The sequence below is a fragment of the Cheilinus undulatus genome, linkage group 23, assembly GCF_018320785.1.
Source record: "Cheilinus undulatus linkage group 23, ASM1832078v1, whole genome shotgun sequence".
Lineage (NCBI taxonomy): Eukaryota > Metazoa > Chordata > Actinopteri > Labriformes > Labridae > Cheilinus > Cheilinus undulatus.
In genome coordinates, this window is record NC_054887.1 from 19,772,318 (window position 1) to 19,831,404 (window position 59,087).

The 59,087-nt window shown below is 39.1% G+C and overlaps 2 protein-coding genes across 3 annotated transcripts in view; one reads left to right on the forward strand and one right to left on the reverse strand.

Moving 5' to 3' along the window:
* lmod2b (leiomodin 2 (cardiac) b) overlaps positions 1-8,843 on the forward strand; it is a 9,731-nt gene extending 888 nt beyond the window's left edge. The window contains exons 2-6 of the mRNA XM_041781205.1: positions 1-442; positions 2,974-3,234; positions 3,336-3,554; positions 3,726-4,184; positions 6,775-8,843. The exon at positions 1-442 is cut by the window's left edge and continues 17 nt beyond it. Coding sequence (XP_041637139.1) covers positions 1-442; positions 2,974-3,234; positions 3,336-3,554; positions 3,726-4,184; positions 6,775-6,801 — 1,408 coding nt within the window. The 3' untranslated portion in view covers positions 6,802-8,843. The remainder of the gene's footprint in view (positions 443-2,973; positions 3,235-3,335; positions 3,555-3,725; positions 4,185-6,774) is intronic.
* Positions 8,844-18,869: 10,026 nt separating this feature from the next.
* On the reverse strand, positions 18,870-55,140 carry waslb (WASP like actin nucleation promoting factor b). 2 transcript variants are annotated; one of them, XM_041780558.1, is made up of 11 exons: positions 54,730-55,140; positions 42,643-42,777; positions 42,365-42,451; positions 37,730-37,826; positions 35,403-35,426; positions 28,140-28,323; positions 26,028-26,070; positions 23,447-23,600; positions 21,836-22,371; positions 21,643-21,751; positions 18,870-20,084 (listed from the first exon to the last, which is right to left on the reverse strand). In XM_041780558.1, exons 1-11 carry the CDS (start codon positions 54,832-54,834, stop codon positions 20,023-20,025), a joined length of 1,536 nt encoding a protein of 511 aa, XP_041636492.1. In that variant the 5' UTR covers positions 54,835-55,140; the 3' UTR covers positions 18,870-20,022. The 2 variants fall into 2 exon arrangements, with proteins under 2 accessions (XP_041636492.1, XP_041636493.1); XM_041780559.1 differs by lacking the exon at positions 35,403-35,426.
* Between the last annotated feature and the right edge of the window lie 3,947 nt (positions 55,141-59,087).

Here is a 59,087-nt window from a genome sequence, read left to right on the forward strand (position 1 = left end):
GTGTGTGACTGAGGAAAGCAGTGGAGAAGATGAAGAAAAAGATGTTGAGAATGAAAAAGAACAGAAGAAGCAAGAAGAGCTAAAGGAAATGGAAGATGAAGATGAGGAGGAGGAAGAAGAACAAGAAGAAGAGGAGGAAAGTGAAGAAGAGGAGGAAGCTGTAACAGAGGAGGAGGAAGATGAGGAGGAAGAGGAGGAACAAGATAATAGATTAAAACCTGAGCCCTTCAGGGATTCTGGAGGGCTGACGCCACGAGCCAACACCCCAATGCTACTGAAGCCACAGAGGGTTGAGCCTATGAGACTGACTCCTCCACCTCCACCTGCTGACCCTAACGCAACCGGAAACCCGACAGTTGTGGACGAAGCCCTCCAAAGAGCTTTAGACAATGATCCTGAACTCACAGAGGTTAACCTCAACAACATTGACGACATCTCACAGGTATGAAACTGTGTTCATTTCATCAACTAAGACACAACTAAAAATGTTAGTTAACTGCCTTTTTTACATGAGACAGATGACACTAAGACTAGCAAAAAAATAGATCTTTGAAGACGAAAGTCAGTTAAGTTTTTTTTAAAGGAGACTAAAACAACACTGAAATGTAATTACGTTTATATCTGACATTAAAAATCCATGATATAAGAGAGCACAGGCTGTTAGGTAGGGTGAATGCCCATCAGCTGAGAGGCTGTAGAAAGCAGGGATCTCACGTTTTGAAGTGTGCATAGAAATTAGAAGTATGATTTGGCACTAGATTCAGGTTAAGAGAATTGTTTTGACTATAATGTAATAATTTTTATGAACTAAAACTGGGCCAAAATGTTTTTTTTTTTTTTTTTTTACTAAAAGTAGAAATGAATAAAATGTAACTGAAACTAAATAGCATTTCAATCTAAAGACTGAAACTTAATTCAAAATAGCTGCCAAAATAAACACAGGTACCAATACAAAACTAACTGATTTCCATTAATCATGGATGTAGAATTGACATTTGGAGTTACTCAAGATTTGGAGTTAAGAAAACACAGCTAGTTGGATCTAGATGACAGAAAGGGGTAGAGAAGTTAAGAAAGACTCATTCAGATCCAGGGGAGAATAGAGAGTTAGGCCTCTGACCGACATGCCATCTTTAGGAGAGATAGAGTTTAGTATGGATGTAAGACTACCAAAGCGGAAGGAAATGCAGGCTGTGGTAAGGCCAGCAAAGGCTTTTTCAGCCCCAGTGCCAAATGGAATCTATGACCACACCTATAAAAGCACACCTGATGTCCAAAGATTTCTGTGGCAGCTGCTAAGGTTAGTATGGGAAAAACAAGCTACCCCTAGAGCCTGCTGTAGAGCAGTGGAAATCCTGATTCCCAAGGAGAAGGAGTCTTCTGAGCTAAACCAGTTTAGGACCATTTCAATTTTAAACCTGGAGATTTTCTTTAGTATCGTGGCACAGAGAGAAGTTAGTTAGAAAGGAATAGTTAAATAGACACAAAAAAGCAAAAGGCAGTCTCACGTTTTGCACCATGCATACATGTATGGTTTGGCACCAGATTCAGGCAAAGAGAATGATTGTTTTGACTAAGACTAAAATGTAAAAACTTTTTTTGGAAAAACTGGACCAAATTGATTTTTTAGTTTTGTTATGACTGTCACTGGAGTAAAAAATGTACTTGTTCTACCTTTGTATAGTTTTCAAAGGTTATTCTGTTGAATAAACATAATTTGCAAAAAAAACAAAACAAAAACAAAAACAAAAAAAACCCCAAAACAAATCAAATTGTTTTGTAGTTTTCAACTAAAATTATAAAGGGTAGAAATTACTAAATATTACTCAAACTAAAAGCATTTCAGTGTAAAGACTATTACTAAAGTAAACAGCTGTCAAATGAACACAAAACTAGCTGGTTTCCATTAATTATAGGTGTGAAATATTAGTACCCAAGCAGCTCACTCACAACAGTTTCACCTAAATGCTATACTTTTATTGAAATTCTACCATTTCCCCTGACAATAGATTAATTCTAAGTTTAGAAAAATAGTCTCAAGCAGTGTTAATTTTTTCAACTAAAACTATGACTAAAACTAGATATTTGGTGATAAAAATTCTAAAAAGAAAGTAAGTTTCGTTTTTATGAAGGGGACTAAAATAAGCCTAAACTGTTAGTGCTGGTCTGTTGAACATTGAAAATCCATGATATTTCTCCACTGTGCCTATAAGATATGTCAGTGTTTCTATGAGCACATTTAAAATCTGTTGGTAGTATTGATAGTGCATTAAGTATTTTACATTCATATTAACTGTACGATTTGGATGATTAATTAAGTTAAAGGAAAATACATACCTTGATTTAAAGTCTAAAACTTGACTTCAATTTTTTTCTCTACTAAAACTGTTAAGGATAAGAATGACTTAAATGTGACTAAAACTAAATAACATTTTAACTAAAGACTTGAACTAAGACTAAATTTAAAATAGCTGCCAAGATTAACACTGGTCTGAGGTTTGCCCTTTGTGGCAGACATTCATTAGCATCTTCTGCCTGCTGTTGGGTAACTCTTGATGGTCTTAGAGTCTATTTTTTAACCAGGCAACTTGCCATTGTTATGTAATGAGTACACAGTTACAAATTTAGAACAAACACAAGCCATGATTGGAAATGAACAAACGTTTGTAAGTAACATTTTTGACAAGGTTTCTTCATATGTTAGTGTACTTAATGGCAAGTAGTAGTTTTGTTTTAATCATTCTGTAGAATAAATTCAATTCAAATAATTGAGCTCAATCCATTGTGTTTTCATGGCAAACATTGGCTGTTTGTCAAAAGAATGCTCTAGTGGTTGGATCATCCAGTTGAAAAACCATATATTTTAATGTAGAAGTCATTTGTAATAGTTGTGACAGGATTTTCATAAAGCATTCTATTAGAAAGTTGTTGTTCATGTAGAAGTCTGTATTACCATACTGATTTTATTCTCAGGAAACCCTAATTCGGTTTGCTGAAGCACTGAGGTCCAACTCCTATGTAAAGGTCTTCAGCCTTGCAAACACCAAAGCAGACGACCCTGTTGCTCTGGCCATAGCTAAGATGCTAAAGGAGAATTCATCCATCGTCAGTCTGAATATAGAGTCCAACTATGTGACTGGAAAGGGCGTGATGGCGTTGGTTCAAGCACTGCCAGGGAACAACACCCTGACAGAGCTTCGTTTCCATAACCAGAGACACATGTGTGGAGGACAGGTTGGTGCGCCAAAAGACATCCTTACTCAACAACCCCAATCTGGTTAAGTTGTTTCTACTATTAGTCAGAGTGTGTAACTTCCACAAACTTTGCCCAATAGGTGGAGATGGAGATGGTGAAGATCCTGAGGGAAAACCACACATTGATCAAACTGGGCTACCAGTTTAACTTGCCTGGTCCTAGGATGAGCATGACAGGGATCCTGACCCGAAACCAGGACCGCCAGAGACAGAAACGACTGCAGGAGCAGAGACAGCAGCAACAGAAGGGCCAACAGGGGGCACCAGAGGGAGCTGTCAACCCCAGAACTAATGCACTGGTGTGTAATTCTGCTTCATTATGAGATGCTAAGAAGATCTGATGTTCACTGATAGGTTTGGACAGTGTTCAACTACCTGCCAACTGGACTGTTTTTAGACTTCCACCAAATGAAAGTAGAGTTGACTTTCCTAGTTTGTTTGTAAACATCAAACTTCTTCTCTGTCTCTAGAAAGGAACTCCTCGCTCATCACCATACAGCTCACCTAGAGTCTCACCCTGGTCCTCGCCAAAACTCCCACGGACAGACCTAGCTAAAAAACAGACTCCTCCTGCTCCACCTCCTCCTCCCCCTCCACCACCTCCGCCTCCCCCACCTCCTCCTCCTCCACCTCCCCCTCCACGAGAGAAGAAGAAGCCCACCAGGATGATAGCAGAGGTCATCAAGGCCCATGAGGCAGGCAGCCAGAAGATGAAAAAGACAAAAGGTAAGAAGGGAAAGAAGGGGAAGGAGAAGAATTCTGGGACAGATGAGACGAGCAGCATCCTGAAAGAGCTGAAGAACGCCTTAAGGCCTGTGTCAGTGGAAAGGAGGGAAGGGGAGGGCAGCAGGCCTTCTACGCCAATGAGGTCAGCTCACGACCAGCTGATGGAGTCCATCCGTTCCAGCAGCATCCGCAACCTGAGACGGGTGAGTTGAAAGAACAATTAGGGACAACTAAACTACGATTTTTTAAGTTTATGGTCAAAATGTTCTGCGAACTATTTTCACTTGTCATCATCTTTGACGTTGCTGTGGTCTCCTGCATCATGAAAGTGAAGCTGGTGACAAGTAAAAACACCCCTCCCCCACAAGCAGTCAACAAAGCACTTATTGCAAAATTGCAAAGTGCCTCTAGAGGCAAAGTGAACAAGTTTAATTTAGATGACGATGACACAGAGCCAGAGGGGTGTCTGAGTCATCTCTGGAGCTGACATGGTATGCCGTCTCTCTACACTGGGGCAGGCAAGCAAAAGGCTGATTATCACCAGCCAGCACTGAGGTATGATCACAATGTTTGTAAAGCCGTAAAAGCAGATACAGAAAAGCTCAAATGTAGCTAATAATAAAACAACTGAAGCAAGTTGGGATGCATAAAAAGAAAGAAAAAAATTAGTATGAAGAAAATGAACACATACAAAAGATAAAGACATAAAAATGAGCATGGTCTCATTTTTTTCCTCAGAAGAGGGAAAAATGTTATGTCGGCTGAAGTGTTAGCACAGCTTGTTACATTGTTAGAGTGGAAAATCAGCTCTGCCCTCTGATGGCGGGGTCTCCTAGCTGTGAAATTCCAGCCACTTAGCGCACGTATTTATAGAAGCTCTTCAGGGGAGCTTTGATAAAGTCAGATATGACACGTTACCACAGCAAGCACCAACAACAATCAACAATCATTCAACAAAACAGCCCACAAACACTTCATCTGTTGACGCAACTGAGGACATTACATATGTACACGATTGAGATGCAGTGTGTGATTGCTAAAATGTCCAATACCTTGATAGCTTAAGACAGAATATTTTAAAATGATAAACTCTGTAAGTGACCTGGCAACATCACAACATCACATAAGGAAATGTTGCCAATGTTTATGTGCAACCGGTATCAAAATTGTTTGATTCTTATCAGAATCATATCATATCTAATCAAAGTTATAAAATCTGGTATTGATGACACTTCTAATGTAATAGCCAGTGTTTGCTAGCAGGGCTTGACATCGACACTTGCCAACCAGCCAAATGCAGTTAAATTTTAGCTTTGGCAGGTATCAGAGTGACTCTAACTGCCCACATTGGCAGGTTGGATTTATCAGTGTCATAATCTGTGCTTCACTCTAACTGTGCTTGGCAGCTAGCCCAAGTGTTTGTGAATTTGATGCATATTGCAACAAGGAAAGTTTGAGGGAATTCTCCATCAAATGTCTGCAAAGTGGCTTGGCCTCACTGTGTGCTTGTGTGACTTTGCGCAAAGACACCACAGCTTTCAAGTTGTACACATGCCAACATATCGGCAGTGTGAATGTGAGGAGTCCATTCTGGAAGATAAACACTCTCTCCTCTTCTTCAGAGTGGCTGGTGAAGAAAAAGTTAATGTCAAGCCCTGTTTGGTAACATATAAAAACATGACTGGCCAATGACAAGAGGATTTTGAAAAACATACTGCAATCTTGTGTTGTGAAAGGCATCAAAGCAGTGAAAAATCACGGTCCAAAAAGCTGCAGAATGGAGATGAAAAATTATTTCAGTGACACTTTCAAGCTCACTTAAATCACCTTTCTTCCTCATTGTGATACTCAGTTTCAACTTCAGCACATCATCTTGACCATGACTATAGACCAGGGGTGTCAAACTCAAATACAGCAGGGGCCGGATTGTGGATTCAGGTCTAACCTGAGGGCCTAACAGGCTTACCTTTTCAACTGCCAACCTTGTGAATCGTAAAGCTCAAAATATTATATAAGAAATCAAAATTACAAGTTTAAATGCTCAAAGTACGAAATAAAAAGTCAAAATCCCAAGTTTGAATCTTAATTGTGAGATGCAAAATTAAAAATCTGAAATTAAAACACAAATAAATTTATTTTCCCACATTCCTGACTTTTTATCTGATTATTTTTACTCCTACTTTTTCAGATTTTATGACTTCACAAGGATATCTTAAATAATCAAGGATACCTTGACATATTTATACTTGAGGAAATCTGCATACTGATGAGCCAGTTATGTCAGAAATATCATTTGATCTTGCAGGCCAGATTAAGTTGTCCCACGGGTCAGATTTGGCCCCCAGGCCTTGAGTTTGACACCCCTGCTATAGACCTAAATGCATTGGTGGCTGTCATGTGATTGGCTGACATCTGTGTTAATGGGCCGTTGAACGGGTATACTTAATGAAGTGGCGAGGGAAACTAGGTATTTCTATTACATAATTCAATCATATATTTCTTTCTAAGGAAGTTTATAGTTTTTTTTTTTACTTGTATGTAAAATAAATATTTGACAAGTTGGCCTGTGTTATAATGTAGCGGGAGTTCATTACAATCAGCTCAAAGAAGAAGCTGTTTCATGGATTTTGTCTTTTTGGTCCAACCACTTCAGAAGTCATAATTGCTAACACTGATGTCACTCAGTCATGACCCCTGACCCCTGTGCATGCCATTCATTCCCATCCTGCCATTACCATCCCATTTCCCACAGAGCATTGATGGCTTGTAACTCTTTTTTATGTCATTTTCCAGGTGGAAATCCCATTTCATCTACGATAATACAACATAAGAAACACGTTTGCTGCCATTGAGACTGAGAAAAGTCTACATACTGATGAAGGAGTGAGCATCAACAATGTGAGCACAAGGTGAAAACATGTTGGGATGCTAAAGAAGCAAGAACTGAATTTTTGGAAATATACTGGAAATTTGCACTGCAATAAAAGCTTTACATGTTCTTCTTAAAAGAATTTTTGCCAAAGTGAAGACGCTGTTTCTATTCTATTTTGAAAACAAGCTGTTTACTGATGAGTTTTCTAATTCACTGTTTTCTTGTAAAATTGTAAATATGATCTGTTTTGGTTGACTTATGTGTTAATTTCTAAATATAGCCATTTGGTGTTTACAATGCCGCTTGTCTAAGCATGCAGACTGTTTTCTTCTTCTTCTTCAGTTACTGGATGAGATCCATTTAAAGAATAGGGTCAGCTGTTATGCAGCAGAATAGGAAGCAAACAAAGCCATTGTTTTTATCAGTGAGTCATTTAACCGGTCAAGCACTGCACCGCTGATGCATATTCCCACTCAGACACACTCACAGTACACCCACTCCAGTTAGCACGTATGAGAGCACGGCTTTTGCGCACTTTGTTGGAACAATTCACAAAGCATGACAAGTATAGAGACTCACTGCTGGCACATCACAGAACACATCACAATCCAGACATATAATTTAAAGTAAAATCACACAATCAAAACCAAAGTGTAGTGTTTTTATTGACCAAAATTTTGCCTGGTGGTTATTAACACAGTCTACTGTTGAATAACATACTTTATTTATACCTGAAGTTACATACTGCTGTGAAAATGACCCCCGCCCCCCTATTCATATTCATTTTTGCATGTTTGTCACACATATAAAAATTTTAGATAATCAAACAAATTTTAGTATGAGACAAACAAGATTACCAGAGTAAATACAAAATGCAGTTTTCAATAATGATTTCATTTATTAAGAGAAAAAAGCCATCCAAAACTATCTGACCCAATGTGAAAAAGTAGTTGCCCCTAAACCTAATTATTGGTTGTGCCACCCTTGGTGGCAACTGCAAGCAAGCGCTTGCTATAACTGGCAATAAGTCTTTCACATTGCCGTGGAAGAATTTATACCCACTTTTCTTTGCAGAATTATTTTAAATCAGCCACAATGGAGGGTTTTTGAGTATGAAAGGCCTGTTTAAGGCCACACCACAGCATCTCAATCGAATTTAAGTCCAGACTTTGACTAGACTCGTGTTTTTCAAGCTATTCAAAGATGGACTTGCTGGTGTGTTTCAGATCATTGTCCTGCTGCATAACCAAAGCGTGCTTGAGTGTGAGGTCATAAACTGATGGCTAGACTTTCTTCAGGATTTTCTGGTAGACAGCAGAACTCATGGTTCAATCAGTCATTCAGGTCCTGAAGCATCAAAGCAGCCCCAGACCATCTCACTACCATGTTTAACTGTTGGTATGATGCTCTTTTTATAAAATACTACTTCAGTTTTTCCTTCCGTCCATCCGACAACTCAGGAGGCGAAAGCAGGGCTCCTCTCAGGCTGTTCTCAGGAGTGGAGAACTGCTGACCCGGACTGGGGATGTTGTCGGGTGGTGGAAGGAACACTTTGAGGAACTCCTTAATCCGGCCGATGCATCCTCCGAGGACGAAGCAGAGTCCTCTTCAATGTAGCATGGAGGTCTAGATCAGTGCCTATGGAGTGGCAGACTGGGGTGGTGGTTCCTGTTTTTAAAAAAAAGGGGACCGGAGGGTGTGCTCAAATTATCGGGGTATCACACTCCTAAGCCTCCCTGGAAAAGTTTACTCTAGGGTGCTGGAAAGGAGGCTCCAGCTGATTGTTGAACCTCGGAGTCAGGAGGAACAATGCGCATTCTGTCCTGACTGTGGGACAGTAGACCAGCTCTTTACCCTTGCAGGACTTCTTGAGGGAGCCTGAGAGTTTGCTCATCCAGTCTACATGTGTTTTGTGGACTTAGAGAAGGCCTATGATTATGTCCGTCATGGGGTTATGTGGGGGGTACTGCGGGAATATGGGTCCCGGGGGTCACTGAGGCAAGCCATCGGTTCCCTGTATGACCAAAGTGAGAGTTGTGTCCGCATCGTCAGTACGAGGTTGGGGACATTCCCGGTGCGTGTTGGCCTCCGCCAAGGTTGCCCCTTGTCTCCGATTCTGTTTGTGATTTTCATGGATGGGACCTCAAGGCGCAGCCAGGGGAGAGGAGGGTTTCCTGTTTGGGGACCTCAGAATTTCATCTCTGTTTTTTGATGATGTGGTTCTGTTGGCTTCCTCAGCAGGGGATCTACAGCAGGCATTAAAACGGTTCGGTTGACTGTGCAGTGGTCAGGATAAGAGTCAGCACCTCCAAATCGGAGGCCATAGTTCTCTGCTGGAAAACGGTGGATTGCCCCCTCCGGGTGGGGAGTGAGTGTTGGCCCCAAGTGAAGGAGTTCAAGTATCTTTGGGTCTTGTTCATGAGTGAGGGTAAAAGAGAGCATGAGCTTGACAGGCGGATTGGTGCAGTATCAGCAGTATTGCGGGCATTGTGCTGGACTGTTGTGGTGAAGAGGGAGCTGAGCTGAGAGGCAAAGCTCTCAATTTACTGGTTCTATTGAAGTGACTTCTTCATTCAGAAAGTTTGGCAGTAATTGGGCCTGGGTGTGGCTAGAGAAATTGAGCTCTGCTTTCCAAAAATGTGGTTGATTACAGCTAATTTACGATTTCACACGGGGGGGGGGGGTCAAAAAGGGCCTGGCAGGTTTGGATGACTTTTTCCTTAATAAATGTGCATTTTGTATTTTGGTATCTTTGTCAAATATCTAAATTTATTAGATGATCTGAACCATTTAAGTGTGACAAATATGCTAAATATAAGAAATCAGGAAAGAGGCAAACCATTTTAAAAGCTCTCTTTGCACTCAGGGAATTTAGTTACAACCTTAAAGAGCAGTTTATGACCAGTAGTTTAGCTGAATAAGAAATGTTAACCAACACTGTCATGGCTGACTTATTGACTTTTATCCCTTATTTCTTTTCATAAAGTCTGCTTCATAATAGATCTATTCAGTAGTTCTCAACTGGTGGATTGGAAGGGTTGCAGAGCTTTTTCCAGTGGGTCACAAAAGTCTGCCTGGGAAAAAAGCTGTGGCAAAAAGCCCATAATGTACAGCAGCAGTGAGTGGATTTACATCTATAGATTGGATGACACCCAATTTTGCTGTGATAACATGCAAACATCAGCTATTCTCTTGTGATCTCTAACTTATTTATGTCATAATTTTGGGGTACTGTTCAAAACTGCTCAACTCTTTTTCTTGGGTCAGGGAGATTACTTTAAAAAGGACAAGACCAAAGAGCTGCGAGATTCACCTGATTAAAAACTTTGATGTTCAGTCAGGATGAAAACACTGACATGAAAGAAAGGGAGGGAGGAACCAAGTGACAGAGATGATGACCAGCCCACTCCAGATAAAAAAGAGGGGTGACAAGTCTGGAAGAGGAGACCAAAGAGCATGTGAGAGGAGAGGTGACAGACGAGAGAGTCAAAGCAAATGACTGCAGGATGGAGTGACTGAGTGATGTGGGCTATAAGTATTGCTCAAATTAATTCTGGTCCTGTATTTGTTTATGTGTCTTGGAAGAGTTCCCTGGTTCCTAAATCCACACTGCAGCTGTTCAAAGATGACACGCATAGGGCTCAGGGATAGCAACACGAAAACTACTAATGACATCAATGCAAAACATTTACAAGCACCAATTTTCAAAAGCAGCCTGTGTTAAAAGACAAACTAAACAATTTGAATACTGTATTCCTTTGAGGTCCTATTCCATGTATTTGTTGTTTTTGACTATCTTTTTTACAAAAGCTTCTTCAAACAAAATGGCCTGGAGGGATTATTAAAGTTGTCTGAGTTTAATGGAATCAAAGTGGAACTGAGAGCATACACAGGTTATTTTTCATTCTTGTTTTATAATGTGTTTGAATGCTCGAGCAGATTTTTAATATTTAAGACCTGAAATTTGAATGCTTATTTTAACAACAGTAGCATACACTGAAACATATCCATATCTTCTTGCCTTAGCTATCTTGCAGCTTGGTAAAAACTCCATTAAAAATAACTTTGTCTACATAGTATCATATAAACATGGAAATTCTGGGGTGAATTCTGTGGTAACTCATTATATAATACAATAATAATGCACAATACATGGCCCACTATCAGGCCTGCCCACAGAAATGACTGGCCCCCTGAAAATGCCAGAGAACGGGCCCTCCCCAGTCATGATTTATTGATTATATCAATGCACATGTGTTGGATCAGTGACATTAGTGTTAGCATCCTGGCTAACCATTCCTCATTCTGGAGCTGTGCCGAGCTATATTTTTGGGTTCTGATGTTAATTCATGCCACTTTTTAATGCTTTTAACCACTGGTTACTGTCATTTTTTTCCACTTTAATTAATTCTGCCACTTTTTAACTCCTTCTTAATACCTTATCTGTCCATTTATGTAACATTTTTGCCACTTTTAACCCTTTTGTTGCCTATTCTTTGCCTCTTGAACCCATTTTGCCACTGTTCACAACTGTTCACTTTCATTTTTCCCACTTTCAGCCAATTTTTTTCTGCCCTAAATTCAGTTTTGTCCATTTTAACTACCTTCTATGGCCATTTATGCAACTTTTTTGCTACTGTTAACCTTTTTGCCCACTTCTGCTTCTATAACTGATTTTGACACTCTATGCCCATGTTTGGACAAACATTAGGACGATTTGGGGTAACTTTTTAACCACTTTTCACCATTTTCCACCCATTCATGCAACTGTTTTGTTACCAATTTTGCCTTTTTAACCCCTATTTACTATTTTACTACCTGCCCCACTTTTGCCACTATTAACCTTTTTTAAAACATTTTTATGCCCATTTTGCCACTTCTAAACATTTTTTGCCCTTTTAAACCACTTTCCACTGCCCCCACACACACACACACTTTTTAACCTCTTTTCACCACTTTTTTTTAACACTTTAAACTCTTATTGCCAATTTTTTGCAATTATTTCATCATTTCCCCCCATATTTGTCTTAATTTCTTGTACTACTTTTATTTTCTGATATTTGTGCACATCAAGCTTAGCTATGAAGACTGACATTACTATCCTTATCGTTTAGTTCACTGTGCCTATTCACATTGCTAACATTACCAATAAAAGGTAATTCTGTTTCCAGAAAAGAGGTTTACATTTGGAAAAAGGCCATATTGTACTGCAGCACAATAATAAAAAATACAAAAAATAGAATTTATAGTTTGCTGCTTTGATAAGAGTGGATATCATTCAGGTTAAAAATAAGATATGGTTATCACAGCTTAACTTGACAATAGACCCTGATTATACTGACCTCCATGGGCCCCTCATTGGCAGGGCTCCAGAAAGCTCTCTCTTTTATCCCTTCTTATGGGCAGCCTTGCCAACTATGAAAATAATATCAGGATAAGGTAATAACTTCTGTATTGCAGAACAATCATATTTTGAGACATCCCAGTTTATGATTAACTAAAGTGAATAAAATGTTCCTTTATGTATTTGTTCACCAAAATCTGGCATCAGTTTCACCAATTTTCATGCGTTCATCCATGAACTTCCTTCACTAGCGTGTTGCATTATCACACTGTGTTCCTAGTCTTTTATTTCACTGTTGTCTTCTTTAATCAACTAATTTCTGTTTATATTACCCTGATTCATATTGTAAGCACTACCATGGGGAGACAAGCAGTGGTAAAGAGATAACTTAAGTGCGAACATCCAGGCAGAATGTCTGCAGGTGCAGCATAAAAAGTACTACTGCAGAAAAAGGAGGGAAAAGGTCTTCCCACTGCTGTTTTTCTCCCAATGGACTTTTTAGTGAAACAGAGCAACATTTCAATGTACAAGACCTTCAGATCTTTTAGACCGAACTTTGCCCTGGTTAAAAAAATAATATTGCCCACTGGGAGCTGAGCAGCAGTCTGCAGACATTTCTCCTTCTTTCTAGAGTCCTGCTGTGGTGACACAATGAGTCAAACTGGCAAGGTAAACTGTTTAGAGACTGCATTCTTCAACATTAAAACATCTATATTCAGCACCAGCAATGCAGTAAAGTTTTCAGAAAGACAGTATACTGCCATACTGATATCTTGTCCTTCCCCTGATGAAAATACGGGGCAGTAGTGCAAAGCACATGTATGTCTTGGCTAATTGAATGAACAAAGAGCATTTAGAAGAAAATCAAACCTAACAATGGATAAAGCAATACCAGCACAGATTGCAACCCCCATGCTGAAAAATCTGTCTGCTCTACAGCCCTGCCAAGCATAGCGGCTCAGTATGCACAATGCATTCCTTAGGGGAAGTGTCCTAAGAATAAAACTTCCTCAGCTCAAGCACAGCACTTTGTCATATCTGTCAAACTGTCAACAAGGGGATCCTTCCATGAAATTCATCTATAAAATGTAAAGACTTCCTGCTTGTAAATTAAGTCCATGCGGCTGGATTCACTCAAATGGAATTCAGGATCATTTTCAGGATGGATAGGGGGTTTTCAAGGAAATTTAACCCCAGTATCTGAACAAAAGTTGTAAGCAAGGGAGTATCATAAAGCCTTTGAGTCACAAACTAACCTCACCTTTCTCCCCTACAGTATGCATACACTTTTGCTGCTTTAAAGATTAAAACTGATCTGACTGAACAACCACAATGCAAATCTCAAATGTCAGTGACTCTGCCAAATGAGCTGAGATGAGATGGAAAGAGATGTTTTTCCATACACAGGCAGTGATCCTAAAGCATACCAAGGCCTTGATGTCAACATTTCTGCCCACGTGAAAACCTCCTTGTGTGGTTTTTTAAAATTAAAACGTCAAAATATTGTCAACAGATTACACAGAGAGGCCTTGTTGCTTGTTACAAATGAGGGGGTGCTCTTGAAAATGCTGTTTTAACACTTCATAAAATGATATGCGTGTATTTTACTCTGAAATTTCAAACTTTCCTTGAACAAAATGTGCACTACAAAAATTGCCTTGGCAAATTCATGGATAAGTGTGTTCATTTAGCACTGGTATTCAAGAAGTTACATGTTCCTTTTGCTGACCAGGCAGGGATGGGACAGAGCGGGACGGATTGTGCGATATCATAAGCAAAATGTCTATACATGGACAGCGGGAGAATCGATTACTGACGGAAGCATGTCCATCTCTGTCTCGGCTACAGTAGAGGAAATTATGTCCCTTTTCAGCGAGTAACACTGAACATTCGTCTTTTTGACCTTGAACAAGTTAGCAAGCAGCTAACTGATTGTGAGTCAAAGCTCTGTATATTCTGAACAGACTCTACTTTACTTTGGTTCAAATTTGATACACACTGTACCTCTTGTTTATGGCAGACAACAGTGTGACTCTTGCTATGCTCAGAATTTATGCAATTCAATTTTTGGGTCAAATTGTGTGGAAACGATGGAACATGCAACATAGTATTTGTTTGTCCATCCAAAATGTTACAATGAATGATACACCAGCCTGATGCTAATGCTAACAGCAGGCTGGGGTGTTGTAGTCAGAGCTCAACACATTTTTGTCTGTCTCACTTTAGCATCTCACAGCACCAACTTCATCATTTTTCTTTCACTTTGCCATTTAGTTTGTTTACATCTGTGACTTCTGTAAACACAGGGTGCTCTGGCTCTTAATAGTTAATGTAACTGACATCACAAAATAAATCAGAGACAGCAGGTAAAAATACTAGACTTCCTGTCAAGAGGTTGTTAGATGTCTTAGACGCTTTCTAGGGTATCAGGGCTGATGGGTTCTGAATCCCTGAAACTGTTGGGCCAGCCAGAAATCATGCTGAAAACCTGTAGTCTGACCTCAGCTCCACTCCTAATTTGAGTAACTTCATCTAATATGAGAATTTCTGTCAGACTAACATGGTTAACATGCATTTTAGAAGTCTAATTTTAGTTTCTCTCAAAAATATACCAATGCCTGTAAATGTACTATTCGACTTCAATAAAAGAAAATTCAAAGAGTTGGGGCAATATTCCCTTTACAACTCTGGGAAATCTATATGATGTGGTAAAAAAGACAAAATCCTGATATATTAATTTTTTTTTTGACAATTTGATGATAATGATCTTTATAATTTTGCAATTCTTCCATATTGTTCAACACATTTTAAGCATGTATGAGCCACACATCAAAAACTGATAGTAATATCATCCCAAGCCAAAAGATAGAGAGTACCCTGTTGTCCTGTGTGTGTCTGAAGGGTTTCTATGGCAGCAGCATATCCAAACAGAGCTGCCCCGCTCGTGGAAAGTGCCATACTTGTTCTAATCCTTCCTCTAAACTCTGCAGCAGAGAGAACTGATACAGGGTCAGTGTGGTGTCAGCTGATGTGCACATAAACTAAAAATAAATACCAAAGACGCTGGATTGGTGCGGTCATTATTGTGTTGCACACACTCGATCCCATTCTCACACTGACGTTTTAAGCTGTTTTGGGTTTATGATCAGGTCTGTTGTGCTACACGCTTGAACAAATTGCTGCTGAGATTTGACAGTTGCACATGTTGTCCATCACTCACCCAGATTTCTTTTCTACCAGGCTCAGTGGTTGAAATGGTAACGATAAGGTTGTGATAATCCTCTCCTCAGCTGTTAGCAGATCAGTCCAGCTCTGTGTCAGGATGTCTACTGCAGGTGATGAAGCCTGTATTTATCATGCACACACACACACATAGACACATTCATGCACATGGACAAGTAAGTGCAAACCAGTGCAAAAACTTGAATCAATATCAGTTAGACCAGCAGTCTCAACTAGGGTGCCATTGCACTGCCAGGGGGCTTCAAAATGCTGCAAAATTACTCTGAATGTGCAAATCATTAGCTATCAAATTATGTCTTTTTCCTGAAATCACATCAGCATTAGGGTCAGAGAATAAATAAGATTGATGTGGTTTTAAGGTCCAGATGACAATTCTGTAAAATTATACACTTTAATTGTTTTAAGAGAGTGCTTAAGAGATTTATCTTGTTTAATCCTGTTACTACATTAGCCCATCTGCAGTCACAGGAATGTAAAATGTAAGTTTTTATCAATACATTTTAACTGGGATGACTTGAGATGTTTAAGCATTTTATAGGGTGTCTTGATAGATTAAAAAATATTGAGTAAGAAATTAAACTGCTTAAAACAAAAAATAATACAGTAGATACATAGGATAGGCTGTAAGTGTGAAAAAAGCTAAAATACCAAAAATATTGATATCCATCTTTATTGAGATATACAAAGTCATTAATGTCAAGCCTTCATAGTTAAGACTTATTGACAGAGTTACCAACAAAAGCTAACATCAGTAGACACATTGCCATGCTTTCCCACCGAAGTATTTAAATATTTGAGAGGAAACAAACAGCAATTTGTCTCTCATAGGAGGAATTTAGTATTGTTCTTTTGCATATTGGCTTGTAGTGGAAAAAAAAAATCAAAGAAACAATGGTGTCTTAAACCATTTCAACGATTTGTTGCGTTATTTTGTTTTTCTATTTATTTCTAACACTTGCTGTAAATATGTTTCTGGCCTGCCTCTCCTGTCGTTCATTATGTTAGCAATATTAGCATGCTACTTATTAGCAGGTGCATAGTTAGCATTCGTGAAACTGATGCTACCGTTATTGACCGTTGATGCGACAGTTGAGGTAGCTCATTAGCTTGCTAACCGTGTTTACGTTCCCAGAAGTTGTTCATTCTTCAAATACCGTTTTGACCCATGAAAGTGCCATTTTAATGCTATTATTAATGCTTACGGAGAATAATTTCAAGTCAACTTACCCTTTTCAGTCCATGCGTCAATTTCAAAAACTGACTGCGGCTAAAACAATGCACTCATTGCCAAATCTACAGGCAAATGCCTTCACTGGGAATAAACAAGGGCCACAGCTCCTGATATGAAGTTAACATGGTGGCAAAATACTAAACGAGAGCAGGTTAATCTTCCCCATGAAATATTAAGGGTGCATTTGACATATTAGAACAATATTTTATTTTTTTAATCGACAAATTAATTTAACATGATGTACTATTTTTATTTTTCACTTTAACTTATTCTTTTGGGGTTCGCTGTTAATGCTGGTCTGATTTCCAGTTACCATATGCTAGCTAATGTTCACAAACTTTAAGAAATACTGCTCATTTTTATACTCCTTTTTTTTGGACTGAAATAGAAGAAATAGAAGTACAAGACCACTGTCCTCAAGTAAAAGCACAATTATTTGTGTTCAAATTTACTGAAGTCATATAAAATTACTGGCCAATAAATCTACTTAAATAAAAGTAAAAAGTATTTAATTTCAAGTTTACCTAAAGCAGACTTGTACAGTAAAATATTGTCTTCCCTTATTGGCAATAACATGAGAGAATGAATCTTCAACCAGGTTAAGTCAAGTCACACCGCTGTAATAAAAAGAGTTCAGGGGTGTAAGTTACTAATTACATTTACTCAAATTACAAGAAATTAGTTTTTTTTAATACATTTAGAAATAAGTACTTTTACTACATAAGTACATCTTAACCAGAGAAGCTGTATTTTTACCTGAGTAAAATAGTCTTGTTTTTTCCACCTCTGTTGACTACTTTAGCACATAGCAAAATAATGATTCCACATCACATCCCTAACATTTGTTGTACACAGTAAAAACTGGAGTGTTTATAGGGATTTACCAGTTGATTTTTACTCCCCAAGTGTAAATTTAACTTCATTCTGAATGATATGGTCTTCAATGTTGGATTTATTTTGACAGAGATGATCTACCAGTGTTAGTTCAGCTTAGTTAAGAGTCAATTGATCTGAGCTCTGCCCTCTGCAATTTCAAATCTGGTTATGTGTGGGTGGCGTTTCCCATCATGTCCTTGGGCAGCGCATAGATGCATTTTATTTTGTGTTTGGATATTGCCTGTTGCACAGTGATCTCTGCTGGGATGTTTTTATTCATATATCTAGTGGACTGTTTTCCTTTTTGCTGTGAGGCACATTTGCACCATGAGTGAAGTTATCCACTGGGTTAGAGTTGCTGCAGGTGATTTTGGTGTTCCCTAAAGGACTTATAGTGTGTATTCTTTATTACTTTGCATTGCCTTGCAACGGCTACTGCACTTTTGTCATAATTTAAAATATTAAGACTTTCAAAAGTGTAGTTTAACTTTATGTTGAGTGGACCAATATTAACACTGTCAATTTTGCTGTGTATTTAACTTAATTATAGAGGTGTGGCTACCTCAACAACCTGGTTGAAGATCTGTTCTGTTGTTGTTCTTGCCAATAAGGAGAGATACTATTTTACTGTACAACTCTTCAGTAGCTACTCAGTACTTGAAGTAAACCTTAGTTGAGTACTTTTTCCACCTCTGAGTAACACGCAAAAGCTGTTTTGAAATGTGGTGAATCATTCTCTCACTATGTGTTACTCATGGTCATGTGTAATCAAAACAAAACTACTGGCAGTTTCATACCATTGACAGACAAGACTAGCTAAAAGTTTCTTGTTTTGGTTTTGGTTGTCCTTTTACTCAGTACTTGATGATTTTTCAACTGTAGTGAAGTCCAGTTCTTTTGGACCTAATTTAAAGAAAGTGTTTTGGTTATTTTGCAAACTGTGCAAAAATACAAGCATGTTTGAGCACAAGTCATGCCATAGCAATTGTCCATTTACTTTATTATTAATTGGAAGAACCATTTGGCATTTAATGTGTTGTCCTTTTCTGAATAACCCACCTTTAAGTTAATGTAAATCAAGAAATATTAAACAATTTCGCATTCATAATGTATTTTATAATTATTTTAATAAGGAACAATTTCTCTCTGCAAAAGCTATTTCTATTGTACACCTAATATTCTATTAGACAGTCAATACTTTCTAAAAATGTCATGACACCAATACCTCCCAGTGTTAAGGCAGAACTTTCCACACCAAAAGGACCCTGCTTTAGTCAGACAGTTTCTGTCAGGATAAGGATCAATTCTAAACATCAGGTGGGTAAAACTAAAATGTCTTTATTCCTCAAGCTTTACATGATCAATGACCTGATTCCAACAAACAGGCATTTATTAATGTTGGCTACTGTAAAAAAAGAAAGAAAAAGAAAAATACAATTTCAACAGTCTGTAGTGTAAGAGTGACAAAATAAAGAACTAAAATTCACAACAGATAGCCAGCTGATGGATACCTCCATGTATGTACTGTATGTAGTGATGAGTTAACCATTTAAAATGCTTAATATGCTTAGAAACCAAGTGTTTATCCTCTTTTAGTGAAGCGTACGTATGTTCCTTAATAATACAGACCTGAAAATGTCTTGTACTCATGCAGCAAGTCTTCTCTTTCTGTGCAAAAATATAACAAGACTCAAACTCTGGAGCAAATTTACAGTCAACAGCAAATGAAGCTAAAGTTTCCAAAAAGAGCCTTTCCTTTTTCATTGTTTTAAGAAAATATGAGTTCTAAACTAAGATCATTTAATAAGTAAAAATAAACTACAGAGCAATAGGGTATGAAAATAGTTCAATTTCTTTTTCTTCTCCTGACAAACAACGATGACACATGATTGATGAAGGATTCACGGCTCCTTATTTTGGAAGCCTTCTCCTTCGACGACTGACCAAAAGAAAAGAAAAAACATTCAACTCTATGCTTCAAGAAACAGCTTGATGTTAAATTGCACATGTTAATCAGAGAAGTAGGAACACTGGAGAGTGACAGGGAGAGAAAATGTGCGATGGTTTGATAGGAGGCAGCAGATATAGGAACGATGTCTGAGAGACAGATGGAGGTCAAAGAGTTGGGGACGTGGGAGGAGAAAGAGATGCATAGAGATGGAAAAAATCCCAACAAAGTTTTCACCAGATATGTGAGATATTGCTATCAAGAGACAGAAGATGGAGCCGACTGAGACAGACATGACGAGGACAAAGAAACAACAACCTAAGATATGAGAATGACAAACATTTACAGATTAAATGAGGTATTGCACAGATTAATAAAAAAGCATAAAGGCAACAAAAATATACAGCAACTTGATAGAACATTTACATTTATACTTGTGAAATTAAAGATTTCTTTTTTAGAAAGACAAGAACGATTTTAGTGTCATGATCATCCTGGGGCTGAGGAAGGGAAGAAAGAGAATATCGCTAGTCCTCCCATTCATCATCATCCTCAAAGTCCTCATCTTCGTCATCTTCATCATCCTCGTCTGTGGAAAAGAAGAAACATGAAGAGTAGTGAAAAAACTTGATTTGTTAGATTTATCAAATGAATCATGGTCACTATAATTTGACTTTTTTGACAAAAAAAATTACAAAAAAAATATTTTTATCAAACTGACATAAGGTTATAGAAATCTGTTTTCAATTTGGGTTTAAAAAAGCCAAATTTTTTATTTAAAAATCAATTTAAGGGGAAAAACATCTAGGGGGGTGAGGCCCTTTTAAAGTCACTGTAAAGCTCAATGAAAATATGGTAGTGATAATTTACAGAATTAATAATAATGTAAAGGAATTCAGATCTGTTTGAGGTCCCTATCAGGAAGCACTTTGCAGAGTTATTGCAGATTGATATTGCAAAGAGATATTTGACTCTCATTACTCTTGTCCCCTTTTCTAGACAGTGGAATGAAATGTGCTTGTCATATGACTGTGAAAAAATGAAAGAAAAAAATATATGTGATAGCAGTTAAAGCAGGGAGGGCTCTCTAAATAAAGTAAGTGTATTCTGAAAGGGAACTTTAAATAACTTTCTTTTAGGGAAGAATTAGCCCTCCATTCAGATGTTTCAAATGGAAACAAAAGGAATCACATGGTGGTTGGAAAACAAAGGAGGAACAAGTCTCAGTTTTATTTACTTCTTGCTGACAGAGTGTCATCTGACACAATGAATGATTGAAAGTCTGGCTGCTGAAGCTGGTGTCAATGAACTCTTCAATCATCTAAGGATGAAGAGTCAAACGCTTCCTCAGAGTAGTGAAGCATCTCTCTCTTAAGTCAAGGAAAACCAATTGTATGATTAAATTATTTTCCATGGTATTTCCCAGCATCTGGTTGTTATATAGTATTAGCATTACATGGTGGTGGTAAGCATCTGAAACTGTTGGACAATCACTATTAAAGGGGGGTTATCATACCTCTTTTCCATCTTTAACACAGTTCCCTGTGGTCTAAAGAAAATCAGTGTTGTGGTTTGGTCAGATGAAGCGTAGCGATGAAGGAGGTAATAACCACGCTCTTAAAAGCCTTTGTTAGAAGACTTGATTTAGTGTGTCTCTTCAAATGCAAAACAGGCCCCCTCACCCTGTTCTTTTCTTTTTGAGGGTGTTCTGACACAGGTACAACTGTGTGCTTCCATGGCTCTGGGTGGAGTTACCAGGTGAGGGGCAGGTATTATAATAAAGACTCACTGTGATGTCACAGATTCCAGACAGACTGTCAGATTTGGGGTTTTCAGATGTAGGAGTACCACGCAGAAGGAACTGTTGGCTTTATTCACATTTTTTGTGTCGTTAGATACTCGATTGTATGTGCAAAAATACTAAAAAGTGTTTTTTTCCACGGCATTAAGGGTAATACTACAGCAATTATAGGTTTTTGGGGGTTCTCTGTTTGCCCTTTTAACATGAAAATAAAACTGATAGATGCTTGTTGTTCTGCTTGTGTTTGCACACATGGGGGAGGTTTTCAAATACTCCTCCAATAAGTTCCCATTGATGATCAAAAAGGAAGTATAGAGGAAGTGATTGTTAATTCATCTTTAAGTACCTGAGGAGTGAATAGCCTTGCTCCTTTTCTGCATCACCTCCATTAGAGCCCCAACAATGCCTGCTGAGGGGGCCGGGGTAGGAGGGGATGAGTCTGTGTTGTCATCCCTCTGTAAAGAAATGAGCAGTTAAAGTTAAAGCACAGATTTAAGATTAAAAGAGTAGATTCATGTAGAAGTTGTGTGACTACTGACAGATTTCAGTTGGATTCCTTGTCTGATTTGGTCCAGAAGTGCATCTCTGCCAGTGCTGGACACCGGCCTCTCCCTCTGCTCCACCTTCTTTAGCTGGGTGCCCTCTCGGATCTGACTCAGCAGCGCAGACTTCCCGGGCTGCCCGCCATCCCCTCCGTTAGCCTCCATGGACAGCGGAGGAGCTGGAGGTGGAGGGCCGGGAGGTGGTGGAGGAGGAGGGGGAGGAGGCGGGGCTCCGCCGCTGGATGGAATCGAGGATGAAGGGGGAGGAGGCGGAGGGGGAGGCGCCACGGGAATCGAAGCGTGGGCCGGTGGAGGGGGAGGAGGAAGGGAGCCTCGGCTGGGCGGGGGAGGCGGTGGAGCGGACATGCCAGGTCGGGATGGAGGAGGAGGAGGAGGTGCAGAGACGGGAGCTCTGGAGGGTGGAGGAGGTGGAGGGGCACCTCGGCCCCTGGCTGGAGGAGGAGGAGGGGGGGCTGAGCTGTGGTGTGGTGGAGGTGGAGGAGGGCCACCTCTGGATGGAGGAGGAGGAGGTGCTGGAAGAATTAGAAAATACAGAATATAAGAAGTTGTAATCATCATCATGGATCAGTCACACGGCAGCCTCAGGAAACAGATTTATTTAATGGAGTTCTTACATTTCACTACAAATAGTTAGACGTGCATAGATAGATTCAGCACTGTCTCTCTTTATAGTCTTATTTTTCTTATTAAAACTTGTTAATTTTATTAATAATTAATCTTTTGACCATGATGAAGAGGAGATGTTTCTGATTTGTGAACCTGATTCTGAACCATTTTCCTTATTTCTAAGTAGAAGGTTATTATTTAGAGACACCCTTTTTCATTTTGCTTATTGATTTATGAAAACTAGTAGAGTGCTTTAATGGTGATGGATGCATAATTGCACGTGCAGAACAGTTGCAAAAGGATCCATTAGACTGTCCAGAAAAGGAAGATATGACAAGTGTAGCTTAGACAGAAGTTAATGAGGAAACAAACCACTGAATTCGACAAATATGCATGTTAAGTTCATGAAGGTTCACTCAAAGATATCACTGCATATGAAAAATGCATTCGATTTCCTGATTCCTGCTAGCATTGGTGCACCATGCAGTTGCATTTTGAAGCCACCGGGGGCAGCGTTCTGGCAGGATACATGTAGACGGACAACTGCAGCATGTTCTGTCTAGACAGATGTTAATCCCTTTTTCACAATAATAAATATTTTTTTAGTCTCCTGTAGAGATTTTTTAGATCTTAGTGTTTAAATTAGACTCATAACATCTCAGAGAAACATTCAACTCAAATACAAACAACAGCAAACAGTTAAATTCAGAATCTGCAAGTTCTGCACACTTTAATTTCATTATTTCGCAGTCCAACTCGACATGCAGTCATGAGCTGTCACAGCAGGTCATGCATCAGAAAAAACCTACCGCTCCACCTGGGCGGACCTGGGGACAGAACCACCACACCAGTTAGATTGTCTTATTTATGAAGTAGCCACCCTGACAGAATGGTGCCAAAACTCTCCACTGAAGCCACTTCAGTACCACAAATAATACAAGTAATCAAAATACTGATAATAGATTTTCTGATCGATCTTACCTTGTCTCCGTAGCTCGTTTTTGACAGCTTCTACGCCCCCTTTCTTCTCGATGAAGTCGTAGATGACCTTCGAGGTCTCCTTGTCCTTCAGCTGAGCCTCAGAGATGCCGCACATGTCGAACAGGTTCTTCAGCTCAGGGTCCAAATTATTCAACTGGAGGAAGAAAACAGAGAAAGATAAGGTAGGAGTCTATTAAACAGTTCCATATTTAGCTTATCCTGAGGGCCAAAATGTGTCAAGAATATCAAGCTGCTGGTGTTCCCCCCACTGTATCAATAAAAGTTACTGTAGATGTTACTGCTGCTTTAAATACCATCCATTTTACCACAGAAATTATTTCACCATAGAAAGAGACCATTAGCCTGACCAAACCATCATAACAAGGTACAATATTTTCTTCGACAAGTATAGATTCATTACTTTTTGATTCATCAATTATTTCAACAAGTTTGATAAAAAAACTATATATCAAATACAGCAAGGGGACTAGCCTATATTCATTTTGTATAGGTATAAGATTCATATGCTGAATCATATTTTTTTTTCACTGTCCTTGAAGGAATCTTAATATTACCATTGGACAACTCCTTAAATGAGCAAATTAAATTCTATTTATCAGATTTGCAGATTTAAATATTGGATCAATTTAACTAACAGGAGCTGCTCCAAAGCTTGGGAGAACTTTCCACAGACTTTTTGAGCAGGAAAGGAGCTTCTAAAGAGTGTGAGTGCAAACTATTACTACAGTTTCAGTTTGTTTAGGGTTTTCTTTCTTCAATCCGACAGTCTATGGTAAGCTCCAGCATTTTGGTTTATTTTGCTCCACAATGCAGATGTGTTTTGAATTAACCCACAGCTAAAGTACTCCTTAGACCTACATGTCTGACTGTTTCTCTGAACTCTGACAGACAGTCACAGTGAGAGGTGCAGGCGAGAGAGAGGAGACACAGGAAACCTTCTCCTTCCTGACGTGTTTTACATCTTTGGTCAGCATGTGGATGTTTTGTCCCCATTCATCTCAGTAAATCAACATACGCAGCTTGCCATCTGGACATCATTTACCGTGACGTTTAAGTTATCACTAATGGTTTTCATGATAACGAAATATGAACAGTGTGATTACTGTGAGGAAATTTTTGTTTTTCTAGCACAAAGGCTATAGTCCTCGAGTCTGACCTGTGGCTCCAACTCTCTCCCCACTGATTTCTATTATATCCACTTTCCTTTCATTAAAAAAATCCCCCATTGCAAAGAAAGAAAAAGCAGATGAAGTTTACCAGAACAGTAGTGCAATTCTTCCTGAAAATGGATCTATCATGTTTGATTTATTCAATAATAATGGAAGAATGTTCTCTGAAACAGCATAATACTGTGTGAGCTCACACATGTGTAGCTCTTCTCTATTATACATGTTTTCATTCTTTGATTAAACATAATCTAGAGTACATGTTAAGTATACTTTATCAGAGTGGTGTCACAGTTTCTCTCTTAACCGCTCTCCTGCACATGCATTATCACATATTCTATATCTTCACATCTGTGGTGCTGTTTCACTGGTTAATAATCTGTTTTTCTAAGCTTTACAGCTCAGTCACACATAATGTGACTGCCATATCAAGAGCTGTGCTTTCTCAAGTTAGGATTAAAATAAAGTGACATCTGAAAGAGCAGAATCACCATGTTTGACACTGGACTGGTTCAGGGATGACATGAACGTTGTATGGACATTTGTATTAGTGATGTTAAGTTCTCATTTGCTGAAGCAGATCACAGAAAATGGCCCAAATTGGACAATAATATCAGGCACAATGATGCCCTCTGGTGGCATGGGGTTACAACTTCCTGTTTTCAGTAAGTTTAGTTAGATTCTTATCATCTATTGCAAAAAATCCTTTAAGCTGTTATCAACAGTGCCAAATAAATAAACATGAATTTTCCCATTACTAGCCAGCATGAACTGAAGAGCCGTGTGCATGCTGTAAGAGGGCTTAACCTTTTCAGCCATGTTTGAGGTTGGATCATAATTCTAAGGTGTAAGGATAGAAAAGAGCTGAAATGTAACGATTTAAGAAGACGTTAAGATAAACCTTTGCTCATTTTACCTCCACTTTAAAGCCTTTAGAGCCGAGGGAGATTTATTCAGCTGACGTCATTCTATTCAAATCATTTTAAGTCCTTGAAAGCACTGACTTATGAAACTGTAACACCTGATTTTATCTTTGTCATTTTCTGACCGAGTGAGTCCTTTGACCTGCGTGATCTCATCCTCATCCTCCGCTATAATTACTGACGACGCTTTTTGGGAACGAGTCCATGGATTATGCAGATGCAGGTTGATTCTTTTCTCCTTTCCAAAATCTTCTTGTGTAACTCTCCTGATGACTTGGCCACGCGGCTCGGCTTAATATTTCAGAGCTGATATTAAAAATGTGAAAAATCTGTCTGGAGGAGGGCTACGTGGCTGATAAACAGATAAACTATGGGGCGAGGTTTAAGAACATTTAGAGGTCATAGTTCCAACGTGCAGAGAGACGAGTACACAAGCAAGCGAGCACATTAATGTTCTTTTAATGCACTTACATCAAAGCCCGTGTTTGGATCCCAGCCTACATGTCCGATGTGCCTGTGACAGAGAGAGCGAGAGCACGTGAGATCACATGGAAAACAAAAACAGAGGAGAGAGTGGTAGAAATGCAAACAGAAGGAATGCTGAAAGAGCTTGTTGATATTGCTGAGAAATTCTGAATGATAATGTTTCTATGACAGATAATGACTATGACAGCTGCCACTGACCATCCCTGAAAACACAGCAAGGACCAACCTGTCTTTGTCTATCATATTACACCCTTTAGAGTTAGATGACTGAATTAAAAAATGCTTGGATTATTACATTTCTCTAATTCACCAGCAATGTTCAAGTGGACCAGAGGTATACAGTGCCCATAAAAAGTTTTCAATCATTGGTTGTTTTACCCTTTCGATTGATTTTATAAAACAATCCTGTGCAATATAATAAGTTGTCGAGTAACCTGGGCAAGTGTTGTTGTATGCAGAGCCTCTTCTATCTCTGCTGCTGAAGCTTGTACCTCCTTCAGAGTAGCCATATGTGTCTTGGTGGCCTCTCTCACTAGTCTCCTTCTCGCACAGTCACTCCATTTGTGAGGACTTCCTGATCTAGGCAGTTACACATGTGCCATATTCCGTCCATTTCTTAATGATGTGTTTAACTCAACTCCTGGATTTTTTTTGTATCCATCCCCTGACGTCTACTTTTCAATAACTTTCTCTGAGTTGCTTGGAGTGTTCTTTTGTCTTCATGGTGTAATGGTAGCCAGGAATACAAATTAACTAGTGACTGGACTACTCAGACTACTATTAGCAACTGGCTGGACCTCTGTTGAATCAGGTCAGTTACTTTAAAGAGGGAGAAAGTTTTTTGTTTGTTTTTTTTTGTCAGATGATACTGACTGTGATTGATTTATAAAATCAATAAAAGGGTAATACAACCAAGGGGGTGAATACTTATTATAGGCACAGTATAGTACATGTGTTGGTCCATATGTGGAATAGGAAACCCCAATGCAGTAAACTCATGACCACTTGACATTTGTGTTTTAAATCTAAACAATAATAACTTTTAATAACAGTTTCTGTTAACACCAGTTTTCAAAGTGAGAGCATACAGCCTCACGTACTTTGGAGAGCTCACAGTAACCAGCCGGAATGACCCATGGGCTTTTATTGTGAAAAGCTGTACAAACTGCTGGAGGTTCACTAGAGTGAATCAAAAAAAGTTTCTAGTATTTGTAGATGTGAAGCAATCTGTGGGCCTTTATGGATGTTTGGATTAAACCTTTTTCCTGCCCTTGGATTTTGGAGACAATTTCTGATGTAGCAGCGCTGTTTTTGATGGAATATTAAAATCAGGAGAGAACAGTGGAGCTCCAAATGGTAAGTTTAATGACTCTAAAAAAATATTTTTACCAGTTGGTGGTCTGACAGATGGGGGGATTATAGCTGTTGTGTTGGCTGGATCCTGAAATGGTCAAAATCACAAGAATCCTACATATCTAGCAACGTATGGCATCACATTTAAATGCAACAAATGTTTTTGAAAAGGAGGAGTAGGCATAGTGACAGCCCAGGGGTGGAACAGCAGTCTTTCATAAATCAGCATTAATCTTGTGAGCCGATCTCACACCTTTGTTGATGAATTATGCCTACAAAAGCTACGTTTTTAATCAATACAACACTGTAACATTCCAATGATGCTGTATCAAAATGTATAGAAGTTAAAAACCACTTTCATGGGGAGGAAATCTAACACATAATGCCATATGTTCCTGTTTTTCATATATCTCATGAAATGGTATGTTCAGTGATTTGGATCAAGAAATTTTTTAGTTTTAAATGCCCAGGATTTTTAATTGCTTTGGTATCAGAGAGTACTGATATTATTTTGTCTTTTTGATGTTTAAAATTCCAGCACTCCTACACATTTAACATAAAAATACTAAAAGAAATCAAATTAAAAAATATCCCTAAATGTCAGACTTGTGTCATACCTGTCAAAATCATGTGTAGATGTGTTTCTTTAAGTATTATTATATCAGAAAATATGCCTTTTTTGATAATTGTAAAGGACAGATAATGAGGTGTTTAGTTCCCTTGCTCATGCCTGTGCTGACTCACTGGAAGTTGCTGGGTGTACCGATGTCCGCCTTGGTCAGCCTCTTCTTCTTCCCTTTGCCTTTTTTCTCCCTCTTTTGGAAGGAGGAGTGCACGATGTTGTTCACCTGAGAGTTGTTATGGTAGCGGTGCACGTTGCTTATCTCTGGGTTTTTGATGTCGACTGTGGCCATGGGCAACGTGGGGCCTAAGAAAAGACAGACACAACAAAGTAAGTTTATATAACACAGCAGGTGGAAGACATGGAGGATGACAGCTTTATAAAACAGTCACAGAACATGTACGAAGGCTTTCCCACAGATTTAAAGAATATGGAGACCTTTTATGTTTATTATGGGCTACAAATGACATGAGTACCAAAATTATGTTAATGCTGATTTAAAAAACACAAGTGAACATTATAAAAATCAAAATAACAATAAATATGACACAGAGTTCAACATGAAGCCCAAGTATGGGGACTTTTAGAGCCAGCAGGTTTCCTGTGATTATATAATTCTCCATTAAATGAGTTTTAAAGGTGAAGTTTGGCAGTTGTTTTTTAGTTTGTGGGTGTGAAAAGGGATTAGAGCATCATCTTATTAATCTCAGACCCACTAAATGAATAAAACAGGTTGAAACTGAAACCAGATCTGAACTAAACACTGAAAACATTCACTTTTGCAGATGTTGCATGTCAAAGCCATTTACAGTTAGCTTTGTAAACAGATGTTTGTTTCTGCTATTACTGAGCCAAATACAGTGTTTGTAGTTTTCATTGCTATATGCTTCTCTGTCTACATGTGGATGCTGTTTCTTTCTATTGTTTTCATTTATTGAGCTACAGTGAAGGCGGCTGCATGTGTGCCACAATAGAAATCAAGGGATGTTTCCCTTCTCTAGAAGTTTTAAATTTTAGTATAAACGTTTATTAAATCAAACCTGATCGTGCCGTATCTGTATAGTACCTCACCATATTGCATCAAATCAAATCTTTCCACATCATACTGTCTAATAAACTCAAAACTAAAACATGAACAACTAAAAATACCACAACATCTAAAGGACCATAAACATACATTTCACATTGTACTTTTTAAAAGTGTATGGTGTCCTTGATCATAATTATGTAACTAAACTTAAAAGTTAAACTCTATTGATACAGTGTGGATGACTAAAAGAAGAAGATATCAACCGATCAATTTCACCATGGCAATGAAAAAAGTCCTGAGATGTTTGGACCATAAACACGCCTTTCTACCCATTTTAACTGTCATAATAGACAAACTCTGTACCACACCACATCACATCACATCCATTCTCCGTGTGTGTGGTGCTTGGAGCCCAAAATTTCCCCAAAGGGACAGTGAGTCATATCCATGTATTGTATCATATGGTACCATATTGTATTAAATTGTATTGTATAGAAAAGTATCGTGTTGAAAACTATGTCATTTCTTGTCATATCGTCTTGTTTGGTATGGTATTGTTTCTTAAGCATTGTATTGTATTGCACTGTACTGTATTGTACCCTACAGTATCTTACAGTGATTCTCAACATGTGGGTTGAGACCCCCTCTGGAGTCGTGAGATACTGAGAGAGGGTCACCAGATGTCTTCGCCAAAGTAAAGAATAATTTTGTATGATTTCAACTTGTATGTTTCACCCACTCTTATAAAAGTTTATGCCTAAAATGAGTTAAACGTATGAAAAAGCATGGTGGTTAGTGAGATTTATGCTGAAAATCAAAGTAATGTTTGAACAATCCTTTGAATGTAAGTCTGCACAAGACTATTCTAGAATGTGTACAGCTGTGTTCAACTATGCTTTAACTATGTTCAGGTACAGAGGGGGTCTCCAGGTCTTTTGGTGGTCACAGGCTGAAACGTTTGAGAACCTCTGCCTTAAAGTACTGTGAAGTATCTTAACATACCGTGTTGTATCAGACTGTACCATGTAATTTCATACCATAACATACTGTTTAGCCCATCCTTCCATCTTCTTCTGCTTTACCGGGGCCAGGTCACACCCTCAAGACCCGGCTCAGATTGCATCACATCAAATTGCATCATACCGAGCAGTACTGTATAATACAGTTTCATATCAAACCTGATTGTATTGTATCTTATCTTACTGTACAGAATCATATCGAACTGTATCACATTGTCTTTACATCGCAGCGTACCATATTAGAATGTATTGTATAGTATCTTATTGTACAGAATCTGTACCATACAGTATGGTATCATATCAAACTGCATCCTATTGAAGAGCAGCGTATCAAACAGTATTGTATCCTGTTATGCTGTACAGTATCCTATCTGCAGTATTGTATGATACTGTATCACACTGTACCGTACAGTATCTTAATGTGCCATACAGTAATGTATCATTTCATATCGTAGCCTAAAATATCCTACTGTACTGTACTATACCAAATTATTTCTTAATTTTTCCTATTGTACAGTATTGTATTGCATTGTACCCTATCATATCATATGATATACTGTATCATACCATAAATAACAAAATAACTAAACTAACAACTTTAATACATGGACAATGAAAAAAGGTCATAAGGCACTTGGACCGTAAACATCTATTGCTTTCCACCTAAACTGCAGTAATGGACATTTTTTTTACCTCATCATATTGCATTGTATCGCATCATCAGTGTGTAGGACTTGGGGGTCAATGGTAATGTACCATATTATATCAAATTGTACCGCATTATATCTTTTAAGAAGTAACAATCAAAATTGGAAAAACCACAAATGTGACAAGATATTTGGACCACATATTTCTTCTTCCATTTTCACTGCAATAAACATGTTTTGCATCATAGCACATTGTATTATTTCATACTTAAACTCACAATTTAAACATGGACAACTGGAAAATTTCTAGGATCGCTGGACCAAAAAACACATTTATCTTAATTTAAAATGCAATAATAGATAATTTTTTTCCATCCTAACATACTGTGTGCTACCTAACTTTCTCATGGACGCACTTCTTTGACAACCCAAAGATCTTTGAACCACGGTATACATTTCTGTTCATTTTCACAGCAACAATCAGCACTTTTTGTGCCCTGTCTCATTTTATATCGTATCACTTCAGTCTGTAGTCTCTTGTATTAAGTGTAACTGAACTTTCTACTTGACAACCAAAAATTCCACAAAAACTCTGGACTTTAAAAATTTCTTAGTATTTTTAATGCAATAATGTCTATTTAGCAGGACTATGCACGGATAGGTCAGATATATTCTGTTTTAGCTTTGACAAGCATTACTTAGCTGGGCCTTGTCTGCAGCACATACCTTTCACGCTGTCATTATAAGGACTTTTGCGAGTTTTACTCGGGGAAGGCGAGGCTGATCTGCTACGTCTCCTCCTCATCCTGTCCCATATACATCCGCCGTCACTCTCCCCATAGGCGCTCATACCCACGTCCAGAAGCATTTTGCCCATCAAAGTGTGAGCTTGCTCTTTGGGACAAATAGAGAGGCGAGCAGTCGGGTCAGAGAGACACGGGTAGAGCTCGTCCTGTGGGAGAACCAGGCAGTGTAAAGACGACAGGCAGCTCCCTGGGCCCAAACTCCCACCTCCTGCAACTGGTTCTCCCACTCTTTCTCCTGTGCTGACCTCACAGTTTAGCTCCTCGGAGGGAGCGGAGAGGAAGGTGGTGCAGAACATCATCGTGGCAGCTGCTTTGGCATGAGCAACACAGTAAAACAGGGACACCAGGGAGGATCCTGAGTGGGTTGTAGGTGCCGGATTGATCTGAGGTTTTATTTCTCAGCTTAGAAAGAAAGCTCTTTTCATTGAAGAAGTTCTCATGCTAAAAAAAGGGAAACATTCTCTTCAACCTGAGGCTTAAAGCACAACTGAGTTACTGTCTTGTGCATGAATGTTCAAGGATTCTGAAGAGAAAGTTTTCCAAAAAAAAGTTCCCAAAACTCGACCAAAAGAAGGAAATCCGAGAAAAAAGCCCACTTGTTACTAACTAGATGGAACAGCCTGCATTCACTGAAATACTATCCTCATCAGACATCTGTTGTAGTCCACTCATAAACTGTCTGAGCTGTGAAGGCAGACGTCCAACAATGCCATCAGGAGAGCCATGAAGCCGCCAACACTTAGCTCGCCAAAGTGGCTCTTCCTCTTAAATTCCTTCCATCACAGAAAGTTTTCTTCTTTTGTAAAATTTTCACCAAATTCCAGTTTCCCTGCCCCTGTCTGCATATATCCCATCTATTTTCCATCGTTTTTCTTTATTCTTATGCCTTTCCATCTCAGCAGGGTGCACCGTGAGATTATCAAGCTCGGATTGGTTTGCTGTTATCATGTCTCCACCCACCGCCGCTGCCGCCGTCTACTCCCTCTCCTCGCAAAACACACAAATGGATCTAATCCCAGCAAATCATTCTGGATTTAGTGCTGGGTTTTTACATAACCATTAAAACCCCATCCATGCATAATCCCACGTTAATCTCAGGGGTCTCTACGACATGATGAAGCTGCAGCTCGGGAGAGACAGCAAGGAAGGTGGAGAAGAGCAGAGGAGAGGAAAAACAGAGAAGAGGGGGCAGATGAGGACAAAAAAGGTGAAAAGGGGAGCTGGAAAGGTAAGAAGGGAAAGAAAGTCATCAGGGAGAACGAGGATGACTTCTTTTGGAGCTGAACCAATTCACACACAATATGCTCTGATTCAGAGAGTGAAACCATGTGCAACAAATCCCTGATAAACACTTGTAATTATAGTTATGCATGGCAGCTTTATCAGGTGAAAAGGGTGTTTTAAAATCTCTTTTCCATCAGGTAGTACAAGCTATAAGGAAAAAATACAACTCAGCTGCACAAAGTCAAAAACAAGTGATTAACCATGCAGCTCTGACTACGTCATACCCCCATAAAAGGCATTTGACAACCCAAATAGAGCGCCTACAGGCAGTATGCCTTTAAGCTGCTCTGAACACGAGCATCGGCTGATTGAGTAAATGTGCCATTCGTGTAGTAAAGACACGCACACACAGATATATTAATAGGCCAGCTAGGTCAAATCGTGCTGCCTGTCAGTCCAAAACTGGTTCCCTTCTGTGCAGAAGCAGGCTTTTGTCTGTATGCCCGGATGCACAAATGTGTGCATGATCATAAATGTCTCCCATCTGTTTTATCATCAGACCATAGTGAATGAAGGTCAGGTCATAAACTCTGCAGACCAAGTCTGCAGGAAGGGGAAGCTAGTTTAATTCCATTTAAGAGTATATGTTTAAGTATTGAGCTTATCTGTTTTATTTTGATTTATATTGGAAATTTATTCTGTCAAGAGGACGGCTGGATAGAAATTATCCACAGTGCCTTTAGAAGGTATTCACCAGACTTCTAAGTGTCAATTAAATAAAAATGTGTTAGGTAGAAGTGAGGAGTGAGTGCATCTATAATCATCCCCTTTAAAGTGATCAGCAGTCAGTATTCCTGGCTACCATTACACCATGAAGACAAAAGAACACTCCAAGTCAGTCAGGGGATGGATACAAAAATAAATCCAAGGTACTGAATACCCCCTGAAGTCCAGTTAAAAACATCATCAAGAAATGAAAGGAATATGGCACATGTGTGAATCTGCCTAGATCAGGAAGTCCTTACAAACTGAGTGATGGTGCAAGAGGGAGACTAGTGAGAGAGGCCACTAAGACACCTATGACTACTCTGACGGGGCTACAAGCTTTAGCAGCTGAGATGGGAGAGACTCTGCATACAACAACTCATCAGCCAAAGCTTTATGGGAGAGTGGCAACGAGAAAGCCACTCTTGATTAAATTTTGACTAGAGGTGGCCAAGAGGCATGTGGGAGATTCCTTTCTTCAAGTGGAAGAAAGGTCTTTGGTCTGATGAGACCAAGATGGTGCTTTTTGGCCATCAGGCAAGATACTATGATGCTGCACATCACCACAGACACATCATCCCCACTGTGAAGCATGGTGGTGGCAGCATCATTCTGTGGGGATACTTCTCGGCAGCCTGCCCTGGAGCATTTGTAAAGGTAGGGAGTAAATGAATACGGCGAAATATTGGAAAGTCCTGGAGGACAATCTTATTCAGTGTGCAAGAGAACTACGGCTTGAACGACATTATATTCAATTCTTTCATATGAAGTTGCCCTTCCCTTTTGCAGCTGTAACAGCCTCCACTCTTCTTGAAGTCTTTCCACAAGATTTTGAAGGAAATTTTCTGTGGAAATTTGTACCCAATCATTCTGTTGAGCATTTATGAGGTCAGGCACTGATGGCCTGGCTTGCAATCTCTGTTCCAGTTCAACCAAAGGTGCTTGATGGGGTTGAGGTCAGAGCTCCATGCAGGACAGTCAAGTTAATCCACACCAGCCTCATCAAACCATGTCTTTATAGTCCTTGCTTTGTGCACTGGGGCACAATCATAGTTGGATTAGAAAAGGGCATTTCCCAAACTGTTGCCACAAATTTCGAAGTAAAGCATTGTCCAAAATGTCTTGGATTGCTGAAGCATTAAGACTGGCCATCACTAGCGATAAGGGGCCTAGCCCAAACCCTGTTTTACACCACTTCATTTGAAGCTCAGCATTGGACTTGGTGATATCAGGTTTGCATTCAGCTGCTCAGCTACGGAAACCCATTCCATGAAGCTCCCTTCACACTGTTTTTGTGCCCTGCTCGGTCTTCAGCTTTGTGGCTAAGTTGCTGTTGTTCCTAAACGCCTCCACTTTCTCATAACTTACAGCTGGCTGCGAATTATCCAGCAGGGATGAAACTTCCTAAACTGTCCTATTGCAAAGATAGCATCATCACAGTACCATGCTTGAAATCACTGAACTCCTCAGAACAACACATTTTGTATCACAAATGTTTCCAAAGAGCATGTGTGCTATTTTGCAAACACTTTTTAAAACATGGCATTATTTTTGAGTGAAAGATCAAACAGCTAGTAACAGAATGTTGTCCTAAACGCATTCTTTCTTGATAGCTGTTTATGTAGCCGATTATAGACACAACTGTGCTTGTCAGTTTGCTCTCCATAAATGGCAGGCGTTGGCATCCTCTTAAGAACAGGAAATGTAAAAGAAAAGTTCCTCTGTTTGCTGCCAAGTAACATAAATATATGAATGATCCTGTTACTCCACCCCGCTGACATAACAAGCAGAAGGACCCATGGTTGCTACTGCCATCTGACTCACGCCTGTCTGTTTCAGGACTGTTTTTCTGTGTACTTCTGAACTTATTGAAAGGAAACAGTTGAAAACATACCATTTGGAGGGTCGCGTCTCTTCTCTGTGAACACAGACAAATAAAATCATTACAAACCTGCACTCAGTGGAGTGTCGTGTTAGTGAGAAGAAGCGAATACGAGTAAGGGCGTCTGATGTACTAAGACAAGAGTTTGTTGGGTTTTTTTAGAGGAGGGCTCGGCGGTGTTGTGCATGTGCACGGAATGAAAAGTTGTTCGGAAAAAACTGCCAAGCAAAGTGTTCGGTTAGCAGACGGAAGAGAGACACAGAAGGCTAGTTAATCAAAATACTAAACTCTTTGGAAGACACACACACACACACACTCTTCCTGCTACTGATGTCTTGAGTTTGAAGGCTGGAGGTCAAAAGTAGATTAAATGAGGAGAGCTGAAGAGGAAAAGATGAAAGGAGGATCCATTTGAAGGGTCAGGAAATGACCCGTAGAGAGGGAAGAAGGACGGTCTTAATCAGGCAAGTGGTGATGAAAGCTGAAGACTGGAGTGCTGATAGGAATGTGCAGCTTTGAATAAACAATCTGTTTTATTATCAGGTTATGAGTCTGCGCAGTTGAGCAAAACATTTAAAGCTCATTTAAAGTTATGAAGAACAAACAAAAGTTTCTAAAATTGCCTTCTACGTTTGCAGGTTTAAAGTTGAACTGTTGGCGCCAAACGAAAACAGTCAGGTCATGTACTTTATATTTTGTATTTTAAGGAATGAAGCCATATCTTAACTTCCTAAGACCCTGTGTGCACATATAAAGACATTAAACCCTGGCTTTCCCACAACATACCACAGTAATACTTTCTACTATTAGAATTTTTGAGAAAACTGGACTGTCCACTGAAGTATTAGTAATTTACGTGAAACGCTGGGAGAATTTTAATGAAAATTTCAGGGATTTCCATGGATAACTTTGGGATTATTTCTTGGAAGTTTTATGGAATTTTTTGTATATTTTGCTTAGTATTTTGTATATTTTTGATGGTTTCAGTGTAAGTTTTATTGCAGTAAAATAGTTGAGTATTTGTATGAAAATCTTAAAGTTTAGAAGACTTGGAGAGTGTGTCATTTTTGTGTTCATTTGGGAAATGTGTTTGTATTTGAGGGGAATTTTATTTGATTTTTTGAATGATTTGCTTTGCAACTTTTAAGTTATGCTCACCAAAGATTGGGAATTTTATCTTTTTACTCTGTGAAGCTGATAAGGAATAGGGGGGCAGTGTATCCTTTGATATTGCTAGAATGTAATGGGATTTTCAGAGGAAATTGTTGGCATGTTTGGGAGAATTTTCTGACATTTTTCATGGAACCAATTTGCTTTGGGATTTTGGGAATCTTTTTTTGAACATTTTCAGGATTTAAATTGAGTTTTTAATAGAAATTCAAGCTTTATAATAAAGTTTAGTTGAAACATTTGAGGAATACGTGAAGATATTTGGGGTTACTTTTTATGGGAATTTTTAAAATATGATTAAGAATTTTTCACTGAAATTTTGGCAGTTTCTTTGTAGTTCTAGAGAATTTGTGTTGATATTGGACATCAATTTTTGTCCAAATCAATTCCTGGTAAAAGGCAAGGCAGAGCTTTCTTAAACTTATTAGGTCTTAATGATCCTGAGTAAGTGGAAGGAACTAAAAATGCATTCCAAACAAAAGCTCGGGTCTCAGGAGGTTAAGGGGAGGATGGTCAAACAGAAACTAACCAGACTTATTATGCTCCTCAATGAATGAGTCCTCCTCGTAGCTGACTATTTGTTTGCTTCAAAGTGAATCTGTAGCTCCCCCCTCGGGCCACTCAGCATATGACTTCTGAGCAGCCAACTGCCTGAGAGATTTCTTATAGCACCAAACTTGATTAAAAAAAATCATGCTTCGATGTTTAACAGGAACATCTTGTAGTTACATGACTTTCTATTCAAAGACAGAATGGTTGAGTCCTCTGTTTGTGATGTGCAGGTTTGTACTTTAAAAAGGTGATGAGTTATCAAGAATAAGGAGATTGCAGCTGTTAGAAAGAAGAAGGTTGAATAATTTAATGACCATCACAAGGTAAAGGATCTAATTTCAATACATGACACCATCAAATAAACCTAAACTGTCAATATCTTTAACTAAAGATGTCCATGTGTTGAAATTTAGATCTCTTTTTGCATCAAGCACTGAAAAAAATGACAAGTTTATCCAATAATGTCAACAAGCCCAGCAGATCATTAGGAGCCAAATGTGAGGGTCAGGGCTACAGCTGAGATTTCTTTTAACACAGCTTTAAATGAGCTAAACTTGTCATTTTTTTCAGTAAGATAGGTGAGCGGCTGAGTTTTCAGAGCAGCAGTGAGTTGGTACCAGTTTTCCTCTGTCGTTTGCTCATCAGCTCCTGGATTTGAGCACGGAAACGCTTCGTCTCCTCCTCACTGGCAAAGTTGAGACCCACTTGGCATGTCTGTGAAAACATGCAAAGAACAGCAACACTCCAATAAGTCAATAAATTCAATTTATTGTTGTCAATGACCTACTCAACCAAGATGCACTGGCTATAAAAAGTTGACACAACCGTGTAAAAACCCACATTAATGCCAAGATACAGTGCTTAACAGATTTATTAGACCACCTGTCATATTTGTCTCAGAGATCATCCAGCATCATGAAGTGCTTTAATGTGGACTCTTTCATCTTCAGTGAGCTCTCCACATTTTACCATTTTGAACAGGAATGAGGAATTTCAAACTGAATTCACTCAAATTTGGGCTTCTCTCAGAAGTCAGATATGAATCAAGCTTAACAGTCAACCACTAAAACTATTTTTTCTGTTCAGGAATGCAAGTAAATAACTAGAATTTGACATATTACTCAAGAAAAAATAATGAGCTTTACTAATTTTTTTCAGTTTTTTTGTAAATCAGTAAATTTGAAATTTCATGGATAACAATAATAATTATATTCTAGCATTAAAAATATCATTTTGGTTAAAGAGCTTCTACATATTGGTGTATTAACCATTGCAGAAACATAAAAAATGATTTTGGTAATTACCAATGCTGTTAATTTAGGGCAGCTGTGGCATAAACCTGACTTTGGGTGGTGGTCTAATAAATTTGTTAAGCACTGTATATCATTTCAGAACCTTTTCTGGTTGCAGAAATGTGCACACCCCTGGGCTAATACTTCACTGAAGCACCTTTTGATTTCAACATTCAGTCCTTTGATTGGGGGTCTCATAGAGTAACCTTTTTCAACATGGCAATATTTGCCCACTCTTATGTGCAAAAGTGCTAGGAATCAGTGCGATTACGAGGGCATTTCCTGTCGCCTTCTTTGGGTCAGCCAACAGAATTTCAGTGGGACTTCAGGACCAGTTGTGGTGAGGCCACATTTCTGTCCTATGTTTTTGTCCAGTTTTAGTCAGAAAGTGGTTACATTTCAGTCTTTACTTTCATTTATTCTCTTGCCTTAAACTGGAACCCAAACATGTTGGCGTGATCTATGCACGCTGTCAAACCTGGGATCCCGGCTTTCTACAGCTTAGAGGCAGAACAGCTACAGATATGTTGTGTTTTGACACATTTCCCCACTGTTTTAGTCATCAAAGATCCATTTTTAGCTGGTCTAAGTCTTGTCTTTCTCATGAAAAAGGCAGTGAACAATATTCCTAGTCATAATTTTAGTCCATGAAATTAACACTACTGAAAAAAAGCTGCACCAAAGCATGATACTGCTCTCACCATGCTTCACCATGAGTATGGTGCATTTTTTCACAAATGGACGCCTTTTCTTATTAAGAACACCACCTAAAACTAGCTAAATTTTGCAGAAGTCCCCCAGAAGATCCTGGTATATATGTGTTACGGTGCGAGGGACTAACGTTGAACTTTTTGCCAATCTGTTCAACACAAAAACAAAACTGCACATCACCAAAAGAACACCAAACCCACAGAGAAGCACAGTAGGAGCAGCATCGTGTTTTGGAGCTGTTTTTCTTCTACTGGGAGTGAAGTTTTAGATAAAATGGAGGGAATTATGAACAGTTGCAAAAACATTCAGTCGTCTGCTGGAGCAGAGGTTCACAAACTTTTTAACCCACAACCCTCAAAATAACAATGCCAGACCTGGGGACCCCCCTCTGACTCCGGAGGTGGTTAAAGCATACTTCCTCACAACCATGCACATTTAAGAATAGTTGTGTTTAGACAAACATTACTTTGATTTTAGTACGAATCTCACCTTATGTCTACAGCTTTATTTCAAAATTGATCTAATCGTGTGCATATATTGTTTACTACAATGGGTAAAATATAAAATTCAAAACCATTTGAGAAAGTATTTTGTTTTATGGAAGGCATCCTGTGACCCTCCTCTCAGTTTTTCTCAAATATTAGTCTGTGCACATGCAGGCTTTTCCTGATTTTTTATTTTTATTAATCCCTCCTAAAAGATCTTATTTGTTCTTCGGTTGATATGTATGTGTTACAAGTTACACTGAAGTTGGTAAAGTTCCGAAATTAAAAAACCTTGGCATAGTGTTTTTGTGTCAGAAAGTTTTAGAGCTTTTTTTTAGAGCAGCTGTAACTTCTATGATCAAACTTCTATAACATATTCCCATGTTGAGTCTTATCACCACCATCAGCGTCCTTTCATACCTCATGGTCTGCTGCGGTCTAAGTCACCAGCTAAGATGTTTGCTCCATAAATAAATATATCTAGACACAGCAATGGTTTAAGGTGACACAAAACCTTGGGTTTTGACATGCGGTAAGTTTATCATAATGGGTGTAGACACTGGAAGAGCTGATGTACACCTTTAAAATGTACATCATGTACTGTCTGTATACAGTTCTCTGAAGCTTCTGGAAATTGTTTGTAACCCAAACCACTCAGATCCTGAGCTAAAACCTACTGTCCTCCGCCTTTAAGTACTATTTAAGAGCTGCTTTGTTTGGAATGATCATTGCAAATAAAGTCATCTTTAGGGAATGGAAGATGTATGTGTGTTAGAAATAGTGGGCACTTTATACCTGAAGCAGCTGATATTTTATAAAGAAGACAGAGGAAGTGTGTTTGAAAAGATTCTGGACAGATACGATTTAGCTGCAATAAATCCACTCTTTTTGACTTATTTTTATTAATCAGACCTTTAATAAAAAACTGTGTTTTATGTAGTCTAAAAAATGATTCAGCTGGTACCAACAAGGATCAAAGGATTATGTAGGGATGAGTTTCTTTGCTGTTCCTGTTTAGTCCATATTGTGTAGTTGGTATGTCTTTAACAGCAGAAAGGGGTACTTTTTCTCAGGTTAGACATTATAAATGTGTGAATGAAGCATTTACGATATGGCAGACAGGAGCGCTTTGTTTGGGCCAAGTGACAGCTTGTAAAACAGGTTCATTTCTTCCTTACTGTTTAAAGCCTGGTTTATATTTCTGTGTCAAATCTAAACCATAGCAGCCTCCGCCGTCATGAGTGCTACAGACTTGTGCATTGATCTGCTGCATAGCTCTGCAATACACTGCTTAAGCACTACACAGCAGTATGATTTCTATGCTAGTTACTGTTATTCCCAATTCCTGCTCCCATCACAGCTAAAACATAGCTTCACTAGCTACGTAGTAAATGTTACTATTCAAAAATTAAGCCAATGTGGATGTAAGCTTTAGCTATAGCTAATAATGCTAAAGAGGGCCACTGTTTGCGTAACTAATTCTAAACCAGGTCTATCAGGTTAGCATAATCTAACATAGCTTTGTTTGCTTTAGCTCTACCTATATAAGTTATGTCGCTAAGTTACTGATGTAGTTTACAAAGCTGTTGTAGCTTTGTTAGCTTTACTTTTAGTGACATAAGCTATGTAGCTTTATTATCTACATAGCTAATGTAGCTTTGTTAGCTCTACATTTAGCTATATTAGCTACATACCTAAATTATCTACATACAAACCATAGCTTCATCAGCTTTAGATTAAGCGACATTAGCTATGTAGCTACATTATCTTCATAGTTAACATAGCTTCATTAGCTTAAGTGGCATAGGCAACGTTTCTTTATTATCTACATAGCTAATGTAGCTTTGTTAGCTCAAAATTTAGCTACATTAGCTACATACCTACATTATCTACGTAGTTACCATGGCTTCGTTAGCTTAAGATTAAGTGCATTAGCTACGTAGATAGATTATCTACATAGTTAATGTGGCTTTGTTAGATCTAGCTATATTAGCTACATACCTACATTATCTATGTAGTTAACATAGATTCATTTGCTTTAGATTTAGCAACATTAGCTACGTAGCTACAATATCAATACAGTTAATGTAGCTTCATTAGCTTTAGCAACATTAGCTACATAGCTACATTATCAAGTATTACTAAAGCAATGAGCAGCAATATTCAGCTCAGGAATGTGGACATGACCTGCAAAAAGGATTGAAGACTGTAAGTAGCTGTGATATTCTTCAAACCGTCAAATTGTTACTTTGTTACACTGATATACAGAATGTTGTTTTACAGAATGTATTCGAGTTTAGACATGTCAGCTAAACATATCATATTTTGCATTTAATCTTGTGAGAAGTTAAATCCCTAGGAACACCACATTCCTAGAGTATACATAATATATCTGTGGACATTTGTCAAGAACTGTCAGTCACCTGATGCTAACCAATGGATCAATCACAGAGCTTGTCAAAAATTGTGCTGTTCCAACACAGTTACATTTTTGAGGAGTTGCATATCAGGCTAGCTGCAAAGGCCTCTGTATAGGTTAAAAGCTACACAAACCTAGCCTGCCTCTGATGTAAACAGCTCGTTTGTATGTGAGGCAGACATTGGTCTTATTCCTCGTCTTTGCTGCATTTTAACTCATTAATGGAAAAAGAATAAGGAACTAATAATACAGACACGAATTTTGCTTGTGACCAAATGTGGGCACTAGCCTAGAATAGCAAGGGTCAGAAAAAAAAATTGTGGGAAATGGTGTAGAGAGACTCACATCTCCAGCAAATGTGATGAAGTAAGGTCTGGAGAGGTAGATGCTGAAGTTGTTGTACAGCTCCTGTTCAAACGTCATCTTACCGTCCTGTTGAAAGAAAACACAGGCCTTTTAAGGACAAAGGGTGAATGCTGAAGATCTTAACTGAACAATAAAGCTTTTGATATGTATTGCCTTCGCTGAAATGGGACAGAGCCTCTGGATATTAATCGATTTGAGTGCTATTATCTCCAAGCCACACGGTGAAGCATTAATGTGCATAACTGCTTTAGTCTTACCTTGATGTCAAAGACCCTGATGAAGTAGGATCGTTGGGGGTTGTCTTTGACCAGACAGGCCACACCGCAGCATCTCTTGTTCCAGCTTGAGTTCCTGTCTGCTGTGAACACTTGGACCACTGCTGAAGACAACGTCTGGAGAGAGACAGAGAGAGGGTGAGAGTAGCACTTATTACTCTGTTTCATCACGTACATCACATTAAGGTTTTCTGTTACCACAAAATTGCACCCTACATGGATTTATATGATATGTATAAAGATAATGAACTTATGGTTTAATATGGTTTCGTATGAGGGATCTGGCCTGGATCTGAGCAAACTTGACCCCTAAACCCAGTTCTTTTGAATACAAGCACACCACACTCGAGTACCCTTCTGGATTCAACCAAAAGGGGTTGCTCACGAGCATGATATGCATGTACTCAAGCATGGTCCACGAGAGCTATGAATGAAACCATGCTCGAGAACAGGACACTCATCAGTGAGTTGAGTAGTAAAGCAATTCTAAATGTCTCTTGACTCTTTAACAACTGTTGTATCCACATGGCATGGGCCCATGCCCTCCTCTGAGTTGAACAGTATGAGTGGAAGTAGGAACAGGGTCATTGCTGGTGTCACAAAAAATAATCAAAAACTCCATAGTAGCCTACAGGATGGACTTCATGTTACATACATAGCATATATAAAGCAGTAATCATGCCATGGGTTAAAACGCCCTTAAGGTTAATAGTAATGTTGGCTTCAATGGCCCAGTGAACTTGATCTTTATCAATAAAGCTCATGTTTTCAAAACCCTACAAATGCCAGCTGATGTTGGGACAAGAAGGCCTTGCTCCCAGTCTCCACTCCAGTTCATCCTAAACTTTAAATTTCACTTTACAGGGACTTCAATGCCTGTGGAAGTTCCGAACTCTTCAGCTATGGAATCAGCAGAGGGTGGGCCACTTCTAAGCACCATGTGCCCTAGCAGTCATTGACTCTACTCTGTGATTTTGCATGGCTGAGCTGCTGTTGCTCCTACACGCCTCCACTATCTAATATCACTTACAGTTGACTGTGGACTAGAGGTGCAAGAAACGCAGAAGACTTGTTCGCTGCGCTATGCTATGCATATTGGCCTAGTTAGTCTGACACTTTTTAAGATCTGTCTTTAATTTTGTCCGTTCAAATCCTGACATTTAGATGCTTGAACGAAAGCTTAAAATCATGATGAAATAACCACAGACTGACTGACTGATGTGAGGGTCAAACTGTGTCCCAGTATGGTCCGCCAATGCCACATCTTACCAGCTACTTATTAATATGACTGAAAAGAGACATATGAACTAAGAACTAGAGAAGAATGAGGCTAAAGAGGCAGGAACCATCCATCCATCTTCATCCGCCTATCTGGGGCTGGGTTGCAGGGGTAACAGGCTAAGCAAGTCCACCCAGACATCCCTTTCCCCAGCCACACTTTCCAACTCCTGCTGGGGGATCCCAAGGCATCCCCAGACCAGACAGGTAATCCCTCCAGCGCATTCTGGGTCTTCCCCGAGGTCTCCTTCACCCGGACATGCACGGAATTGGCTCTACTCCTAGCTAGGGATGTCACAATTACAGATTTTCTTGGTGCGATTATTGTCAGAGAAACAATTGCGATTTAACAATTATCACGATTATTTTTGCATTAATCAATTTCACACTACCATGAATAAGTAAAATCACATGAACACTCCTTATAGGTCTTGTATTTTAATAATTTCCATCTTAGGATGCTCTCATAACAAAATATATCAACAATGTAAAGTAACCAACAATTACAAGAAAAATGATAATAATCCCATTTGGATGGACCACTTGAGTGGTCTTAGCTAAGCAGTGTTTAAGTTAAAAAGCTATAATTCAGTCCATCACATCTATTTTATATCCCTCAAATATAAACACATTCTTCATATTCACAACTGTATTCATTAAAGTTTCTCATCAAAAACTAAATTTTCCCATTTTTAGTTGGCATTTGAACACATCATAACATATAGACTACAGTTGTCTAATTTACTGAGGTTACTTGAAGGCATCATATTTTCTGTCTTCAGCTCATAAAGTTCGCTAATTAACTTCAATTCTGCCAATTCCACTGCAGATTTCTACACTGGATTAATATTGTAAACAAACAGGACTTGCTAAAAGTTTTGGAGCATTTATCAGCATTTATCAGAGCAACTGAAGAAGAAAACTGTCCTGAGGCAGCTTAAGTGAGGGATATGAGCCTGTTACTCCCACCACTGGATATGATAGCATGCGACTTACGGGCAGTGTCTTTTTCCTCAAGCCAACAGTTAAAGCTACATTCTTGTTTGATGTGATGCATGACACTTCTCGGTTGAGGGGTAGATCAACTGGTAAATTGAGATCTTTGCCTTCCGATTCAGCTCCCTCTTTAACACAATGGTTGGGCACAATGCCTGCAGTACTGCCGATGCTGCGCCCATCTGCCTGTCAATCTCACGCTCCCTCACTCGTGAACAAGACCCCAAGATACTTAAACTCCTTCACTTGGGGAAAAGACTCACTCCCCACCTGCAGGAAGATAACCTTCAATTAATTTTGTATAGAAAATAAGAGTAAAAAAGTCTGATTTGAGGAAAGTCTTATTTTGCTCAACACAAAAGATACAATTGATTCTCATCAACAGATACAAGCAGGGTTTAAACTCTGGTTATGAATCGAGTTAACAACATTACAAGGCGCTATCTTTCCACCAACTGTTTTGGTTCGGTTCAGTGTGCAATCAATCGGATTCCACTGTAAAAATTGGGACAAGTACCAACAAATCCAATCTGAACTGTCTTACTTTTAATCTAATTTAATCACTTTGACATCTAACCAGTGGCAGCAATTTCAATCATCAAAGACTACAGCGTTATAGACAGATTTATCACCGATGGCTTTGTTTGCTTTTGTAGGTTGTATATAGGCATAAGCAGTTATTTCAGCTTGTTCCATAACTTGTTAAAACCTCCTTACAGGAGCTTTAAATCCATTAAAGCTCCATGATAAGACTAATAAGCTATGTTAAGACCGAGCCCCTTCCACGAACTACTTTCCCATTCAGTTAGTAACAGTTTTAGATTTAACCCAATGAATGCAATACTATATGGGTCTTTTAAAGCAACAGCAATCCAGGAATTTGTCTAATTTATGATATTTTTGTCTTCCTCCACATAACCTGAAACGTTAGGCTTTTTTTTAAAGTGTTTTCAGTCCAAGTCTTTAATCATAACAGAGACTAGCATGCCTGTAACACAGAGAGAGAGAGACATCCATGATCATAAGAGCAGATTAGACTCCTACAGGTTTTTACAGGTGGCTGCAGGGATTTTCTCTCCATGAGGGGTCCAGGTTCACAGCCATCATTACCACACACATGAAAGCATGAGCATCAACACGGGAAATGCCTGCTGATTTTTGGGACCATTTTAACTCGGTGGTTGCAGGAATTATGGCGCACTTTAAGACGGCGTACATGTGTTTCTCTTTGTACTTAAGTGTCTAGTGAATGTGATGTTAAAATTAATGCAGAGGCTCGAACTGAATTTATACCATGAGGATCTACGTTTTTTACTTTGTCTTCTCAGATCATTTGACTTTGCTCAGTAAGAGTCAATTCTTTCAGCTCCCTAACAGCTCTTCATCTGGTAGGCTATCATTTTAGCTTTAATCAAATTGACAAAATTAAGCAATGCTCCGACCCATGACTGATGTACAGTTAAGAAAGACAGTGCGCAGTTCAACATAGCTGAGCTAGAGTTCTTTTAAAAGACTTTCCCTTTCTTTTCAGTCATGAATCTCCGCTGACACATGAAAAAGAATGGGAGTGTATAAGCATCTTTTCACATACCTGTCAACTCATTTCACTCAAAGGTTGCTTGATGTAAACATCATCCCCGCCTGCCTATTGTGATGAAAATTCCTGAATTCTATCAGCTGTGTTTTCACATCAACTTCACACAGACACATCATTAGGACGAAGAAGAGGTTAATAAGAAGATGGAGTAAAAAAAGGCCCTTTGGTTTCAAACATGAAGCCCACCCTGAGAAGTTTCGCAAAGATTTCACTAGTTAACTCGTGTCAATATGGCACATTAGGGTGGTGAGCTAAACAGGCTGATCAACCTTCTGTGCAAGCCACATCGGAATTATTTCCCTCAGGGGAGTCAAAGCATTTGGTCTATAAAATGCTGTCGAAGTACAAGAAGAGTTTAAAATATTATTAGTAGGAAATCCTAGAATAGTTGCTACCCAAGCCTTAAATAAAACATCAACTACCATCCTCATAAACTGATATCAGCTCTATATGTGGTTGTTTTTGCTTGCCAAACTCTTATTTTTCCACTAATTCTGCATCTACAGTGCAAATTTATGTCATCCAGAAGGCTTTTTCCAGCAAGATATTTTTGCTCATATAAATAAATATCAGTCCCTTGGCAGCATTACACTGTTTGATTGTCTGGATTTGGATGAGTTATACCTAGGATCAAAAGAATAAAATGAATTTGGCTTCTCTGTGCAATGACTGACTGTAATAGGGTCGGGGCCCTGAGGCCCTCGGGGTTTCATCTCCCTCTGGAGTGCTGATTGCTCCTGACAAGGCTGAAAGGGCTGCAGGAATCAGAGCTAGGTCTCTTACGTCATCAAAACAGGCCAAAAAGGCTCACCACTCTAACACGTAAAAATGAAAATGGCTATATGATCTCACTCAAACATGGACAGTTTTTAGTACAGCTTGGAGAAACAGAAGATCATCCAATAGAAAGACTGAGGAATATTTCTGAGGAAATGACTGAAAGATGATGAAAATTTCAATCATTACCTAATGGAGTGGTTTGATCTTGAGACAGAATAAAAGATGTGACTGAACAAAGAGATGGAGGCATATCTTTCAAAATAAAAGCACATCATCACAGCAGTTTTGCCACATATTTTTTCCAAGCACTGGGCAAGAGGGGGGGTATGCCCTGGACTGGCTGCCAGTCAATCATAGGGCTGACATACAAGGACAAAGAACAAGTCACATTCACATCTATGGGCAATTTAGAGTCACCAATCAACCTAATGATCACATCTTTCGTGTGTGGGAGAAGTGGGAATATCTGGGAGAGAATACGCATACATGGGGATAACATGCAAAGTCCACAGAAAAGGGCCCAGTCTAGTGGGGAATGTGAACCAGGAACATTTTAGCTGTGAGGCGACAGTGCTGGTGGCAGCAAGAACATGTAACTGACTCAACATATAGCTTTAAAAGTATGGCCTTAAAGCCTGATTAGGCTTCCAGAGGTTCACCACACATAGACAATACCTGGGTGTTCAGCTGATCACGTCGGGAGGTACGACTTCTGTGAATTAACGCCAAGCTTCATCAGTATAAGACAGAATGAACTAGGCAGAACAATAAAAAAAATATCTTATTGCAATTTTTTTGGACTTATTGCAAATTTGTTATCAATCGCTTTATTGAAGAGGATTGTCATTTTTACATCGCTTGTTTTAATCAAGAAAAACCTACATAAAACACAAAAAGGAGGATTTTTGTAAAACATTCTTTAAAAAAATGACACTTGAGTGTTTACATAATGTGCATAAAATCTCTGCTGCAAAAGAGAATATTAAACCGGTATTTTGACACATTTCAGGTTAAAGAAATAGTACAACTTCTGCAATTTGTAAATTGCAGCAGTTCATATTAATATTTAATCTAATTTGCGATTAATTGCCCAGCCCTAGTTTAAAAGGAGGATTTTAGAGAGGCAGAGTCTCTCAGAAGTAAAGTTTGCCAGAGGTTAACCAATCTGCAAAGAAACTGTGCCTAAATTTTGTGGGACAATTTCAGAAAAAAGTCCCATCCATTTTCTTTCACTTATTCGGGGCAGGGTCATGGCAGCAGGCCGAGCAAGTCCACACAAACATCCATTTCCCAAGCAACATTTTCCAGCTCTTCCTGGGGGATTCTCAGATGTTTACTAGGTCAGATGAGATCATCTCTCCACCGAGTCCTGGATTTACCCTGAAGTCTCCTTCCAGTTCCAGGAGGCATCATGATCAGATGCCCGAACCATCTCAAGTGGCTCCTCTTGAGGGAGCTCTACCTCAGGCTCCAGGATTCCGAGCTCCTCACCCTATCTCTAAGGCTGAGCCCAGCCCCCCTCCTGAGAAATTTCATTTTGATCGCTTGAACCTGTGATCTTATTGTTTCAGTCATTACCCTAAGCTCATTTATGGGCAAGGCTCATTTACAACGGACTGAGGCAAAATAGAAAACTGTTCTGTGGTCAGATGAATCAAAATTTGAAATTCTTTTTGAAAACCCCAGACACAGAGTCCTGTGGACTAATGGGGAGAAGGACCATTCAACTTTTTATCATGCACAGTTCAAAAGCATGCATCTCTGATGGTATGGGCTGCATTAGTTCCTCTGGCATGGTATTCTGGAAAGACACCATCAATGCTTAAAATGTACAGTTTTAAAGCATATGCTCCCATCCAGACTCTTTCTGGGAAGACCTTGCATATTTAAGCAAAACAAAGCTAAGCCATACACCACAACCATAACAACAGCATGACTTCATATTAGAAGAGCTGGTTGCCAACCTGGCCTGCCTGCAGTCCAGACCTTTCACCAACAGAAAACATTTGGAGCATCATAAAATGAAAAATCTAGCAAAGAAGGCCCAGCACTGCTGAGCAGCTATAGTCCATGTCCTTTGTTTTTCAGACGTGTTGCTGCCATCAAACTCAAAATGAGTGAATATTTTGCTGAGTTTCAACATCGGATATGTTGTTTGTTTTTCATTGTGAATAAATTATGGGTTTATGAAATGTGCAAATCATTGCATTCAATTTCTATTTTATGAAGCATCCCAATTTTTGGACAAAAAAAATAGCTGAAGGAGGGACTTTAAAAACAAGCTTGCAAAAAGGATGGGGGAGGACAAAAAGTATGAATGACAAAGAAAGAGGATAATTAGAGTGGATGACTCAAAGGGGGTTAAAGCAGGACTAAAAATGAACAAGGAAGCAGAGAAAACGGGGAAAAACTAGGAGTTGTGTTCCACTTCTCTGGCACAAATCGCCAGAGGAGGCCGACCACGGGACTTCCTGTAGGATAGGACTGCTGATCAGGCAGTCTGTACACACACCACACACTGTGAATTGGACTCCTTCCACCTTTTGCCCAGTCAGACAGAGTTGCTGATGGTGAAAACAGCAGAAGGAATACTAATGCTTAAAACCAATGAGTGAAGCCTCTGTGCATGTACCTTAATGTTTGTATGAGATGTGCAGGAAGCAGGCTGGAATCTAAATTATGATCCAAGTAAAAAAGAGGCCCTTTGAATCACTTTTGGACATAAAATCTCAGTCTATACTGCCAAGACTACAAGTAAGGAGAGCCAATAAATCACTGCAGGGCATTTTAATTAGATTGGTCAGATAGACACAATGTCAGGGTCTTCTAGTCTCTTCCCGTCTCACTCTCCCTGCATGTCAATACTCATACAGGCACACAACAGCGTAGGACTTTGAGGAATGTTCCTGATTCTCCGTCACATGCTGAGTGACAAGACAGCCAGAATGCCACAGGAGTGTCGTCATTGGACTGTTTTTGCTCGCTCAAACAGGTTACAAAAGGTTTACGCCAAACAAACCTGTGTGTGCAAGTGAGAAAGGAAGGGGCGGACCATCCTACCATGTGACCACACATTACCATGCCTATGCTGTGTCATGGGACAGGAAGTGTAGCCTCATGCGCAGTGAGCATGACAGGTTTATGGCATAAGGTGAGCTTTACTGACAATGAGGAAGAGCTATACTTCATAAGCAATCAGCTTTACTTCATAACAATTCCAGGAAGTTATGATCACTATGAGGAAGTAACAGGGAGCCAGCAACGTGACAGCCTGCTATTTGTATTTATCTCACCTGCATGCTAAATGCACCTTTCTTCATTTTCAGTGACCCACATCTGCAGGGCTAACGTGATCATGCTGCGCTAAAAACTCAACACAGTTAATAATAAACTGACACTGTCTTTAGAAAGCGGACCTATAGGCTGCTGATAGCAGGTGACAGTGCAACATTTTTTCCAGGTGAATGGCATTAACAAGACATAAACTGTGCATTAGTCTCTAAATCCTTTTTCACATCCTAACCCTTTGTCTGCATTTTGGGCTGCAATCGAATTTGAAAGGTGCTATATAAATACGGTTAATTGAACTCCTAAGCATGATAGTCAGGGGAAGAACTGATGTAATATTCTCTTTAATAGTCAGAAAACTTCCAAGTAAATCACTGCCCATGATATGATTGAGATGCAGACGGTTATTGGGTTTAAATTTGGCAAAAGGAGAGCACTTTTGATACGCTGCCAATCATTTTTAGAATTAGAAACACAACAAAGAAGGGCAGGGTTTTGCTGCATTCAAAATTTGGTGGTGGCGTCCATGGCCTAATTTTGCAGCACCACCACATGTTGTCAGAGTCAGACATATTCTTTCACAGAGAATATCATCTTCCAAAGGCAACAGTCAATGGGTTTGACTTCTCTAACTTTACACAGTGTGTGGTTGCGGCAGATTAGTTTGTATTTTTTAAAAGGATAGTCTTTTCTCAATAAGGTAAGTTTCCCTAAAGTTGTTTGTAAAAGTGCACATGCAAGGCATGCACAGGAAGACAGGAACCACCACTGCCTCATTTTGAGCAGTGGTAGACTGATTATTGAAGTGATATTTGGCATTTTGTGGAAATGGCATTACGGGTGCATGCTGCCTAAACAGTTGAATTTGAATATCAAACTAGCCTGTGCAAGATTCACAAGTCAGTTAAACTAATTATCAATAGGTTTTGGCCTGAAATCCTGGTCAAATACTCTTTCAGAACAGTAACGAAACCTCCTGCCACTAGTAGCCGCTGTAACTTCAGTTAACGGTCACTGCCGTCCTGCCAGAGCTTTCCACCGGCTCTCAACCCGATGTACACATAAGGAGCTTTGTGGTAAAGTACGGCAATAATTTGAACTAGAAATGAAAATAAGATTAGGGTTAAATTCACATATAACCCCTCAACCGAAGTGATGAGTTAGCACATTAAGCGCAATATTAATATGCAAAAAGGAACAAAAGCTTGCAGAGCTGGCTGCTAACTTTAGCCACACTCTACTCAGCATAATAGCCTCACATCACACACCTACAGACACAATGACCTTGTGATGAATTTGACTGTTTATGAGCAATTTCTCCGCTTTAGACTAGTCAGTTAAATGCAATAACTTATACGCATTTTATTTCACAGCTTACTGATAAAACTGAATAAAGTGTGCTACTTTAGCGCCGATCAGTAATTGCCTCATCCTCTGGTTGTTTTCATACTCCACAGTCTAACCTAGTGTCCTGTCTAAACAGCCAATCAACACAGAAGCCTGGCACAGTGAGCACTTTGCATCACTTCCTAAATTGTTCGGTTTACTTTGCGTTTTGATCACTGCTGTTATTTGGCTGCTATGCATTTATACTTTATCATTATGCAATAAGAAATTGTGTATTTCTTCTAGCTTTGGAGGCAAGGGCTTTGAATGGTCCATTCACATCCCATGTAGTAGACCTAAATAACTGAAACTAACGACTCATTTTTTCTTTCTTAAATGCATATCAGTTCCAAATAAAGGTTATTGATCTGATATTGGACATTGACCCTTCGTTAAAAGCCCGGTAAACCCTGCAGGCATGGAAGACAAATTATGATTTTTGAGCCTTTTGTGATACAATCATCCAAACGCCCAGTATCAGGATTTAACTATAAAAACATGTTGTGCTCTCATCAGTTTTCTGGCCTTAACCCTGGTGAAAAGAAGTTAAGATAAATCATAATAACTGCAATAATCCTGCACTTAAAGTTGAACATTAAGAAAATATTGGAATGTATGACTGTTTTACAATAAAGCCATAAACACAGTCACAGTTTTGCATATTGCTTATATATTCCACTCATATATTGAATAACCCAATGATGCCAAGCCCTTTGAAAGAGTCCTATCCTTTTCACTATCATTACAACTATTAATGTTCACACTGGAATTATCAGTATAGTACCACACATACCATAAATGCTAGACTGGCACTGTGACCATATAAACAAGATAAAGATGTATTTATGGCCGTGGCAGCCATGCATTTACCTTTTAATTGCTATTGCTCTTATCGTTTGTCTCTCTCTCTTTTCTTTCTGCATCATCCTCGATTCCTTCACACTCCAGCTTCAGCAGATGGCTGTTGGTTTTGCTCACCTGTTAAAAGGAAGTTTCTGACTTTGCTAAAACATTCTTAGTGCTGTGCTCATGGGGGATAAATGCAGGGTCTTTGTAATTAATACAAGGAGTACTTGGTTGACCTGCTTTTTTGTCTTGGATAAGATTTGTAGTGAATTCAAATCAAACATGATTGGAAAGGCAGGTTTAACTAACCTGGTTGAGCTCCTGTTGGCTATTCAGACACTTAACTTATACTTACTTTTTATTAATTTGACATTTCCATAATTAACCTCCACCCATACTATTTTTTAAACTTATCTTATCACTTATACTTTGCTTTATTGCCATACCTTAAACATACTTCCAGTCATTTGTTTCAAGTTAAGTTTTAATAGTTTTTACAGTTGTTGCCCTTGCTATAGGTAAGCAACAACTTAAAAGTGCATTTTCAAGGTCTGCTAAATTTACTCATGCATATTTTCTTTAAAGCTGTCACTTTTAAAGTCTTATTGATCATAACGTTCACTTACTGTAATATCATAGTTTTTTGACACAAGAGAGAAGACTTAAACATGTTTATTGTAGCTAGGTATGGTGCCAATAACTGCCTTTGTTATTCTTTTTCTTATTTCCCTTTTTCTTTGCGATATAATGACGCATCCTGGCTCATCTCCTTGTATGAAAGGTGTCATCTAAATGTTTTTAATTATCATTTTATCAGCATCAGTGCATCTAAGTGTGCACGACTGTATTCCAAATACATCCTGAGTTCTTCCATGTTTCCCTTATAGTCATGATGCAACCACAAGCTTGTCGCTTTTGACATCTGACTCTAAAAGTAGAGCCGTTTTCAAAGGATATTTGATGCGAGAGACTTACAATATTAGTCATCCCAACAGTGTTTATTCAGATGATTACTATGCAGATACACGAGCCAGTGGGCATGAATGACTAATAGAAAGGGGAAACCTGTCCTGCAAGATTGCAAGTAGGAAAAGTCAATATAGAGAAGAAATGTGCAAGTTTGTGATGAAGCTGCAAAATTAATGTAGCAGAGGTCAGTTTGGTATATGAGGCTGACAACAGGCACAGTGCACATGTAAGACACATCAAAATGAGTCAGCTGAATGCTAAACGTATTATGTAATGCATGACTATCTCACAATATAGAGTCGTGACATTTCTCTGCTGATTTAGCCTAATATAACAGTGAAAGAGCAGCTCTGATCCTGGCTGTTCTTGCATTAGGGAGGACTTTCAGCTCTGTCCTCACAAGTCAGCTCGGCACATTCTTCTCTGTGGATACACTTCCTGAAAACAACCAAGGTTCAGCTAGCTATGTTATGTAATGTCAGTAGAAAATCACTGCTTTGCCCTGCTCTCTGCTAATGGCTTTAACAGCCCCACAACCCCGGAGTGTTAAAGCCACCCCTGACAATGCTAGGCTGGGTGCGTTTATGCTAGGTGGGAGCGGAACTTCAGGGTTTCCTGGATGATTCAGGTGTGTCAGGCTTTAAGTTCAAGGCGTTACTCTCTTCACCCAACTGTCACCGTCTCAAATGGGACGCTGAACACAATCACTCTTCCCTCAACGCTGCTGTCAGAAAGAAACCGACCACTTCAGTTTGAAGTCTTTTCCCCACATGAACACGTTAAACCCTAAAACCACAACAAGAAAAACCTACAGGCCACAACACCTCACAGCTAGCTGCAACTCCCGTCGCGAGACAGGAAACACTAAGTTAGCTATATTAGCTTTTCTCTTAGCCTGCTATCAAACAATTTGAAGGGAACAAACTTACAATGCATTTCCTGCCAAGGTGGTTGAAAAGCGCCTCATTTTCCTGTGGTGTCAGTAGTATGGAACCGACGTTTGCTATCCGCCGTTGCGGCGGATGTCCACTCATAATTGGTGGTCAATTTATAAAGTATGCACCGACTGTTACTCGTTATTTCAGATCCAGAAAGATACATAAACAATCCCTTGGTCATCCGTGGCCTTCCTCCGACCCCCTCGCACCGGATCACTTTATCCCGGGGGTCCTCAACACCGGGGTGCCAAAAATGTACCCCGCTTATGTATGCAATGAGACCTCCCGCTTCACTCTGAAATAAGGTCAAAACTGCAGCGACAGGACTGCGAAGGAAAACGGCAAAAACTTTCCTGGGAAGTCCGACCGCCAGAGAGCCCAGAGCCAGTTCCATCCAACATGGCAGAGTCAGGACGAGTCCATTATCTGGGAATGGGGGATGCGCGTTTTCAAGCGTTGTGAAACGCAATCACCACGACGGAATTTTGGCCTTACAAATACGTGAATTTAAAATTCACAGATTTTTGTAGGAAAGCGCACTTTGATAACACCACTTTGGAAATAAACTCTGCTTATTTAAATCACTTTTCTTAGCACTCTCACCATGTAGATGGTTTAGTCCAGTCCTCCCGTGGCTTTTATGACAGGAATGTGAGCGAGAGCAGAATGGGAGGAGATAAGAAATAAGGTGCAAGTTGCCAAGATAATAGCATACAAGGCTCCTTCTGAGATGAAGTATTGAACTGAAAATTAATGCAAAGATAAGCTTTTGCTTTAAATTACCACCTCCAGGATAAAACTGATGTGATAAAAGAACCAAGAAAATATTATTTATTTAAAATATGTTAAACTTAGCTTTAAAGTCACGGACAAATTGCCTCCTTTATTGCAATAAACTATAAATAGCCTATAAAGTAGAATAGTAGAATTAAGACTGCTCCAATTACCAATCATAGCCTGAAGCAGCTTGGTCTTACATATGTGTCTAATTGTGTTTCTCCAGAATCTTTCATAACATAAACTAAAGCATACCCTGGCTGTTTTGCACAAGACATTTTACTCCCCAAATGACACTCAGACAAAAAATATTAGGAAGCTTCTGTGTGAAGCCTAGAACAAGGGCAGCTTATTTTAATATTGTGCTGTAGGGTGTTTGCAGAGCCTGCAATGTGCTCCATCATGCTCATAAATGGATGTTGTTTGCAGGATGTACATCTCTAAGAAGAAATAAGAAGTACTTTTTTCAATTCGCTTAATGAGCACAGTGCATCATAGAAGGACTTTGGCATGACTACTGGTGCAAAGGCATGCAACCATTGTTAGAAAAGGTACATTAAAGTTATATAATATGCAAATTATATAACAGACTTTAAAAAGTCAAATCTCCTTCCTTAAGTGGCTGATGAACAAAGCGATTATGATTTGCATAGATTTTTGCAGAGCTTGGACTTGAAAGAAGCCCTCCTATAATCTTCATGACCCAAATTAGAAGCTTTGTTTGACTCTGATAAATTCAAAGTTGGCATGAGATGTGAGAATTAAAATTACACCACAGTCCTACTCTGTGTAGACCCCATATTTAAATGCTAGCTTTGTAAGTCTAATAAGTGCATACATTTATATCATTGTTAATGTTATCAAATGATGCTGTGTAAACCATCAGACTGGTGTGAAATGTCAACTGATGCTTAATTATTCAAGCACAAATTTCATTAAAATTGCATTGAAGCTGTCAGTCAACTTGTGATTTATCTCAGACTCCCTCTGAATAAGAGACAACCTTCTGGATTTCTGATATGATGTTTTGCATGTAAACACAAAAATACGCATGCTGTCGGTATGTATTTTTGTATGTATCATGAACGCAAGAGTGTTCTAAAAGCTTTTTCCTGCCCCTTGCCAGGTCACTTTGAGGGTAGAAGACTACCAACTGGGCTTACAGAGGAAACACTGTATAATGCTTCACAAAATATTTGCAAGATATAACATTATGCATGACGCAAATGCAACATTTTGCTGCAAATACAGCCTAAGATTGATTTCAATTATTCACAGTCAGGTTTTAAAGCTCCCATGAAGTGTTTTTATATAATTATGAAACAGGCTTAAGTTTATACAGATGCCTCTATATGATCAGCAAAAGCAAAATAAGACCACCAATGACAAGACTGGCAGCATCAATATTGTCATTTTTAATGTCTTTAACTGTGTGCCACGGGGTAGGTGTTGACAAGATGACAAAAAAACACAAAGGAATAGACATTTTCCAAATAAATACTGCTTGTTTTACTGTTGAAAGAAACAAAAACAAGACATTTGAATCAGAAGACTCAACTCGTATGCACACAGGAAAAAATTAGCAAAGCATTAAGACATTGTGATTGTCCATAGGGGGCGCCAACATTCGCACAAACTTAAAGGTATTCACAGTAGCTTTAACTTTAACTTAATGCTATACATTTTATCTCTTGGATGTTTTACCCATTTATTGATTTTATAAATCAATCATGATCTGTATAATTTCTTATTATAATAAGTAAAACATGTAAGGTAAATTGCAGAAATGTGACTCCATAAATATTAACATGTTTTAATAGGACTGACTTAATTCAATAAAGTTCCTGCCAATTGGTGCTAGTAGTCTCACAGTTAATGAAATGGGGATCACCTGAGTGCAGTGATTGTAGTATAAAGACAACTGTGTCTAGAAGGTCTAGTCACTGCAGCATTCCTGGCTACATTACACCAGAAAGACAAAAGAACACTCCAAGCAACTCAGAGAGAATGTTACCTTAAAGTGTAAGTCAGGGGATGGAATAAAAAAGAAAAGAATTCCAAGGCACTGACCACCCCGGAGAGGTCAGTTAAATCCATCTTTAAGGAATGAAAGGGGTATAGCACATGTGTAAACCATGTCTTCATAGTCCTGGCTTTGTGCTCTGGGGCACAGTCATGTTGGAACAGAGAGGGGCCTTCCCCAAACTGTTGCCACACAGTTGGAAGCATAACATTGTCCAAAATGTCTTGGTCTTCTGAAGCATATCCCTGCCATTATCTCTCCGCCAACCAGTTGGCTCCTCCAGTTGGCATGATGCAGTCAGGTACATTTTCCCGGCATCCACCAAACCCAGACTCACCGATCTGACCAACAAACAGAGAAGTGGTGGCAGTTCAGAACTCTTTAACTATGGAATCAGCAGAGTGTTGGCGAATTATGGCTGAGTTGCTGTTGCTCCTAAACACTTCCACTTTCTAATACTATCGCTTACAGCTTATGTAACACATTTGAAGTAACTGAGCTCTTCAGAATAACCCATTTTGTATCACATGTTGGATGAATTACATGGATGCTAGGCCATGTCTACTTACACAAATCTGAATCTTCCTTTTCCAGGTAATTTTGGCATATTTTGCTGAATTATAGATCCTGATGTGGTGTAAACACTAGCAAGCTTTTACCTAAATAAAAGCCACCCTTATATTATTATGTGGCAGCTCTGTAAACATACGTTTTAGGAGATTAGTTAATATGATGATAAGGATGATGATAATCATGATTATCTTTCACACGATATTCAAATACCAAGGGCTTCTGCAGTACATTTAAGACTGACCTTTCAAAATAAAGCAGATTTAAAGGTCACAGTTAGTCTCATTGATTCATATGCCCAGGTGAATAAAGCAGTACCTCTGAGTGCTTTTATAAGACCTTTGTTTCAGCACTGCCCACCACATACCCTACCGTCCACTTCCTTCCACCTGCTTTAACCAAATTCCCTGCTAGCTCTCTAGCCGAATCTCGCCCGACCTGAAAAACCCGACCAACAAGCAGAGAAACACCTGAGGATAACTGTGCACTGCTCCACCTAGCCTCGGTTCATGGAGTTATAGAACAGTTAGAGATGACTCATCAATACTTGCACCTAAGTCATGCAGAAACTTGAAAAAGTCGGCTTTTTATGTCATAAGGAATGTGAGAAAGAAGAATTGGAAGGAGAAAACTGGAGGGTAGAAAGTTTCTTTCTGTGTGTGAAAGAGCTGACAGCTGTGTGGATGTGACGTTCTCAATGTAAGCATGAAACTGAAAATTCCACCCAGCTGTCATAGCGTAAGGTAGCAATTACGTAAATAAGGAAGTGATTTGTTCATCAGTTGACGTATTAAGCAGGACAAAGATGCTCTGTTCAGTGAAGTCCAATGATACTGACAGCTAAGACAGTCTGGTATGCACTCATTCACACAATGACAACACGACTGACCTGGGAACAGAAACCTCACTGTCATACAGCAACGCCAGTAAGAATGTGAGGCGTGAGCTGTAGGGAAGCCTCTGTAATAAATCTAAATAT

Coding starts and splice junctions, on each gene's coding strand:
- waslb (XM_041780558.1), bottom strand. CDS start 54,834: ATGAGTGGACATCCGCCGCAACGGCGGATAGCAAACGTCGGTTCCATA. Junction 42,452..42,642: donor TCAGGGTCTTTGACATCAAG/GTAAGACTAAAG, acceptor TTCTTTCAACAG/GACGGTAAGATGACGTTTGA. Junction 20,085..21,642: donor CAAGGCTATTCACTCCTCAG/GTACTTAAAGAT, acceptor TCTTTTCCACAG/ACGAGGATGATGAAGATGAC.